The following is a 72089-nucleotide window of genomic DNA, read 5'->3' as shown; positions in this document are numbered from 1 at the left end:
ATCCTTGGTATCCTGTATACGTTATTGCGAACGAGTTTGTGAGGATATAAAAAAAAATGAAAAGAAAAATTAAAATATAAGTTTGAAATTAAATGGCTAGGCTAGTTTTCTCAAAAAAAAAAAAAAAAATGGCTAGGCTAGTAATCATATGTAGTTTTCCTTTTTCTTTTTTATGTGTTCAATTTTTTATCATATATTTTTGTCTTCATCGAATTCATAAGGGACAAACTATAACGGGCAATGAGTAATATAAAGTGGAGCCAGTAAGGTTAGTTTAGTGGTGAGAGAGGAATGGAAAAAAAAAAAGAGGTTATGGGTTCGAACTAGGGTTGAGTATCGCTCGGTTTGGTCGGTTTTTTTCTATATAAAAATTCAAAATTTAGTTTTCGGTCTAAATTGGTGCAATCCGAAAAACTAACCGACCAATTCAGAACCTATATTAAAACCGAAATTCTTCAACCTCGGTTTGGTCGGTTTAAACCGCTTAAACCGAACTTTTTTTTTTTAAAAAAAAAATATGATCTAATTTATTCTATAAACACATTATTCTACATTTTACAACTACAAACATACAAATTAATTGTTAAAAAACTAATTCTCTTATTCTTTTAACTTTAATATTAATAAAATAAGAATATATTATTATATATTATTAGTAACTACATTACATAAAGCAAAAAAACTTAATAAATTAATATATATATTTAACGGTCGGTTTCGGTTTTTTCAGTCGATTTATTACCCAAAAATAACCGACCGTTCAATGGCGGTTTTAACCGTTAGCGATTTTTTCGGTTTTCGGTATTGTCAGTTTCGGTTCCAACGGTGTTCGGTAAGTCGGTTTGAACGGTTTTTTCGGTTTTCTGGATTTTATGCTCAGCCCTAGTTTGAACCAAGATTTTTAAGCTATTAATTGATTATAAAATTTCATTACGCTACACTAGAAAAAAAAAGATGAATAATATGAAGTGGGTTATTTAATTTTTACTCAGAATTCTGATATATTATTCTATTCGTAGTGTTGTAAATTATTTTTTTTAAAAATTTATCACGTGGCAAATATAATAATGATGTAGCATCTCTTTAAAGAATCAACATCTTCTGTTAAAGGATTGTGTTTCATAGTGTATTAAACCAATCTCATTGTGACACATCAATTAATTTGAGCATTAAGGAAAAAAAAATGCATAGATGGTTAATTTTTTAATAAATGAATAATTAGTTGACGTGTCAAACATACATTGGTTTAAAATAGTATGACACACAACATTTTAACAGGAGATCTTGATTCCTCTTTAAATAACTACTACATAGGTGTCATATTAATGCCACGTGTGTAATTAATTTTTTTTTTAAAAAATAATCTAAAAATTTTGAATTTAGTTTTAAGTAATTTTTTTAGGGGAATTATCCTATATACTATTTTTTTAACTTTTTTTTTCTTTTCAAATTTACAGTTTGGGTTTGTAAAGTGGTTGCAGCGCTAGTTGCAATAGGGGTTTCTATACGATTTTTTGTTGCAATTTAGGTTGCAGCGCAAGTTGCAATAGGGATTTATATGTAGAATTCCGTAAAAATACAAAAAAAAAAAAAACTATTTTGAAGTGTAAAAATGAAAAAAACCTTTTTCTTTTAATCATTAATTATTTTTTAGTTGGGGTTTTTACACCACATACTGAATTTTTTTACTTTTTTTGTTTTTACTGTAGGCCGGAATTTTTTTTCAAAAATGCTGTGTTTTTTTCAAAAATACTATGTATTTTTTATACTGTGTACTGTGTTAAGTTTTCAATTGTATTCCACAGTTAATTTTTTGTTGTTCCACTGTTGTTTTTAATTGTTCTGTTTTGTTGTTTTATAAAAAAATAGTATTTTTGTAAAAAAAATTTGTGGCAGTAAAATTGTAAACTTTTATCTAAAATTCAGTATTTTTTTTTGTAAAAACTCCTTTTTAATTTAATAAATTTTTAAAATAAAATATTTAAATTATATTATACACAAAATATTGATATGATAATTGTCTAAACAGTCACATTATTATTCTATTTACTACAAGTGACAAAATCTAATAAAATACCATTTTATAACATTGTAAATAGTTCAATTTTTTTTTTTTTTTGACGAGGTGATCAAAATCACACATGATTAACAAAGCAGCTATCCATAATCGGCGGCGGCACCTCCTCGGACCAGGATAGCTCATCGTCTAACCGAAGGGCATGCTTTGCCAAACCATAAGCTGCAGAATTTCTTATTGCAAGCCACATGGGACAAAACTGCCCTCGGAAATTTAGACAATAAAGCTATAACATCCTCAAACAGCACCCACAACTCATTTAAACACCCTTCCTTTGTTGATAGCTGAAAAACAAACAACACCAAGCAACAACAGGTATTAGAAGAGACAATCCTTGAATTAAACTTACCCGACAAAGTCTCTATAGTGGTAGGCCCTCCACAAAATTGACCTACAATAACAATAAATAAAACTTTATTACTACATAATTTAATAAAAAATAGTTAAAATAAAAAAAATAATAAATAATCCATATTATAATATAAAACAAAAAGGACTTAAAAACTTATCTGTCAAAACTGAAAGTTCGCTGATGTAGAAGCCAAGAGCACAAAATGGATCACTTTTCTTGTCCATTGACTGTACCACAAAACTACCCTAAACAATTAAGGGCAAGCCATAAAAAATGGCACGAAAGCCGTAAAAGGCACAAAAATACCCGTAAAAGGCATAAAAACTATAAATCATTATAAAATTATTGAGTGAGAAACCATAAATAAAATAAATATAATAAATATACTTTAATATATAATTTTGAAATAAGGTAAAATAAATAATTAATCCATATACTTTAAATAATTTATTTGACTTTATTTATGATTACAGAAAAACAAAAGTAAAAATACTATAAATATACATAAATAGGCTTAAAAACAGTATAAACTATTTTTAAAATTATAGTATAAAAACAAAAGATTATATAACTTACTAAAAATTAATAATAATACAACTACATAATAAATTAGACTTTAAAAATGAAAAACTAATTAAAAATAAATAATACTAATGAACATTCAAATAAGCAATAAAATATGGAAAAATATTATAAAAGTTAAAATAATATATGAACCATTAATGTCTATGTTAAAAAACCTTAATAAAGAATCTTAATTTCAGAATGCTTAATATACAAAATATTAATAACAAAAGTTCAAAAAATTAAATATTCTCACATTTTAGACTAAAATATTTAATGGTAAAAATCATCAAAGTTATACAACTAATGGATAGATTTAGTACACCAAAATAAGTTTGAAGACGAAAAAACTTTCTATAATAATTTAAAATACTTTTAAAAAATTAATTATAAAATTATTAATACGGAGAATTAAAATAAGTTTGATTCTTGAAAAAAGTTAAACACAAAACAGAGATACCAAACATTAAAATAGAAAGAAGATCTTCTAAATGTAGATTGCTAAAAAGTAAAATTATAATAAATATAATTGATCTGGTGACAAATAGAAGAGCAATAAGTCTTTAAATATATATAATAACTATTGATTAATAACAAAATAAGGAATTTAAAAGAAAATTCAATCCAAGTTAATGAGACATTATTCACTTATATAAATAAAGAGTTAACAAAATTAATTAACCAAAATTAACTCAATATTAAATACATTAAAACCTAAAATTAAGAATACCATAAAAGTATAACTTATTTAAGACAAAAAAAGTCAGAAAACTGCCATAAAAATAATAAAATAAAACCTGATTTAAACAATTAATTAGTAGAAAAAATAAATCATTATATTATTAATTATCATTAAATGAAAATTAAAATTAATTACTGAAAATTTTCAAACAGCAATCCCGCGCGTGAATCTCGGCTCAGTCAACCCTCAATGCTCCACCTTTCCTCGTCAAATTCCCCTGCCGGCCTTACTCAGGCGACACCACCCAGTCTATTCTACATAACCTTAGGAGAACTAAGATCTATTTTTCTCCGGTTGTTATGGCAATAAACTTCTGAAAGAGAGATTGCTCACTGGATTGGTTTGCCATAAATTGACAGACTTAGAGGGAAAGGCATTTTCAGAAAAACCACTACAGATTCAAACTGGTACAAACTTCCCCCTATTTAAAACTCTCTCAGATCAAATATGATTAAAAGTTACCAAAGCTAAATTTCCAGAATCACAATGAACAAAATAGTAACCAAAAGGGTACTCAAAAAACTAAAGCAAGAGCCGAGAGAAATAATCAAAAGGGTATCAAAATGAAACATACTTGATGGGAAGAACTTCCTCAAGCCCATCCATGGTGTCTAAGGGTCCTTTAAACGAGTTCTGAGCCTCATCATTGGTTGAATCTTCGCCGTTGGAAGACTCATCAGACACGTCGGAATTCCTCCCAAGAGAAGATGATCTACAACATTCCATATCCGGCTTTAATTGCCGATCCCCGGAGAAGTTTTTGGGGTCCGATGAGTCGTAGATCGAGAGACAGGGCATACCGTGGATGAATCTCGACCGTCAGATCGTGTCTCCTCTATTCCATTCGACCGTCCAAATGTAGTCATCAACAAGTGCTGAGGGCGGACGTTCAACGCCGCCAGACATGGGAGAATGATCCAATAGTTTCTTTTCTTTTTGACTAAATTGTGGCATCTCGATCGACCACCCTTCAACTATAGGTCCTCATTCCTTGTTATTCCCTTCATCAGTTCAAAAATTATTTTTAATTAGCTAAAAAGTTCATATTATATATGTAATAATAATAATAATAATAATAATAATAATAATAATAATAATAATAATAATAATAATCAATATCCTATCATTCATGCTTCTTAAAATATATAATATATATCATAATATATATTTTTAGAGGCATGAATGATATGATATTGATTATTATTATTATTATTATTATTATTTTGATTAAAGGAGAAGGATTCTCATAATCAACAAGCAAGTTACAAACAAAGCCCCACAAAAAACAGAGGCTCGGGCAGCAGCCAAAAAAATAAAGTTAACAGTCTACTCATTAGCTTTTGGCTATTGGAGTCAATCCTGCTTTGTCTATAGCTATACAATCCATACTTTACAATCCTTTTAATCTCTTTGACTATATGGCTAATCGTGTAAGAGCTATTATCATGTGTACATTTGTTTCTATTTAGCCAAGTATGGTAGATAACCGCAGCAAGCAGCATAACCACCACTTTGTCCTTGAACCTGCTACCTGTTATGGACAGAAATGTTCTCCAGCTTGTGAACTGTATGTTCCAAGCCTGAAAGCCTAGCCAACTGAAGATCTCATACACAACCTGTTTAGAAAAAACCAGCATTCAAAGAAAAGATGCTGATGAGATTTAGCTTCCAACCCGCACACCGAACAGTCCGAAGCCAAAATGTTGATATGAAGAATTGCAAGTTGATCTCTAATTAGAAGTTGGGTGTATACTGTTTGCAAAGGATAAAACTGTGCTTGGGGATGTTATTATTATTATTATTATTATTATTATTGTTATATAAAATATTATTATTATCATATAAAAATCTAACATTAAGAAAAATTATTATTTTTACTCATCTCATAATGTGGAATCCACAAATAAAAAGTGAACAAAGTTACAAAGCTACCTATATAATTACAAATATTTATATACTAAAAGTTATATATAGCGACTAATACTAGTACACACACGCCATAAATAAGGTAGTTGTCCAATTCTCATTCATTAATTTTTTCAAAATTATTGTTACATTAGGTTGTTGTTTCGTCCAATGTACGTATAATTAGTTTTTTTTTTTAATTAAGTTTAATTAAGTGATGTTTAAGTGCAATACATGTATGTTTAATTTTTTTTTTACTATTGCTACATTTATGTGTTATTTGAATGTGATTATATATATACGTATTTTTAAAATTTTTAAACTTTTTTAATTAAGTAACGAATCTGATAATTATGTAAATATAAAATAAATAATAATAAAATTAAAAATATGGTTAAAAATATTTATAATATTTTAAATTTAAATTTTTTATATAAAATATCTACATAATTTTTCTTTTTATTTTAATTTATAGCCAAACTAATAAATTTAAAAATATGATTAAAAATATCAATAATATTTATATTTTTAAATTTAAATTTAAATTTATTTATATGAAATATTTATATAATTTTTATTTTTAAATTTATATAATAATATTATAAAAATTAATAACGAATATGATGTTAAGTAATAAGATATTCTGTTAAAGTTAACGTACAAACCCAAAAAATATTATTAAACAAAGAGTTCTGTTACATAGCCAAATTTTATATAGAATAAATATATATGCCAGGTTGATGTTACGTGCAATGGAGATATAATTAATTTTCTTTTTAATTAGATTCAATTAGGCGATGTTAAGTGCAATACATGTATATTTAATTTTTTTTAATTAAGTAATGTATTTTTTTTTTTAATTTTTTAAATAGGGTTTGAGATTTTGATCTTTAAGAATTTTTTTTAGCTATTACTACATTGGTGTGTCATTTGAATGTGATTATATATACGTATTTTTAATTTTAAACTTTTTTTTTTTAATTAGATAACGTATTTGATAAAGTACATATTGTAATTTATTATATAGGCTGGATTCGTAAATTTGATATAAATATTTTTTATTTTCATACTTTACGAAAAATATAGTGTGAATCGGTTTACCATAACTAAAACGGAAAGCAATCAATTCCTTATTACAACCATTTCAATTTAAAATATAAAATAAATAATAATAAAATTTAAAATATTATTAAAAATATTTATAATATTTTAAATTTAATTTTTTTATATAAAATATCTACAATAAATTTAAACCAATAAATTTGAAAATATAATTAAAAATATTTATAATATTTTAAGTATTTTAAATTTAAATTTCTTTATATAAAATATTTATATCATTTTATTTTAAAATATATGTATAATAATATTATAAAATTAATAAAGAATATTATGTTAAGTAATAGGATATTCTATTAAAGTTAACGTAGGAACTCAAAAAATATTGTTAAACCAAAAATTTTGTTACATAGTAACATTTTATATAGAATAGATATATATCAAGGTTGGCTTAAAGGTTGTGCATCCTGTTCAGTTGCACAGAGCCCAAAATAAAAAAGGGCCCATTTGAATTTTTGTTTTTTTTTTGGTTGAAAAATTTGTATCTTTTTAGTTTTGATAATGCCTTTTAATTTTTTCTAACCCACTTTTCTTATCAATCCCAATTTCAAAAATACACCTCCATTATTGTAAAATTTGTCAAAATAGCCTTTCGACAAATTGAAATTTGTAAAATAACCTTTCCCTTTTTTTTATTACTTTTATTTTATACTTAACTCATTTAAAAAATTAATATAAAATTAAACAAAATTAATTAAAACCTCATAAAACAAAAAACTAACCCTAACTTTCTTTTTTTACAGAGAAGAACTCCTCCTCTTTCTTTTTGTTCTTCTTCTCCTCTTCTCCTCCTCTTTCTTCTTCTTGCTAATAAGACTAAAAAGACCATGAATGGTCACAAGTCTTCTTCTTCTCTTCTTCTCTTCCTCTCTTCCACTCCTCTTTCTTCTACTTGGTGGTAAGACCAAAGAGACCATCCATTATTCATGAATGGTGGCAAGTGGTGGCAACCATAGACAAAAGAATTTGAGATTCATTCTAACAGAGGTAAACCCCAAATAATTTTCTTGTCTCTTCTCATTCTGTTTCTTTTCTTTAATTTTTTTTTTAGTTGTAGCCATTAATATTTTTCTTCACTCAATCTCTTATTTGCAATAACTAATCATTCAGAATTATAATTGAATCAATAAGTGATGCATCAACCACAATACCCACACCACTTAATGAACATGAACAGGTAACATATATATTTTATTACAATCTTTTGGATTACAATTTTGATTTTTGTAATTTATGGATAAAAGACCTTGAATTTTCTCTGAATAACCATAAACGACCTTAAATTTACACTATGCGACGATCATGCTCTTTTATGCTTTTCAACTAACTTTAAAGAACTTGAATTTTCTCTGAACGACCATAATATGCGACCATCATGGTCTTTTATGTTATTCAACTAATTTTAAAGAACTTGAATTTGCTCTAAGTGACCATAAATGACCTTAAACTTACATTATGCAACCATCATGGTCTTTTATGGTCTTTGTTGACCGGTGTTTTCAGCAACTAATTAAATAAGATAATAATGAGAGCTTTTATGGTAATTAATGCAAATTATTTTTACGTAGGTTGGGCATTAATGAGCCGTAGTCCATGAGTCTCTGTATTAATGAAAGTATTTCTTACAGAAAATGTTCTTTGTGTATTTTTTCTCTCTCTTTTTTTTCGATCCTCTTCATTTTCTCAGGGGTATTTATAGAGATTGGTGGGAATAGTCGAAAAAAAGGGGAACTTGCTTTGGGAGCCAATTATGGATAAGCATAAGTTCCTAAAAGATACAAAATAGGGCATGCATTACCTACGTAGTAGGCAGCATAGATGTTAGGTGAGATTAGCCTTCATCCTTCCTTGATTGATGAGATTCTTCATAATGGAGCATCACTAGCCCCTTTGATTATCGTGTAATCGCCCTAAATTAGGCTTACAATGTCTGACATGTCCTCTTATGGGTGTTCCCAGACATTTTTCCCATGTTGCATTAAATGCAAAGTGACTGTTCAAGTAGACACCCCCTGGCCCGGAGGTGCCTTCCTATATCTTGACTCCCAGAGGAGAAGGTCAGCCTTTTGCACTTTTCCCGGAGCTAACAACATGAACCATACTCGTTGCTTCTTCCATACGACTTTTAACCTGTCTTTGGGTGACGTGTCTATTTCGTCCACATGTCATACATAGCAACGGCCACGTATATTGGGAATAAACCGGGGCAACATTTACCCCCCAAGTATTATTTAGTTGTAGGTAAATAAGACTTGTGAGCCATCTCTGGCCTTAATAAATGAAATGGCACGTGCCCCAGGCGCGTGAGCAGTATTTATGATTGTCATCATTGATTTTTATTTCTTTTACAGGCCATGATTCGCTTCCCGTCCATTGACAAACCCTTCCATTAATGTCGATGTCAGAAAGGTACTCAAACGTTTCAACCTTCCTTTCTCCTCTTCACACACGTTCATCCCATCTGTTGGATTACGAAATTCGAATCGTTGTGAATCCTCACCGTACAATGGTGCCTGATCAATGCTACCTTGCATCCCCAATGGTCTATAAAAGCCAACATTTTTCCCAACTGGGTCATTATCACCACCCTGCGATTTCTAGTCTATCAAAGCCACTCGAAAAAATTCCAGACGCCTCAGATTTTCTTCTACTTTTCCTCCACCGTGGCTAGACAAAATATTACAACTAGACGTCATCGGTCTCTTCCTTGCTGCCTTTGTGTAAGTTTCTGTTCAACCACTCCTTTCATTTGTTAGGGCAAGTATAAATGATTGTATTTTTGCCTGATGTGCTTGGATTCCTTGAAACGCCAGTTATGGCCGATGTTAATATGACGCCCCCGAAGTGGGGCGTCCGACGACTTATGCTCCTTGTTTTTATTCATTTTATGTCATTAACTGCTTTTGTTATATATAAACTGCCATTTTTCTTTTTCTGAGAAATTCAAAAATGGTGATTTCCCGTGCGCTTGTTTTTGAGTGTCCGAAGCGACTTTTGCACTTTCTTTTTTTTTCTTTCCTTCTTTGCTAGGACGTTTTGCACCCAATGTTTGCCTTAGAGAATCATTGGATTCCCTTTTTTGGCAGACATTCGGAGGGGGCCTTTTTTTAGTGGTTAGGGGACCCCCATTCCCCTTTTTGATTTTAGGGTTTGACATGGGGGCTAATTGTTGGATTTTCTGTTTCAGATGAGTGAAGTCCTTCGTGACCTTCCCACGCACGGTTTCTTTAGATTTGACCAAGAAATCCTTGACCTACACCGAGTCCACTCCATTTCAACCCCTGCTACCTCCGGAGCAAAGACCTCGAAGAAGGGGCCAAAAAAGTTGGCCACCCTAGAAGAGGTTATGAAGGGCTCGGTGGTTATAAGAAGATTGCATGTTGTTCTATGGCTGGGAAGCCGACGAACTGCACTCGACGCTAACCTGTGCCCATTAGTTGGAAAAAATTATCACTGTTGCTGGGATCAAGCCCTTTAGTTCGGGGATCTACCATCGTCTCCCTAGGGACGAAGAGACGCCCAACCACAACTATAATGGCTTCGGGGCATGGAGCCAGACCCATCTTATGTCCAGGGCCATGCTTCCTCTTTAGGATTACTTCATTGATTTTTTGGTCTTTGTCGGCCTTTCACCTTACCAACTAATTCGACAAGCTTACTGCCTATTGTCAGGCTTGTACATTTTCTACGTTTCCAAGAACTGGGCCCTGCCCAGTCCGGTCAAAAATTTGTATTTTTATGAACTTCTTTTCGTCCCCAAAAGGGGGACAAACTTAAGGACAATTTTTATAAACTCTAGGCCCATCCGGCCAATGAAACTCCAGTGCCCTTCAATTTTCAAAAGAATGTGAAGGAGTACCGCCACATATTTTTCTTCTCTTCCGGCTTCAAAGGCTTTGAGCACCCAGACCTTCTGATGGATTGGGTCAAGGTTCCCCCCATGCATCGTACCACCCATACTCAACTCTTCCTGAACCACGCACAAGTGTTCGCTGGTTACAAGTAGGAAGAACTGAACGTGGGAGATCTGGTCACGATGGCCAGCTACAGAAGGGCTAAATTGATCTTTGAGAGCCAATCTTTGGAGGACTTTAATTTGTCTAAGGTTCTCTGCCCCAACATTCGAAACCCAGGGAGTGAGAAGGCGCTCTGGGAAGACATTATCTTGTCCGTGGAGGACATATATAACAAATACAAATATAAGAGGGAGTAGGAGCTCGCATTTGCCCGGGCTGAGGCTGCTTCTGGAAGGATCCCCCAGGAGGAGGCTGGGAAAGAAAGAGCTTCAGTCCGGCCCAAATTTCCATTCCTGGTTCCTAACTCTAGGGCCCCTGGTGCAAGCACTTACGGAGCCTGTAAGTCTCCTTTGAACATTCACTTCGTCCTTTCTGTCCAAGACTATGCTGACCTAAGGCCAATGGATTTTGATAACAGATTGTATAGTTTTTGGATGCCCCATTCTCGGTGGGGCGATAACGCCAAAAGCTTTTATTTCTCAAACTTAAGTCACTTTTTGGGTCGGTCCCTGATGGGCTTAGGTCCTCCTGTACCAATTCCTTTGGATCACTCCTCCTATACGACTTCCAGTTGGTTCCTTCCCTTGGATAGCTTTTTAGGGGATGACGACACCAGTCTTTTAATTTGTGAATTTTCTAGGACAGAATTAGATCATCAGGGTAGGACTAGTTCCGCTGTGCTATACTTGCATATATGATTTTTGATATCGTTCTGACATTTTACTCATTTTGAACAGCGAAACCCATGGATGACCTTTTGGATGCCCTCACCCAAACTTATTGTCCCTCCTCTTGACCGGAAGCACAAAGGCGTTATGACTGAGCCAAAGCCTTCAAAGAAACCGAAATGGGTTGACACCCCCAGCCCAAGTGCTGATTCGGGGATTCCTTCTGAGGTTGACAAGTATCTTGCACCTCCGGGCATTGTCCTGACCCCTATCCATCCTGTTGAAGAAAGGGTTCAACTCCGCATCGCCAAGCATAACTATGCCGTGGGGGAACTGTCCAAGAGGACGCCGAGGTGGAGGCCTTAAAGAAGTGGCTTAGGGAGGCTCGAGATGGGCCCTTTCGAGGCAAATATGCTGGGGACGTCTGGGATTTGAACTTGGATCCCTTGATAAACTCGTTTAAACGCTTCGTGGGGCCTAACTTGGCTCCTTTCGCCTTAGAAATGGTGAGTCACTTCGCTGCTGGTTTAACTCAACTCCCCACCAAGAGGTATGCGGCGTGTGCTTTTTCCAACCCCGTGTACCAAATTCAAGACATGAGTGTTGCCCTTACTGCAGTAAGTAACAATCTTCTAAGTTTCTTTTATGTTTTTACTTTTGCAGTTATAACTCTATTCTGTTGGCTACTAGATTATTGCAGAGGCCGGTCGTCTTTCCAAGACTTTGATCGACCAAGGGTTCACCGTGTCAGAATTTGGTGGTATGGACGAGGTAATGAAGAAGCTTCGGGAGTCGGAGGATCAGAAGGAGGCCATCCATAACGAAGCCCAAGAGGAGAAGGCCCTTATAGAGTGGATCCATCAGGCTGTGCTGAAGGCTGGGGATGAAATTGTTGCTTCGGCCAGGAGGGACCTTTGAGACTCCAAAGAAAAGAACTAGGAACTCATTAAGAAGCTCAAATCTCTAGAGGAGCTGCACCAGACAAACTTGGAGGCGATAACTAATTTGACTATCGAACTCAAAGAGCTTCGTGAGTTTCGAGATTAGACTCGTAAGGAGGCCGCCAAGGCTGCGAGGGATGCTTTGCTGGCTCCAATTACTTATAAGCACTGCAAAAAGCGCTTTGATGACGGGGTTTTCATGTGTTGGAAGGCTAATAATTTTGAACCACGTCATCCTTTTTATCATAATCCTGAGGTTGTTCTGGCTCAGTTTTGGGAGAAAAATAAGAAGTTGGATGCTGTCCTGGCTGAGCGCAAAGGTCCCCGTGTTCCTCCTCGAGTTGATTGATTAAATCCTTTTCTTTTCTCTTCTTCTTTTTTCTTTGTTTCACTCCCCCCCCCCCCCACACCTTTTAAGGCAATTCTAGTTTCATATTTTATGTGTTTTAAGTAAGGGGAGACTTTTTACGGTTCGGCCCCTGGCCTTTTGTTATTCATATTTTAGACAACTTATATAATTTTATGTCTATTTTTTTTTCTTCATATCCGACCTATTTTTGCACGTATATTACGCCTTAGTACCCCCGTAAGTGACATAAAAAGAATTTTTTGGGTCACTTAACTTAAATTTGTGTGGGACAATGCATATATTTGTCCGACACTGGTTATCTTACAGAATATAAACTAACATTATTGAACTCCTAACTATTGATAGTACTTGTAGAGGTGGTCAGCGTTCCAGGCTTGAGGTACTATGGATCTGCCCATCCTTTTTAACTTATATGTCCCAGCTATTTCGTCTTCTATTTCATATGGGCCTTCCCAATTTGGCCCAAGTACCCCCACTCCTGGCTCTTGGGTGGCTGGGACCCTTCGTAGGACTAGGTCTCCAATGGGAAATTTCCTATCTTTGACTTTGGAATTGAAGTATTTCGCCACATTTCTTTGATAAGCTGCCATTCGTATATGAGATTCTTCCCGGAGCTCGTCTATCTGATCTAGTGCTTCTTGCAACAAGGCTTGGTTCGTTGCTGGGTCGTACGTAGATCTTCTGTGGGATGGGATTAGGGTTTCTACCAGTACCATGGCTTCACATCCGTACACCATTCAGAATGGAGAGTGTCCGGTTGTGGTTCTTGTGATGGTGTGGTAGGCCCATAATACTCGTGGCAGTTCCTCAGGCCATTTGTTCTTGCAGGCCAATAATTTTTTCTTTAGGATAACCTTTAATATTTTATTGACGACCTCTGCCTGTCCATTTGTTAGTAGCCTTGCAACTGCAGAGAAACTTTTGATGACTCCGTGTTGGTTGCAGAAATTTATGAATTCATCGCAGTCAAACTGCTTTCCATTGTCTGAGACTATCTTGTGGGGCAGCCCGTATCGACACACAATGTTTTTTTACAACAAAGTCCAAGTCTTTCTTGGCAGTTATATTCTTCATGGGCTCTGCCTCCGTCCACTTTGTATAATTATCCACCACCACTATAGCATACTTTACCCCACCCTTTCCCGTAGGCAGGGAGCCAATGAAATCTATACCCCAAATTGCGAAGGGCAAGGGGCTAGTCATCAAAGTAATTTCATTGGGTGGTGCTCTTGGTATGTTTGCGAATCTTTGGCATGGATCACACTTAAGAACGTAGTCTATACAATCCCTCTTAATTGTAGGCCAAAAATACCCATGTCTCAGTATTTTCTTTGAGAGGCTTGGGCCTTCCGGTGTGGTCTCCACAGAACCCCTCATGGACCTCCTGCATGATCCGTCTAGCTTCAAGGTCCGACACACACCTTAAGTACGGCATGTTGAACCCCCTTTGATAAAGAACGTTGACCATCATTAAATATCGATGGGCCCAATACTGTAGCTTTCTAGATATAGCCCTTTCTTGGGGTAGCTCTCCTTTTGTTATATACTTGGTGATGGGGTCCATCCAGTCCGGCTCTTGGTTGTTGGTGGCCACCATCTCTTTGAATTTGATGCTAGGTTCCGCAAGGTTTTCGACAAGTACCACCCCCAACCTTTCTATCTCGTTGTCCGAGACTAGCTTAGCTAAGAATCTGCTTGAGCATTCTTTTCTCGCGGGATTCACTCCACTTTGTATTCTTTAAATTCTTGGAGAAATTCCCTAACAACTGTCACATAAGCGGCCATCTTTTCTCCCCGAGTTTGGTATTCTCCTGACACTTGGTTGACCACTAGTTGTGAGTCACTGTAAACCTCTACTTTTTCGACTCCCACAACCTTGGCCAGTCTCAATCCTACGATTAAGGCTTCATATTCGGCTTCATTGTTAGAGGTTGAGAACATGAATCGTAGAGCGGCCTAGAGTCGTAAGCCATCTGGTGAGATCATTGCTGTTCCAGCACTAGACCCACTTTCATTGGATGCCCCATCGACATATACCTTCCATGTTGGCATTTTCTGAGTTGGCATACTAGCGTTGGCCTCCATCTCGTTACACTCTACGATGAAGTCCGCCAGTGCTTGACCTTTTATAGAGATGCGTGGAACGCATCGTATTTCAAGCTGGCTTAACTCCATGGCCCACTTGAGGAGCCTCCCTTAGGCCTCAGGCTTCTATAGAACCTGCCAGAGTGGGTGGTTCGTAAATACTTTGATGGAATGGGCCTAGAAGGAGGGCCTGAGTTTTCTTGAAGTAATCAGGAGGCAGAAATCTAGTTTTTCAATCAGGGGATACCATGTTTCAGCTCCTATCATGCGTTTGCTGACATAGTATACCGAGTGTTGAACTTTTTCTTCCTCCCAGACCAGAGTCGCACTGACTGCGTTCTCAGAGACGGCTAAATATTAGAACAAGTCCTCTCCGTGAACCAGCTTCGACAGTATTTGTGGTTTGGCCATGTGCTCTTTCAATTTTCTAAATTTTTCCTCGCATTCTTCAGTCCATTCGAATTTTTGACATTTTTTCAAAATATTGAAGAACGAGATGCATTTGTCAGTCAAGCGGGAGATGAATCGACTCAGGGCAGCAACCTTCCTAGTTAGGCTTTGTACATCCTTGTGTTTTTTCTGGGAGGGCATGTTTAATAAGGCCTATATTTTTTCAGGGTTCGCATCTGTCCCGCGCTAACTCACGATGAATCCTATAAATTTCCATAATTTGAGGCCGAAAGTGCATTTTTTGGGATTAAGTTTCATCCCATACCTCCGGACTACCTCAAAGCACTCCGTGAGGTCATTTTCATGGCGAATGCACGTTTTGGATTTGACCATCATGTCGTCTACGTATACTTCCATGTTCCGTCCTAGGAGGCCTTTGAACATTCGATTGACCATGCGCTAGTAAGTTGCTCTGGCGTTCTTTAATCCAAAGGGCATGACCAGGTAATAGTATACCCCCTTGTCGGTCCTGAAGCTAGTACATTCTTGATCTGCAACATGCATTTTTATTTGATTGTACCCCGAATAGGCATCCATAAAGGATAGCAAATTGAAACCCGAGTTGGCATCCACCATTTGATCAATCTGGGGCAACAGGAAGCAATCCTTCGGGTAAGCCTTGTTAAGATCAGTGAAGTCTATGCAAACCCGCCATGTCCCATTCGGTTTAGGTACCAAAACTGGGTTGGCAAACCATTCTGGGTAGTAGATGTCCCGGATGAAGCCATTGGATAACAACTTATCCACTTCTTTCTCTACGGCGTCGACCTTCACTGGGTCTAGTAAGCATCTTTTTTGTTGTAATGGAGGCATATATGGGTTGACGTTCAAGACATTGGTGATTACGTGGGGGCTTATCCCGGTCATATCCCCATGGCACCAGGCAAAGACATATGTTAGTCACCTTTATAGTGTCTATGATCTTACTCTGCTCCTCTGGTTCTAAATTTTTTTCTAGACGGATAACCTTAGGTGGGTCGAGGTCGCACAATCTCACATCCTCGATGTGCTACATAGGTTCTAAAGTTACTTCGGACCCAATATGTGTTCTTTTACCAAGGGTTCTTCTGACAAATGTACTACAACGTTGTAATATTGTATTGCTTCTCCTTGGTTCCCCCTCACCATTCCCACTCTGGCTTCCCGGGTGGGAAATTTAAGACACAGGTGTCGAATGGAGGTAATTGCTCCAAAGTCGACTAGGGTCGGCCTCCCAAGGATGGAGTTGTAGGCAGTAGGGCAGTCCACCACCACGAAAGTGCAGTTATTAAAGGTGCTTTGTGAGGTGTCAGGACACAAGGTGATTGAGAGTCTCACCTTTCCCATCGGGATATGGGTCGTCCCGTTAAACCTTGTGAGTTGCGAACTGCTAGGAGAAAGGTCCCCGTCGGTGAGCCCGATGGCCGTGAAAGCATCTTTGAACAGAAAATTCACAAAGCTTCTATTATAACCAATATCCTGGCCACAACCTTATTCGCACTGGGAGTCTCTATGACCAGGGGGTCATGGTGCGAAAAATGTACTGGCTTCGTGTCTTCCTCCAGGAAAGTGATGGACTGATCCATAAGTCTAGGCTTTTGAGCTGGCAGTTGAGTAACTTCCCATACCTCTTCGTCATGTTTTAAGGCTCCAATGTAATACTCTAACTCGTTCCTGGTGGTTCCTCTAATATAAGGCCCCCCGGAGATCATAGTGACTCTTTCGTTAGGCCGAGGTGGCAGTCCGGATGTCTGCTCAAGGGGCACCCCTCCAGGAGGTACCTGACCCTCGAGCGTCCCCCCGATTCCTCCCTGAGGTAAGGGACCTCCGGTTTGAGCCGGATTCAAATGAGGTACCCTATTTTTGATCCATTCGTACAATTGGCCCAATCAGATTAGATTTTCAATTTAATCCTTTAGATTTTTACACTCGTTTGTGGTGTGACTGATGTCGTTGTGATAATCACACCTTTTGTTGGGGTCCCTCCGGAAGCTATCCATATACAAGGGTGGAGGCTTCTGATAATACATAATTTGTCAGGTGGTAAAGTATACACGTTCTTGAGAGTCTGTAAGCTCAGTGTACTGCGTGTATTGGGGTGTATACCCCCTTCGTTGCCTCTTATCCTCAGTCCGCGTGCTACCTTTAGAAGATCTCTTGCTCTGGGAGCTTTGCTGGGCTCCTGCGATACTAGTGGCTGGTGCGGATCGGGACGGAAGTCGGAAGCCCACCCCAGAGGGGTTGCTTACGGGTGCCCTAAAATGTCACAGTGCCGGGGTTCAGGCGAGGTTCTGGTTGTATCCTGGAGTAGCAGAGAACTGTATTCCACTTGTTTGGGGAGCAACAGGAGGTGGAGCCCCTGTACGTTTTGCTCCTGGTGTATATCCCGACACTCCCATCAGGCAATACCCTCCGTAAGCCACTATTTGGGCTTCTTCCAAATTAATATATTTCTGGACTCTCTTCTAGAAGTCTTGAAGACTAGCCGCTCCTTCCTGTTGCAAATCGTTCAAGAAAGGGGATCCTGTACGAATCCGGGTTTGGAGTAGGGCCAACTGTTGTCCATCATCCACCTTTTTTATTTTTGAGGCTTCCTCCTTGAATCTCTTTATGAAGTTCTTTAGGGTTTTCACGGGCAGTTGTTTTATATTGGTTAGGGCACTGACCTCAAGGTTGATTTTCCTTGCTGCCACAAACTGCCTCCACAAACTCACTTGCAACTTGTTCCAACAGTCCACCGAACCTGGCTCCAATTTCTTGAACCATTCTTCGGCAGACCCGCTCAGTGTCCATGGAAAGCATAAACACTTTGCATCATTACTAACCCTCATGATGGTCATTACCCTGTAAAATTGGGACAGATGGTCACTGGGGTCTATGTCTCCTGTGTACGTTGCCATTTGGGGCATTTTAAAATTTTTAGGAATTTCTGCCTCCAGGATGTTCCTAGCACAGGGCTCCCGGTCCTCGCAATCGGAATCTGAGTCATCTCCCTTTTGTCTTTAGGAGACTCTAGCGATGTCTTTGCAGAGGATCGCCAATTCGTCTAAGATTCCCTCATTCAAAGTGTCCCTTGACACCGGTATCGCCTACTTATTCTTTTCGAGGTGCTTCCTTAGGTCACCATGTTTTTTCGCTAATTTTTTATCTTAAATTAACCAGGGGATGTCTTCGAATTTTCCTCCCTCTTTCCCCAGGCTCTTGGTGCACAGACACGCTCTTTTGGTCCTCTCGGTCCTAAGGGCCAAGACTCTTTCAAGGGAGCTTGTCCCTCTGCGGACCTTTCCCTTTCAAGAAATCAGAGCGGACCTTTTGCGGATCCTGGGCCTTTTTGTTTCTCTCGGAGATTGAAGTGAGATTTTTCTTAGGGTCCTCCTTGGAAGGATACCGTATGGGACTTGGCTTCCTAGTTTTGGGCCTTTGGGTGCTTGGCGAGGACTCTTCTTGTGTTTCCTCTAGTCCTGCAGGCATGACTTTGGGATGCACGTGGATTCCAACTGTCTCCATGGCCTTTTGCATGGCAACCATTATTTCATGCATCCTCCTATTTTGTTCTTTTTGCGCAGCTAGTTCGGCCTCGTGATCAGTCGCTTTTTGCCTTAGGACCAGTAACTTAGTGTAGCTACTGTCATCATAAGCATCATACCCTTCGGGATTTTCTTTGTACTCCTCGTCATTCGACTCATCTTGTTCCTCAAAGCCCACATGTACTCGTGAGGTTTCCTCTTCACCCTCTGGGTTCTGAGGATCCTGAGGGGGACAAGGTTGGCGTGTGTGGTTCCGAGTTTCCACTATTGTAGCTTAGATTTTTTTTTGTCGTTTTTCGAACAACGCTTCCCACAACTCTCAATGAAAGTACCAAAATGTTGACCGAGGTTTTCGGCAATCAATTAAATAAGATAATAATGAGAGCTTTGGGGTAATTAATGCAAATAATTTTTACATGGTTCGGGCATTAATGAGACGTAGTCCACGAGTCTCTGTATTAATGAGAGTATTTGTTACAGAGAATGTTCTTTGTGTATTTTTTCTCTATTTTTTTTTTTTTTTGATCCCCTTCTTCATTTTCTCAGGGGTATTTATAGAGATTGGTGGGAATAATCGAAAAAAGGGGAACTTGTCTTTGGGAGCTAACTATGGATAAGCACAAGTTTCCAAAAGATACAAAATAGGGCATGCATTACCTACGTAGTAGGCAGCATAGATGTTAGGTGAGATTAGCCTTCATCCTTCCTTGGTTGATGTGGTTCTTCATAATGGAGCCGTCACTAGCCCCTTTGATTATCATGTAATCGCCCTAAATCAGGCTTACAATGTCTGACATGTCCTCTTATGGGCGTTCCGAGACGTTTTCACCATGCTGCATTAAATGCAAAGTGACTGTTCAAGTAGAGCCCCCTGGCCCGGAGGTGCCTTCCTATATCTTGACTCCTGGAGGAGAAGGTGAGCCTTTTGCACTTGTTGAGGAGCTAACAACATGAACCATACTTATTGCTTCTTCCATACGACCTTTAACCTGTCTCCGGGTGACGTGTCTATTTCGTCCACATGTCATACATAGCAGCAACCACGTATATTGGGAATAAACCGGGGCAACAGTCTTCAACCAATTTTAAAGAACTTGAATTTAATATGAATGACCATAAACGACCTGAAATTTACATTAAGCGACCACCATGGTCTTTTATGGTCTTCAACCAATTTTAATGAACTTGAATTTTATCTGAACGACCATAAACGACCTTGAATTTACGCTATGCGACCATAATAGTCTTTTATGTCCTTCAACCAATTTTAAAGAACTTGAATTTGCTCTGAACGACCATAAACGACCTTGAATTTACATTATGAGACCATCATGGTCTTTTATGATCTTTAACCAATTTTAAAGAACTCGAATTTGATCTGAGTGACCATAAACGATAATAAATTTACACTATGCGACCATAATGGTCTTTTATGTTCTTCAACCAATTTTAAAGAACTTTAATTTGCTCTGAACGACTATGAACGACCTTGAATTTACACTATGTAACTTGAATTCGCTCTGAACAACCATAAATTACTACCAAGGTCGCACACGGTCGACAGGTCGCATAGGGTCGCACAAGTTCGCACTATATATTTTCATACTACGTGCAACCCTGTTCATTTAGTTAAATTTGTAATTCTTTTTATACTTCTTATATTTATGTTCTTATCGTTTATATATTTTTATTCATTTCACACATTATTATTGTAAATGCCCAAACTATATTAACAACAGAGCTTCCGTGTATACCTCGTGCCATTACTACTAATATAGCTGCAAAATTTGAAGTTACCATTAAATCCCCGCTAAGTGTAATATGCCAAATAAAGAATTGGATCACAAAGTCTGACCGAGATGTTTTTAAATATTAGTCCCAATTGGGTCGTCTCTTGGACCTCGACACTAAAGGGTTTTTTCCTAGCACGTTAGTAAACCAGATAGTTTTGAGGAGGGTAGATTGCCAAAAGAGGCATGAGTTATGGTTTTTGATTAATGGAAAACCTTTAAGATTTTCTCTCCAAGAGTTTGCAATAGTATCTGGATTGTACAGTGATGATGGCCCGACACCTGAAGAAATGGAGCTCGTGTCTTCTAAGAGCAAGTTAAAAGAAAAGTACTTCAAGAACACAATGTCTATTAATATAACAGATGTTGTCAGTGCTCTAGATAGCATATCTAGAGAAGCAAAGACTAGGGACAGAGTGAAGTTGTGCTTTATCTATTTGCTCAATACATTTCTCATAATGCCAAGTCCTTCTTCGGTAATAGATCTTGAATGGCTACAACTAGTGGACAATCTACCAATATTTGACAATTATTGTTGGGGAAAGCTTGCATATGAGAAAATAATAGAGCAAATTACCAAAAAAGATATGAAGAATAATCCAACTGAGAAGGATATTAAGTGGAACCTCTTTAGTTGTCCTTGGATATTTCTGGTAAGAAATTTAATTATGATTATAATTTATTTAGTTTATTTATTTTTGGATATTTTTTTATTGTATTTTGAGATATAATTTTGAAATGAATTTTTCTTTTATAGATATGGTTTTGTGAAGCAATGCCAAAGTTGGGTGAAATGGTAGGACAAAGACTCCCAGAAAATCATAAACATAAAAATGTCACAATTAGAAGATTATCAGAACTCATAGAAAATAATATTGAGGTATACCAGAGAATCCCCCAAATACCAAGGAGGAACAACCTGGGAATACCAGAGATGCTCCTATGGACCAAACAAACCAACCAAATCCTAATAACACGAGGAATCAAGAACATCAACGAGATGTTCCACGAACTTCCCATTTTGCTGACCAAGGGAATGAACGAACTGACATGCCAGAATCATCTCGCATGAATAAAGTGTTGGGTTTTGTGCCTTAAATAAAACCCATTTAAATATAATCAGATTTACTTATTAATAAAGATCAGAAATAACATTTTATGTTGCATGGTTCACATGATTTATTTCATGATTATATATATATAATGTATGAATTCTATTTAAGTCAAGAACATATGAATTTGTTAATGATTATAGTGTTGTCAGCACAGTGGAATATAATCTTAATTATATGTTCGAAAGTTTATTCCCTGATTTGTCAGAACACTAGATTTAGACTGACATGGTATAATCAGCAATAGGTATTCTTACACCTTGGAAAAGTGTTATGTCCTTTCCAGGACATTGGCAAAGTTTACTAGTATCGGATGTATGGAGTATACATCGGAAGGGACCGATATTGAACTTTGATTAGATATATTAGAATTTACTGTAATATCTATTCAATTCAATATCACCTGTTGATCGTAGATCAAATGATCTTCATCCTGATATGATTAGGTTCAATCTCAAGAGTGTTATTCGTGTTCTTTGATTTGTTAGTTAAGCCTACTTTTGGGTCAGGGTGATACGTACATTTTGGGAACACGGTAGTGCAATTGAGTGGGAGTGCTAACATAAATATAGAATCTATAGCTTCTATCTGGCGAATAGAAAGTAAAGGATGATTTCCTTCGAGCTTAACCAAACAAAAATAAATGGTGGAGTACTCATTTCACTTAGCTGAAATATCATTTATACATGGTTAAGTGTTTTAAGGATAAAATACATTGTAGGGTGTTACAGTAATTTAATCCTTTTATAGTGTAAATCATCTATATAGAGGATCATTGATCAAATTAGGATTATAACAATGGATAACTAATGACGTGTCTATATCGTGGAACATATGGAGCGTTCTATATGACTGAGAGTGCAATTCCAAGTTCTAAGAGTGGATTCAATAAGGAATTAATAAGTTAGGGAATTTACTTTGTAAATTCGGTTCAACTTATTGGAAGCTCGGTTATGTAGACCCATGGTCCCCATACTAGTTGAGACCATACTGCTTGTAAGACTCAGTTAATTGATTTTAATTAATCAATTATAATTCTGAAAGTTAGACTATGTCTACTTTATGAATTTTCACTAAGCAAGGGCGAAATTGTAAAGAAAAGAGATTCTAGGTTTATTTATTAATTAAGATACTTTATATGTCTAAATTAATAAATATATTAAATGACAATATTATTTAATAATTAATTTTTAGTTATTAAATAATTAGAATTGGCATTTAAATAGTTAAATTGAAAAATTGGCATTTTTGAGAAAATGGGAATGAAAAATAACAAAATGGGAAAGTTGCAAAGTGAGGCCCAATTTCCTTTTATGGGCCGCCCACTATGCAAGAGGTTTACCATTTTACTTTTTCCATTATTTTAATGTCACACAATTCTAACCTAAACCTAGAGGGCATTCTATAAATAGAAAGTGTTGGCTTCAGGAAACTTATAACTTTGCACATTGTTTCCTTCAGAAAAAAGCCAAGCCGCCCCTTCTATCTCTTTTCTTCTCTTATAATTTCGAAATTCCCTTGAGTGATAGAGTAGTGCCCACACACATCAAGTGGTACCTCAATCATAGTATGTAAGACTGTGGATAATTAGCATCAAAGAAGGAGAGAAAGAGATCCAGATTCAGATCTTGATAATGCTCTACTACAGAAAGGAATCAAGGGCTAGAGGTCTGAATGGAAGGAGTCATTATATTCCGCTGCACCCAATGTAAGGTTTTCTTAAACTCTTATGAGTTTGTTTTCATTGTTTTAGAATTCATATTAGGATGTTAATCAAACATACTTGGTAGTAAATCTAGATCCTGGTAAAATATTTCCAACAACTGGCACCAGAGCCATGATAATGATTTACTTTCATGTAATATGAATTAAAACGATGTTTTATATATTTTGTGTTGATTTGGATGGTTTCATGTTGGTTTATGTGCTTATGTGATGAAAGTTTGTGTTGTACGAATTTTTTCCATGAAAAATACATTTTCTATTTTTGAAAATATTTTATTTGGATTCCTTGTGAAAAATTAATCAATTTTTTTTACGGAACTCGATTCCGATAAAAATTGAAAGAGTTATAATTTTTGGAAAATCAGGGTTCAATGGTGTTCCCACAAATTGCGATTTTTTAGGTTTTTTTTTTTCCAAAAATCCAATTTTTTCATGGGATTGTTTCCCAAAATTTAATTTTTCCAATTTTAGATTTTTCCAATTTGAAATATTTCCAATTTTAAATATTTCTGTAGAAAATAGTGAATCGAATTATCTATGTATTTCATAGAATAGTACATATTTATATACAAAGCTAGGAGACTAGGAAATAGGAAACTACCAACAAAATAGGAAACTACTAAATACAAGTTACCCTAATTCTTTTACACCTAATATACAGCTAATTCTCTAACACTCCCCCTCAAGCTGGAGCATAGATGTTAATCATGCCCAGCTTGTTACAAAGATAGTCAATCCGCACCCCATTCAAAGCTTTTGTAAAAATATCTCCTAGTTGTTCTCCGGTTTTCACATATCCTGTGGAGATCAGACCTTGTTGAATTTTCTCACGAACAAAATGACAATCGATCTCAATGTGCTTAGTTCGCTCGTGGAATACGGGATTCGAGGCAATATGAAGAGCAGCTTGATTATCACACCATAATTTTGCTGGAATAGAAGTCTTAAACCCGAATTCAGTCAAAAGCTGATAAATCCATATTACCTCACACACGGACTGGGCCATAGCTCTATATTACGATTCAAAGATCGGATCTAGATACAACATTTTGTTTCTTACTCTTCCAAGAGACCAGATTGCCACCAACAAATACACAATATCCTGAAGTGGATCGTCTATCTACCTTGGAGCCTGCCCAATCTGCATCAGAAAAACACTCAATCTGGGTATGTCCATGATCCTTGTAAACTATACCTCGTCCTGGTGCTCCTTTTAAGTAACATAAAATTTGTTCTAATGCTGCCCAATGATGAATTGTTGGGGAAGACATGAACTGACTGATAACACTAACTGGAAATGCAATATCTGGACGAGTCACAGTTAAATAATTCAACTTTCCAACTAACCTGCGATATTTCTCAGGATCTTCAAATGGTTTCCCATCACGTGTAAGATGCACAGCTGGATTCATTGGAGCATTGCAAGGTTTTGATCCCAATTTCCCTGTCTCAGTTAGCAAATCAAGTACATACTTTCTTTGAGACAGAAAAATACCTTGTTTACTCCGAATAACTTCAATCCCCAAGAAATACTTGAGTTCCCCTAAATCTTTCGTGTTAAACTGGGTGTGAATGAAAGACTTAAGGGATGAGATGCCTTCAGTATCATTTCCAGTAATAACGATGTCATCAACATACACCACTAACAAAATGATACCAACAGTTGATCTTTTATAAAACACAGAATGATCGACTTACTTTTCAACAAACCAAACTTCTCAACGACGACTAAATTTACCAAACCAAGCACGAGGGCTTTGTTTCAATCCATATAAAGATTTGCGAAGATGACAAACTCGCCCTAACTCCCCCGAGCAACAAACCCGGAGGTTGCTCCATATATACTTCTTCCTCAAGATCTCCATGAAGAAAAGCATTTTTAATATCAAGGCCGATGCAAAGGCCAATGATGAGTAGCCGCCATGGAAATGAACGGTCGAACGGATGTGAGTTTAGCAACGAGGAGAAAAAGTATCACAATAGTCCACTCCATAGGTTTGAGCATAACCCTTGGCAACAATACGGGCCTTTAAGCGAGCAACCGTGCCGTCTGGATTGAATTTAACCGTGAACACCCATTTACACCCGATGGCACATTTTCCGGAAGGTAAATCAACCAAGACCCAAGTACCATTCGCAACCAAAGCATTCATCTCTTCTATCATTGCGGCAAGCCAACCGGGATGAGACATCGCTTCTCGAACGAGTTTTAGGAATAGTGATAGAATCAAGAGAAGCATTAAAAGAACAAGAAGAAGAGGAGAGATGATTATAAGACACAAAAGAAGTAATAGGAAAAGTACATTGACGTTTACCTTTACGTAGTGCAATGGGAAGATCATACGAGATGTCCGGATGCGATGACGAAGATGCGGGTGCGGGACATGAAACGGGGAGGTGGAGGAGGGGGGCGCCTGGTGTACACTATAGGAGGCCGAGGGAGTGGTGGAGGTGGTAGAGGTGGTGGAGGTGGTGGAGGTGTAGACATTGTGGGGGTGACGACCGAGGCAGGTGAAGGAACAAGAGACCCGCCGAACATGGAGCGGGCGCATAGGATGTGACGAATAAACCAACAAATCATCATCCTCCCCCGACTAGTAGAAGTAGTGGAAGATGAAAAATAAGGTGTATTTTCTATAAAAGTAACATCAATAGAAACAAGATATTTGTTGAGATCGGGACGGATAACACCTATACCCTTTACGAAGACGAGAATAACCAAGAAAGACACACTTTAGTGCCTTAGGGTCTAATTTGGTGACAGATGGACGGACATCGCGAGCAAAACAAACACTACCAAATACTCGCGGAGCAACTGGAAATAATGACTTATTAGGAAAAAGAATTTTAAATGGAATTTCACCATTAAAAACAGAAGAGGGCATGCGATTAATAAGAAAGCATGCCGTGGAAACTGCATCGGCCCAAAAAGGTTTAGGGACTTTCATTTGAAACAAGAGAGCACGTGCAGTTTCAAGATGTACGTTTTTACGTTACGCAACACCATTACGAGGTGCCGTATCAACACAAGAAGTTTCATGAAGCATGCCATTAGAGGTCATATAAGATTGAAATTGAGCAGACATGTACTCTTTGGCATTATCACTTCTCAAAGTACGAATAGATACATTAAATTGAGTTTGAATCTCAGCACAAAAAGCACAGAATATAGAAAACAACTCAGAACGATTTTTCATTAAAAATAACCAAGTTAAACGAGAATAATCATCCACAAAAGTAACAAAATACCTGAATCCAGGTTGAGACAAAATAGGAGAAGGACCCCAAACATCAGAATGAACTAACTCAAAAGGAACACTAGCACGTTTATTGACACGTGGACTCAAACTAACACGATGATGTTTTGCAAGGCGACATGACTCACATTCTAACGAAGATAAACTACTATATTGGGGACACAGTTTCTTGAGCAAAGGAAGGGATGGATGACCTAAACGACAATGAGCCTCAAAAGCGGAAGCAACACTCGAACAAGCAATAGAGGTTGGCGGAACATGGGTCAAGAACATACAAGCCACCAGATTCATGTCCTTTACCAATAATCTTCTTCGTCATAAGATCCTGAAACAAACAATGATCAGGAAAGAATGAGATGCAACAATTTAGATTACGAGTGAGTTGACTAACAGAAAGCAAATTAAAGGACAAATCAGTAAATGTAAGACTGATGATAAAGATAGCATAGGTGTAGGAATAATAGTGCCAGATCCAAGAACAGACGCTGTTGACCCATCAGCTAAGGTGACAACAGAAGTGGGACTGTGAGACTGAAAAGTGGAAAAGAGACGGGAATTACCTGTCATATGATCTGTGGCACCAGAATCAATGACCCATTTCGAGGATTTGGAAAGAAGGCATGCATTAGAGTTACCTGAATCAACAATCGCAGTGACAGAAGAAGATGAAGACTTAAGTGTTTCCTGATACCTTGAGAACTTGGCAAATTCATCAGCAGAAATAAGGACCGATTTGTCAGATGCATCACTAGTGCTTGCAATATTGGCAGAGTGTTGTTGTCGATTCTTAAATTGTAACTTCCTACACTCAAACTTGGTGTGGCCTGGTTTCTTACAATAATTGCACATGATGCTCCCAGAATTTGGTGTGCGGTTATCAGGTCCTTGTGAATTACCTCCTTTAAATCCACTTGGAGTAGAGTTTCTTTACGGTGCGATTATTACGACTCACCAAGGCGCTATTAAGAGGAGTTGAAGAGGTAGTCTCTGTGCGAAGAACACGAGTAAACACATCTTGTAAAGAGGAGACATCAGAACCAGAGAGAACTTGTGACTTTGCAGAGTCAAATTCAGATGAGAGTCCTGCAAGAAAACTCATAATAGCCATCTGTTCTCGTTGGCGCTGTTGAACTTTTACATCAGGACTAAAGGGTAATAGCACATTAAGTTCTTCATATGTTTTCTTGAAAGCCATAAAATAATTCATAAGAGACTTATCTTGTTTTTCCGCGCGATAAAAAGCTTTGCAAACATCATATATGCGAGAGATGTTGTCTTTGCCAGAATACAGAAACTCCAAGTAACCCATTAGTTCTTTAACCAATTCACAATGATTAATCAAACTAATTACCTCATTATCGATAGAATTGCGAATTTGAAGGAACAAGCGAGCATCCTCACGGAGCCATATTTTCCTTGAATCGTTTGTTTCTTCAGGAGGATCGTCAGTCAAGTGATCATCTTTGTCAATACTCCTCAAATACAGTCGAATCGTCTTACTCCATTCCAAATAATTCGAACCAATCAACTTATGGTCCGTGATTTTAGACATCACGGGAACCACATCAGAAACAACGATTGACTTCGAATCTGATTTTATCTCTGCCATAATCTCGAAACCAAAAAAAAAAAAATTGACAGAAAAAGGAAGAGAACAAACTCAAAGGAATAGATACCCAAACACAAAGAAGACAAAAGTATCAAACCACAAAATGCGAAGAACCGCCGAAAAACCGAAGCAAGTAGGACGAGAAAGGAGCAGGAGTGGGACGGGCGTCGACCGACACCGGAGAAGACGCCAGACGCGCCCTCACGCGCCGGCGCGTGGGAAGGTTGGCAGCGGCGGATGACGGCGCGTGGGCCCCACGCGCGGTGAATCTGGACGCCGGACTTTTGGGTTTTGCAGTCCGGCGGCTGGGCAGTCTTCCTATGTGGGCGGTGAGAAGAAATGGTCACTCCAAATAGGGTTTTCGAAAAAAAAAACAACCCTAAACTCAAACCCTAATTTTTTTTTTTTTTTTTTTTTTTCAGAACCCTAATTTCGAATTTCGAATTTTGAATCACAATGCTCTGATACCATGTAGAAAATAGTGAATCGAATTATCTATGTATTTCATAGAATAGTACATATTTATATACAAAGCTAGGAGACTAGGAAATAGGAAACTACCAACAAAATAGGAAACTACTAAATACAAGTTACCCTAATTCTTTTACACCTAATATACAGCTAATTCTCTAACCAATTTGAAATATTTCCTTTTTAAATATTTCTATTTTGGAATATTTCCAATTTTAAATATTTTCTATTATGGTAAGATTTTAAAATTTGTTAACTTCTTTAATATTTATATATTATTTAATTATAAGATTAGATATTTTGATATTTAACATATTTTAAATTAAAAGATAACTTTGTCTTTTTATTTAAAATATTATATTAAAATTATCTTATATGACAAATTAAATAATTAATAAATTTGAAATTAACATAGATATTTTTATAGATACACTTTCCATAATATTTTCAAATTCAAAATTTGTTATTTTGTTAAATATTTAATTATTTATAAATTGTAAGTTTAAAAATGATATTTTTCTATATATATATATCATTTTTTCCTTATTGGAAATTTATAAATCATATCTTAAATATTCAAATAACTTAGATATTTTGTAGAAATTTGAATATTGCTTAATTTAGATATTTTGACATATAATTATGGTAATTATTATTTATTTATTATTTTATTCCTAAAATAATAATTATCTAACCAAATCTATTTTAAAATCGGTTTATTTTATTAAATTATAAGATTTGAAAGTGATTTTGAAGATTCTTTCCTTTCAAATCATTGATCTTATTTGATATTTAATTTAATTTGATTCAAATAAACCTAGATATTTTAAAATTAGTTTCCTTTATTTTGAGATTTTAAGGTTTGTTTTTAACAACCCTAAATTTTTCAAAATTTAGTTGGTTAGTTTAAGAATAATAATTTAATTATATTAATATCTTATTTCACATCTGTTACATGGACAATGTTTGTTTATTTATTTATATTGTTTATTTAAATTTTTTTTAACAAACCTATTATTTATTTGATCTAAATTGCTATGATTAACTTGTTGACAGATCCAATGATCTGATTTTAATCATAGTCCAATTGTCAATAGATCTTATAAATAATTTGTAACAGGTAAATTTTGTACTTCTTTCATCTGTGTAAACCTAGTAACATGATAGGGCCAATCCAAATCATTTGACCTGTGTGAGCCTATATGTTTGCTATTGGGCTCAGATGCATATAGGAAACTCATTTAAGTTTTACTAAGTAAATGGACTAGGTTGCTAAAATAAAATTTGACATAAGTAATTTTATTTAGGCCCAATTAGATTTGGGCTTATTCAATGAATAACAATTGTTTATTTAAAGGTTAAATTCCTCTCTTTTGGGCCTTGTGTGAGATTTGGGGGCCAATAGAAGTGAGTACGACATACTGAACCCAGCTCCCCTTCACATGAACTACCCCAATTGTGAAGGTTTATTTGCCTTATTTAAATAATTGTATTTGGTTAATTATATTAGTCTAACCTAATTAAAATTGAATTAGCAACATAATTAACTTTTAAAATATATGAAATTTATTTTTCATTTAATATTTTAAAGTTAATTTTAGAAAAACACTTAGTTAATGATATATATTCTAGATAGTTATTTCTATACTAGTTATTATTTCTAATATTAAAATAGGAAAATATCATTGATTCTGAAATTAATTGTTTAATAATTAATTTTGGTACAATCTAAGTTTAGTATATTTTTCTAGTATTAAACTAGAATTAATAATTAAGTTTCCTCTATACTTAATTATTTATTTCTTGAATTTAATACATTTAATTAAATTAAAAATTTCAATATCTAAGTTGATTTTCATCATGATACTTAAATATTGTTATTTTCATGTTATTTAATTAAAGTTGAAAATTATCTTAAGTTTAGAATCTTATTTCAGAATAACTTAAATCTGAATAATTTTCAAAATATATTCTATTTTATTTTACTAATCTTTTTCCCACAATTTCGAAATTACATTTATTTAATGCAGAAATTTCGAATTTTATTTGAAAAATAGATTAAAGTTGAAAATTATTTATTTTAATTTTGGACCAACTTAAATCAATGATTTTTTCATTTAATGATTAATTAAAATAAATGAACTAAAATATATTATAATTAGAAATTGAATTAATTAGTCAATGAAAGTCTAGATAGATATTATCTGTTTTGCTTGAAGTATTTTTCTAGTATATTTAATTAAATAGAAAATTAATATTTAAGTTGATTTTCATCATGATACTTAAATATTTGAAATTTGCCTTTAGCATTTAATTAAATAGGAAAATTATATTTTTTGTTGTAAATTAATTTTTATTAATTTTTGGGCCAACATAAAATTAAGATAATTTTTCCAGGATTTATTTTATTTTATTTTAAAGCATTTTCGAAAGTAGTTTTCTTATACACTTCATTTTTCGAAATGCAATATATATTTATAGAAAATTAAATTTAAGTTGTAAATTAATTTAAATTAATTTTTAAACAACTTAAATTGCATATTTTTTCTAAATATTTATGGAAATTATTACTAAGATGGAAATAATTCACGTTATTTTCATATCCATCTAAGTATAAATTTATAAATATTACATTAAAATTTATATTTAGAATTTTTTATTCTAAATTGGAAATTTTAATTAAATAAATATATATATTTAAAATAAATAAATTAAAATAAGTTTCAGAAGAAAATACAACTTTCATTAAATAATGAGCTTTATTATTAGGATATTCGATCTCCATTGTTGGTTTTACATAGCTATTGTTTTAGTGAGTAATCCTCCCTAATGGAGGAACATTCATTAGCAAGTTAGCACCATTTAATCTCGAAAGATAAGTATATTTGTAAGTGTTTTATATGGTATTGATCACCCTAATGGTGGCGACTGTATTTGACTTACAAAATATGAAACAATGGTGGAAGCTCATAAGATAGAATAGCCTTGACTCTCGCCTAAACGGGACAACGCTGGATTCCAATCTTGATCGAATAAAAGGTTGCTAGAATGTTTATCATTTTAGATGAGCTAACAACTTTATTCAATGGATGGTATCACTGACTCTCGCCTAAACGGGACACTGATATCAGTTTGTTGAAGACCTTGGAAATTATTTAGGATTGTATGTTTTAGTATTTTCACTTATCATTCTTACTTGCAATGTGATTAATAATTTCCGAATTGTGTATGAATTTATATTGAACCATGCTATTTTCTGTTATTAAATTGTCGTTTAATTTCGAATCTTCATTGTTGGTCTAACTTGGTTTGTTTTTCTAATGAGATAAATCCTTAATGGATTTTCACCATTAGACAAACATAATAGTGTTAGATCTCGAAAGATAAATATTGTATATGCAACATCTAGCTGTTCATCAATTGATGACACCTTAGACTAGTATTTTACAATATGAAACAAGAAGATTGTATAAATAAGATTACTTTGACTCTCGCTAATCGGAGCATCGTTGGATACTTATTTAAAACGAAATTATCCTAATTCCTCTTAGCTTATTCATTTCGAATTAGCTCAATGACATATCATTGGATGAATGGTCTATAAATCATATAAAGTCATTCTATGTTTTCTCTTAAGAAATTAAATGACGAATATGATTATATTCCCGAAATTCTAACCCGAAACGATATAAATCCTCAATCTTAGAAATCTCCTACTTGTATGGGCAAATCAACTTAGAGTTAAATTAGTAGTGGTGGTCCAAGAAAGAATTACTCATCATACAGTTACACTTTCACAAGTGTTTAATAACCATTTTCTATCAATGGATTCAAACTGTATGAGTTGAGTATTCTGTGACCAGAATCCACTTGCACTATTCTAAGAACTCTTTGATGTACCTAAATCAAGTCATCAAGAGACACAACCAAATAAATCTATGGCTTTTGTATCTTGTTCATAGTGGTTTTGACAAGATCAATCTCTGCAAAGAGTTAATATGCATATATCCACTGAAAGTAAGTTCATCTGATTCGCAGATGGATGTACATTCAGGGGTGGATATGAGTTCTCGTTGTATTCTTAAAACGATCACTCTAGATTTTACCTTACGCAAAAGAAATTTGAAATGTTTGAGAAATTTTATGAATTTCTAGCAATGGTGAAAAACTATCAAGTTAAGTGGTTAAAGATCTTGCGAACTGATAGGGGTGGAGAAAAAGTTAGTAGATATGCAGTTCAAAGATCATTAATTTGATTTTTGAATTATATCCAAACTTACCTCCCCAGAAATTCAATTTGCATATTGATAATTAGTTACTAGTCGTTGCCTAAATCTTTCTATGGTAATATAATTTCAGAATGATGTAATGGTTGTACACTTAATGTAAATCATTACTAGATTCATGGATGACCTAATCGAAATCTTAAGAAAAGCTAGAAATGCTAACCCTGGTTTGCATATTTGTTAGCTATTCTAAGTGATTAGGGGTGGACCATCCCATAGTCATTATATAAGAAAGTGTTTGTTTAAACAAATACTACTTTTCTAAGAAAATGACAAAGTCTGAAAATAAAGTAGCAAATAAAGGAGATAATTTGATCTTGATTCCAAAAGTGTTCTATCATCTTATTCTTTACAAGATGATCCCACTGCCTCTGTTGTCTTAACACAACCGAAGAGGTCAATACCATTTAGTTTTCTTAGACATAATTCACGGTACCTTGTCGTAGTGGGAGAGTTTCTAGGAACTCACCTTCTTATGACTTGGAAGACACTAGTGATTAAAATCCATTGTGAGTTTAAACAAGTAATGGATTGTCAAGATAAGAAACTAAGAAGAAAAGCCAAGAGAGCTATAGTTTGATCCATTCACATGGAGTAACCTAAAGTTTTCTATTACAAGGACATAAAAGGAAATTTTCGTTAATAAGTCTATTCAATGGACTTAATAAAACTTCCTGTTCCTAGTATTATAGGTTTGAGTTTATCTAAACCTATGGCTTGTGGTATACCTGGTAATTACTTACTCTAATGCAAGCAACTTACTTTACTAAGATGCTGAAGCATTTTCTTTCCAATGGCAATCTATAGAAGCTTCACAACTTCTAAGCATAGATTTTATTTACCTAAGGAAAAGTCTCAACTATTCCAGAAAAGATAAAGCCATGAAAGAATTTCTTAAATCAACAGTGAGAGGTCTCAGATATACTTTTGTATGCCTTAGACCAGACACCTGCTGTTGAGTGGGAGTAATGAGTAGGTATCAGATTAATCCAGGAAAGGAACATTGGAAGACAATCAAGTAAATCTTAAGATTAAGAAGAGGAACTATATGTTAGTCAATAAGGGTGTGTTTAAAACTCTTAGACTACACCACATCAGATTTCAAGACTTGCCTTTGTGCTAGAAAGTCTACTGATAAAATGGTGATTACTCTTGGGGTGGACTAGTGATTTTGGAGAAGTGTGAAAACCTATTTGAAGTCTCTTAGTCTACCAGAAAGAGACTGAATGTTAAAGTTGCAGGAAAGGTACTTATTCAGTCTAAGGAAAGTTCTATACTTTTGTGGCACCGTTCCAACTTGCCTTAACTACTAGTGTTACTTCCTGAATAACCAAAGAGTAGTTGCTAAAAGTATAGAATCCAGTATCCCAAGAGAGTAGACATATAGAGAGGGATTTCACATTATCAAGGATTTTGTGATTAAGGAAGAGTAATGGTGGAAAAGAGGTTGTGTTTAATTCAACTTGTCAGATCCTATTACGAGGAGTTTACTACTATTACACTTGATTTGTATATCAAGGTGTTTAGATTATTTGAAATGCACATTTTGTTTTATATTAGTGCAAGTGGGAGTTTGTTGGGTTTTGTACCCTAAATAAAACCCATTTCAATATAATTAGATTTACTTATTAATAAAGATCAGAAATAACATTTTATGTTGCATGGTTCACATGATTTATTTCATGATTATATATATAATGTATGAATTCTATTTAAGTCAAGAACATATGAATTTGTTAATGATTATAGTGTTGTCAGCACAGTGGAATATAATCTTAATTATATGTTCGAAAGTTTATTCCCTGATTTGTCAGAACACTGGATTTAGACTGACATGGTATAATCAACGATAGGTATTCTTACACCTTGGACAAATTTTATGTCCTTTCCAGGACATTGGCAAAGTTTAGTAGTATCGGATGTATGGAGTATACATCGGAAGGGACCGATATTGAACTTTGATTAGATATATTAGAATTTACCGTAATATTTATTCAATTCAATATCACATGTTGATCCTAGATCAAATGATCTTAATACTGATATGATTAGGTTCAATCTCAAGAGTGTTATTCATGTTCTTTGATTTGTTAGTAAAGCCTACTTTTGGGTCAGGGTGATACGTACATTTTGGGAACACGGTAGTGCAATTGAGTGGGAGCGCTAACATAAATATGGAATCTATAGCTTCTATCTGGCGAATAGAAAGTAAATGATGATTTCCTTCGAGCTTTACTAAACGAAAAGAAATGGTGGAGTACTCATTTCACTTAGCTGAAATATCATTTATACAGGGTTAAGTATTTTAAGGATAAAATACATTGTAGGGTGTTACGGTAATTTAATCCCTTTACAGTGTCTATATCGTGGAACATATAGAGCGTTCTATATGACTGAGAGTGCAATTCCAAGTTCTAAGAGTGGATTCAATAAGGAATTAATAAGTTGGGGAATTTACTTGGTAAATTCGGTTCAACTTATTGGAAGCTCGGTTATATAGACCCATGGTCCCCATACTAGTTGAGACCATACTGCTTGTAAGACTCAGTTAATTGATTTTAATTAATCAATTATAATTCTGAAAGTTAGACTATGTCTACTTTATGAATTTTCACTAAGCAAGGGCGAAATTGTAAAGAAAAGAGATTCTAGGTTTATTTATTAATTAAGATACTTTATATGTCTAAATTAATAAATATATTAAATGGCAATATTATTTAATAATTAATTTTTAGTTATTAAATAATTAGAATTGGCATTTAAATGGTTAAATTGAAAAATTGGCATTTTTGAGAAAATGGGAATAAAAAATAACAAAATGGGAAAGTTGCAAAGTGAGGCCCAATTTCCTTATATGGGTCGCCCACTATGCAAGAGGTTTACCATTTTATTTTTTCCATTATTTTAATGCCACACAATTCTAACCTAAATATAGAGGGCATTCTATAAATAGAAAGTGTTGGCTTCAGGAAACTTATAACTTTGCACATTGTTTCCTTCAGAAAAAAGCCAAGCCGCCCCTTCTCTCTCTTTTCTTCTCTTCTAATTTCAAAATTCCCTTGAGTGATAGAGTAGTGCCCACACACATCAAGTGGTACCTCAATCATAGTATGTAAGACTGTGGATAATCAGCATCAAAGAAGGAGAGAAAGGGATCCAGATTCAGATCTTGATAATGCTCTGCTACAGAAAGGAATCAAGGGCTAGAGATCTGAATGGAAGGAGTCATTATATTCCGCTGCACCCAATGTAAGGTTTTCTTAAACTCTTATGTGTTTATTTTCATTGTTTTAGAATTCATATTAGGATGTTAATCAAACATACTTGGTAGTAAATCTAGATCCTGGTAAAATATTTCCAACATAAAGAAGCAAGGCCTCCTCTATCAGGGAATCAAGGATTTCCTCATGATAATGAGAGAAATCTTAGAAATCAGCCAAGGACAAGTGGTCTTCCTCCGAGACATACTCAACGTCCATCTCGAGTGGATAGAGACAATGTGCACATGTACTTAAATAGAGGGTGTGTGTCTAATCTTTTCCAAAGAAGAAGGCCAGTGCAAGAGGAAACAAGCTCAAGCACGAGAGTCAAGGTCTCGAGGGCATAGTCGGTCGAGTAGAAAAACACGAGAAGGGAGGAGATGTCGGCGTTATTATGTTGACCAAGAAAGTATAAGTAACTCACGAAGTTATCGATCCGAGAGTTACTCAGAGACAAGAGCTGTAAGTAACTATGAACAAAGGCAGCCTGACTTTCGCGAGCACCCAAATCAAAGACAGTCTGACCTTCACGAGTGTCTAAACCGAAATGCACTTGATTTGCACAATTAAGTTAATCAAAATGAAAATCAGCAACAAGTGGATCCCATCCAGCTACGAATAATTAAACTAGAGGATAAATTCGGAAAATATCAAGATGGAGAACATGACAAATTGACAGGATATGACTCAGACAAAGAAACCAAGCCATTCCATCAAGATATCTTAATTTCAGATTTTCCTCAGGGATTTAAGAACCCACATGTCTCACAGTATGATAGGCCCACAGACCCAGTCACTCATTTAAACAACTTTAACACTATTATGAGAGCCAGAAATGTATCAATAACTTGCGTTGCATTTTATTCCCAACCTCCTTAAGAAGGGATGCGAGCACTTGGTTCGATAAATTCACCCATCATTCCATAACATCTTAGGAACAGCTATCGAGGGAATTTAAAAAGCAGTTTCAAGCTACAAGAGATCGTCGACCTGAAGTGTCATCCGTGACCAACATAAAGCAACAACCTGGGGAATCTCTTAAGGCGTAGTCAAGTCGCTTCAGTACGGCTGCTACAAAAGTCAGAAACCTGAATGATAGTATTCAACTAACAACACTTTAAGCAGGGATCACAACTGACTTATCTATGGAAGGAGTTGAGTTATGGGATGATCTCCACGGTCGCCCTGTGAGGAACATCAACGAGTTCAATAAAAGAGCACAAGTCTTTGTGCGTAAAGAGGAAGCGAGGACACAAATGAAGCTATTGAAAACTGGCTTGGGAAGTAAACCCAGCACAAGTACGACAACAATGAGCATAGTTACAACAAAAATAGATAATCCTGGTGGATCATACACAAAAAAGCACTAATCCAAGCGCTCCTTAATGGTGTCCACATTATGCCTTCCTTTAATCCAAGTGAACGAATCACCTTCAAAAGGCAGCTCATTTAAGAGGCAAAAATCCAATACATGACGAAATTCATCCATTTGATTTTCATTATGCAAGCCCCCTCCTTGTTTGTTTTGGTTGTAAAGGATTTCGTTGAAATCACGAATAACCATACATGGAAGCATTGGAGCAACATCTTTAAGTCTTTTCAACAGAGTCCAAGTATGGCATCGATTTTTTGTAGCTAGAGCCCCATAGAAAGCAGAAAAGTACCATTTTGGTCCATTATGAAAACCCACATAACAATCGAAAATATTTGTATTGAAATTTTGTAAAATTACACCAACATCATCATTCGAAAGTAACATCAAACCACCACTAAATCCTACTTGGGGACTTCAAGTCCATTATTAAAATGTAAAAGATTACGAATACGAAAAATAGAATTACAAGCTAATTTAGTTTTCATAATGAAATGAACAGTAGGGGTTTGCTCTCTGACAAGCAAACGGAGTTTGCAGATACCATCCGGGTTCTCCAAACCACGAGCGCTCCAACTGATGATTTTCATGGCTGCTTGCGTGACAGTAAAACAGTCTCCGCAGTATTATTGTTAGCACCAGCAGAATCCATGACTTCATCAAAAAGTTAGTGATGATTTTCAGCATCAACTAACAAGGTAGAAGTGAATACATTTGGTGTATTTCCTCTGCATCTTTTTAGAGTTTGCCTCAGAAAATTCCATCGTTGTGTCTTTTAATTTGCTGGTTTGGATGCAAATTTTCCTTTTCAATTGGCAATTCAGCAGCAGTAGAAGCAATTGAAGTAGCCTCAGACATGGGAAAAATAATTGGAGAGTTCACCAAATGTTTATTGTTGTGGATAGTGATAGTATGGGTAGGCGGAGGGTAAGTTGCAAAGGTGTTACTGGACAATGGTAAAGATATCATTAGCATGTAAATTGCTGAGAGATCAGTAATTATTTGAGGGGTCATCGATGGAGGATTTGGCTGTCACTTTATTCACCTTACCCCCAACAGGTTGGTGACTTATAATGGAATACTGATTTAGCGTGGACAGTTTAAAAGTAACAGATGGTTCTTCAGAGCCAGAAACTAATTGATCACCATTAAGTGATCTATCCACAGTAGATGCATTGCCGACATTCTCATCAACACCAGAATTCTCATGGATTTGAGAAGATTCAACACCATACAAATGTCGAGGTTGAGGCAATCCTCTTAATTGTAATTGAGAATGGTTGAGATTAAGCTTTCTTTTGCAAGTCGGGTCAACAATAGCCAAGCATCTCCTTTAGAAAAATCTGTTCTATATCGTGTTAATTTTTCTATAGATTATGAGCTAACCAAAAACACATTAAATGCTAATCTTTATTACTCATAATCATCATCCAAGATCAATACTCTATTTAGAGCATCACAAATAATATAAAAAAAAAAAAAAAAACACATACCTCCCATATTTGCATTCTCCATTGTTGCTATGACACCAAAAACCTTCAATGTATCCTAAGATGGTAGAAGGGGAGCTTATGAAAGCAAAACTCTTTTTCTTATCACCACACACACTCTCATCTCATACTAACACATATTAACCCCTTACATATCCAACACCTAACCCTATGGGGTTTTATTAGGCTTATTGGGCTAACTAGTATAATTAGTGCTGGACTATAATTTAATGGGCCAATTATAGTTTTAGGGTGCTCTCATGTGCCTCTAATACATTTATTAATTATTAACCATCCCATTATGGTAGAGAATATATATTAGGCACATAGTTAATGATTGTGTTTATGGTATTAAGCTCATGATTATATTAGTCCACAATAATAATTCTAACATTCTCCCACTTGGACAATATAATCAACCACCATAACATTGTCTATCACACATAAGGTAACCAATTAAGACGTACATAATATCGTATCGACAGGATACCTATATTATGTATAAATTGACCTTGAAGACATTTATTCATTAACAATCAAACTAAACATGCATGAGGTACAACAAAATTGAGATTATGCGCATTCATCTCGCTTTGTACCTGTCACTTCTTGAACAACAACATATATGTATAAGCATACATATGTAACAACAATAAAGAAGTGACTTCATTATCATAATGCATGTTCTTAACAAAATACAAGCTATAAGCAATCCGTACAAAATTCTAGCATGTCCAATACATAAATAATAAACTCCCATTGAGCTTAACAAGCTAGGCTCCCAACAGTCCCATTCGGGCAATATGTTCTAAAAAATACACATATGGGTAAGCCTTTCGTTAGTGGGTCTGCTAACATGCCAGTGCTAGGCGTGTATTCAATGGAAATAAGAGACTTTGTAACTTTCTCTTTGCCAAAATAGTACCTTATGTCAATGTGTTTAGAGCGGAAAGTACTTCTAACATTTAATAGAAAGCTACTGCCACGGAATTATCACAATACTATTTCAGCGGCCTCGCGATAAAGTCTACAACTTCTAGTACTGAAATGAAATTTCGCAGCCATATTGCTTAACAAGTAGTCTCATAACACGCCATATACTCTGCCTCCATTGTGGATGAAGCTGTGAGTGTTTGCTTGACACTTTTCCACGATACAGCTCCTCCACCCATCATATATATGTAGCCTGAAGTGGACCCTTTTATCGTCCACGCATCCCACATAATCGACGTCACTGAACCCAACTATATCCACAGTGTCAGCTCGCCGATAGGTCAACATATGATCCTTGGTACCCTAAAGATACCGCATGACCTTCTTAGCCGCTTTCCAATGGCTAAGTCCGTGATCACTCAAGTAACTACTCAACACGCCAACAACAAAAGCAATATCAGGGCGTGTGCATATTTGAGCATACATAAGGCTACCAACCAGTGACGCATATAGAACAACTTTCATTTCATCTCTCTCTTTATCATTTTGTGGACATTGGCCCTTTGAGAACTTGTCACCCTTCACTATCGATGCCTTCCCAGAAGAACATGAATGCATGTTGAATCTTTTCAAGATCCAATCAATGTAAGTTTTCTGAGACAAACGAAGAATACCATTGGCCCTATCTTGAGGGATTTGAATCCCAAGCGCATAAGAAGCATTTCCAAGGTCTTTCATGTCCCACAATGCAGATTTAGGACTATTCACTGCTTCTTGGTAACTGGCTGGCTCAGAATCATCTCCCACATTAAACGCATGTTCCTGCATATAGATAAGATAGTCATCAGGAATAGCAGGCCTACAGGCTCTTTGTGATCTTCTAACCACAACCTCATCGTCCCCCAAATCAAGATTTTCATCTTGTACTGGCTCTTAAGGTTCACCATGAGCTTCTATTGGAACTTGTTCAATCATAGGATCATTAGTAGGATTAGCAACGGAAGCGCAAGCGGAAGCAACAAGTACAGGGACATAGACACGTTCTTCCCTGAATATAATTTCTTTTGACCCTTGACCTGAAACAAATTCATCCTCAAAACAGACAGCTCGGTCTGATTCCATCACCCTGGTGGTGTGAGAGGGACAATAGAACCTAGAACCTCTTGAACCAATAGTGTAGCTTACAAAACTCTCACTGATAGTCTTCGAATCCAGCTTCTTAGATTTAGGGTTATAAGGCCTTACCTCAGTCTCGCAAACCCAAACGTGAAAGTAATGCAAACTCGATTTCTTGCCTGACCACAACTCGTATGGCGTCTTTGGAACCGACTTGCTAGGCACTTGATTCAAGATATAAGCAATAGTCCTTAATGCCTCACCCCATAAAAACTCTAGTAAGCTAGAATGAATTAACATACAATGTACCATATCAAGAAGTGTGTGATTTTTTCTTTCAGCAATTTCATTCTGCTGGGGTGTACCTGGCATTATATATATCTTGCATCAATGCCACGTTTCTACAAGTATCTGGCAAACGGCCCGGGGTTCCTTCCAGTTTCATCATAACGCCCATAATACTCTCCACCTCTATCAGAATTGACAACTTCAATCTTCTTTCCCTTTTGAAGCTCAACATTCGTCTTGAAAATCTTAAAGGCATCTAAAGATTCAGATTTTTCACTAATGAGCTCAATATGACCATATCGGGAAAAGTCATCAATGAAGGTAATGCAGTATTTATAGCTACCCATAGCAGGTGGAACAAAAGACCCACAAATGTCAGTGTGAATAAGCTCCAATACATCTGTGCACTTATCTGACTTACTCTTTCTAACCTTAGCAGTTAACTTTCCTTTTTATACATCTTTCACCAATCTCTCCATTCTATCTCTAGAAATATGGCCCAAACGTTTATGCCTAAGCATGGAAGATTTCAATTCTAATCTTGTACGTTTGGAACCAACAACAGCATTAAAAGAAGAAGAAGAAAGGCAAGAGTGAGAAGTAGCAGAAACAACATCATATAAATCAAGCTTATATATAAAGCTTCACATAAACTTCCATTACCAACCCTGATAGAGTCACGATACAAAATAAGATTTCCAGTTCCAAAAGAAGACTATAACCTAGTCTATCCAAAATAGATACAGAAAACAAGTTCCTTCGAATAGAGGGCAAGTAAGCAACATCTTGCAATTCCAAGAATGTTCTGTATTTAACTAGTAGTCTAACAGTCCCAAAAAACTCTATTCTGACTTTAGTATCGTCTTCCATATATACATACCCTTCCGAACTATTCGGCCTTCTTCGATTTGTCACTGCCTTTCTTCTCTAAGTAGACTTTTGGTCACTAGAGTTGTTAGAAGTGGACTCTCTCTTCTGAGAATTGCTTGGGTTCGTTACCATGGAGATGCTTATTGCTTTTCCCTTTTTCAAGTCCTCCTCTTCCTTAGCAAGAATGGCATTCATCTCCTAAACGGTCCATTGCTCCTTTTGAGCATTATAGCTTGATCTGATCGAATCAAATTAAGAGGGAATGGTTTCCATCACAAACCACACCATGTAATCCTCACCAAGATCCAATCCCATGCCCTTGAGCTTTTGGTAACAACCCATCAGTTTGTCAATGTGAGATCTAATGTCACCTGAATTAGCATAATTGGTCTGATGGAACAAAGTCAGGCATTCATTTTTCTCATTCTTTGAGAATTTCTTATACTTCTCCTTGATTGCATTGAGAAAATTTTTTGCAATCACAGTTTGGAGAATACTATCACGAATGGACTTATCCATGTGATACCACATAAGCATCAGACAACAACGATTGGAATGCTCCTAATCCTCGTAGGACTTTCTATCCTTTTCAGTGGTATCAATAGTAGGTTTCAGAGGTGCATCAGTTCTCAAGGCCAAATCCACTCTCATAAGAGTTAAATTCATCATGAGAGATTCTACCCACTGCTTGTGGTTAGTTTCGTTCAGCGTCAACATGGTAGAGGTTCTTGGATTGCTTAAAGCTGATGAGAAACAAGACCAATAACAATTAAATGCATGTTATAACATAATCATGTCATTTGTGCTCTCTTCTCATAAATAAATGATCACAAAATAACAAATGATCATTATGCATGCTAGAGTTCTCAGAAAAATTAACAAGATGGAACTCATACACAGGTAAGAACAATCTATTAAATATTATAATCAAATACATTAATTTACTATCGAAAGGATAGAAAATTGTGATTCATAATATTTAATAATTTTCTTCACCATATCAAGCATCTTTAAGAAGCAACCATCATCGATAGGATAATTAATTATTTATAAAGATCTTAATGTTATTTGGAGGAAAATACAATACTTAAATAAATTAATATTTAAGTGTTCCTCATTACCAAACAATTTTCCATGCTTAATCTTACGATAGGCAAGAAAATAAGCACTAATTGTTCAAATAAGTCACAAAATTTATGCCACAATACTAAAATTATCAATCAAATATGAACAAAATTCATGCAATTAGTATTGTACATACCAAAAATAATAGAGAATTAAAAAACATGAAAATGGTGGAAAAGTGGCCCAAAAAACACCCCTGCACGCGCCCCCACGCGCCCATCTTTTTCCTCTTTTTTTTTTTTTGCAGGTTCGTACGACATGTCGTTTGGACAAAACAAGTAGCGCAGGGGGTCCAAAAACGACCCGTCGTTCGCGCTGAAAGGGGGCTGGGTCGCTGTCCATACGACATGTCGTTTTAAGGAAACGACATGTCATTTTCCCCAAAATGACATCCAAACAGGGTCAAAAACAACCCGTCATTTTTTTCTCGGCTGAGCTAAACCAATAGGGTGAACGACATGTCGTTTTGCCCGACAGAGGCAAACGACATGTCGTTTTTGAGTCGTCCCTGTCACCCGAAATTGCTCACACGGGTCCGTGGGTCTGGAATCCAGATCGGCGCGACCCGGTTCGTGACCCGGCCGAATATATCACCTCCGACCACCAAATCTGACGCCGTTAAGGGATTTTGTTCTATTTTCAACCCACTATTATTTTCCAGTACCCATTTAATTCAAAAAACACAAAATAATAGATAAAATATTTTGAACCCGAAATGAGTTTTCCTCCATTAATGAACTTTATAAAAACTTGATATTTCACTATAAAATCATATAGCAACAGTCCCAAATATTAAGAAAAAACCCATTCTACAACATTTAATCTCACATTACCTATTAACAAACATATTAATCCGAAAATAAAATAAATCATAAAACAAAATGGGTTAAGTTCATAAGCTCTAAAATCAAATATTGCTCTAGATACCAATTGTTAATTTTCTATAGATTATGAGCTAACCAAAAACACATTAAATGCTAATCTTTACTACTCATAATCATCAACCAAGATCAATACTCTATTTAGAGCATCACAAATAATATTAAAAAAGAAAAAAACACATACCTCCCATATTTGCATTCTCCATTGTTGCTATGAACTAAAAACCTTCAATGTATCCCAAGATGGTAGAAGAGGAGCTTATGAAAGCAAAACCCTTTTTCTTATCACCACACACACTCTCATCTCATACTAACACATATTAACCCCTTATATATCCAACACCTAACCTTAAGTGGTTTTATTAGGCTTATTGGGCTAATGAGTATAATTAGTAGTAGATTATAATTTAATGGGCCAATTATAGTTTTAAGGTGCTTTCATGTGCCTCTAATACATTAATTAATTATTAACTATACCATTATAGTAGAGAATAAATATTAGGCACATAGTTAATGATTGTATTTATGGTATTAAGCTCATTATATTAGTCCACATATCGATCATAAGTTGGAAGAGCAGAATCTTTGATAAATGGCTGGTACTCAAGTTCAGGCTCTTCACCATTGTCAATTTTTTCGAGATAAATCAAACATTTGTTAAAAGAATGGCCAATTCTCTTACACTCCATACAATATTCAGGCAGTCTCTCATAGTGAAAATCATGAATATGAGTCAAAGAAATCATTCGTTCCCTCTTAAGAGGCTTAGAGACATCAATGTTTACTCTGATTCGCAAGAAAGGGCCCTAACTTTCATTGAGGGAATCCTCAAAAACATCAATAAATGTACCAATTATGTTACCAAGAGCAGTTGCTAATGACTTGGTCTTGCTTAGGAAGGGGAGGCAGTAAACTTGCACCCAGAAAGGAGTAAATTTTAAATCATCCGAAGTAAAATTTTTCCCAACCTCCGGAGTCTGTAGTACAATATGGGGTTCTGAAAGTGGTAAGGCTCACGATGCAGAACTCTAATTTTATCTCCTTCACAGCCAAAAGTAAGCAGAAACATGTCTGAGGATTCAGAAATTTTAACTGGAAATCTCCCATCCCAGTGGTCAGCCATTTCTTTTTTCAATGTAGACAACCAAACCTTTTTCTTTGTAAAAAATTTAGCATAAAGGACTGAGTCGACGGAGGCCAGGGGAGAAATAGCTTCAGTGTCATCGAAGTCAGAAACAGACTCCTCATCCTCAGTTAAAGTTATTTTTGCTTTGATTTTGTTAGTGAATGGATCAATAAGAGAGTAATAACCAATGTACAGCAGTGAAAGAAGAGAAAAAGAAAGAAAAAGCAGAAGAGTAGATAAAGAACGAGCGTGGAGAAAGGAGAAAACAAGAAACTGATAGAAACTGCTAAATTCTGAGTAAAACTGGAAGAAAAACTGATAGAACCCCAGGACGGTAACTGCCTCAGAGCACAAAGTGGGTAGACGCTCTTTTTTTTCTTTTGAAATAATTAAAGTTTGATTTAGTGTATATTTTTTTAATTATTACTAAACAAAATACGGTTTATTTTGTAACTTAGTATAAATATGGAACTGTCGTAATAAAATCAGAAATTATTTGTTAACAAGTTGTGCATTATACAGCTAAGAATAAGGTGGAGGTCAATTTTTGTGTTTATGTAGAAAAGTTCCATTTCTTTTCTCAAAAGGAAAGCAACTATTGAGTTTGTTTAATTATGGAAGAGAAAGTAGATAAACGGACATGATGACTACACGTGGATTTGATCGAACTTGCCCATTACCACGTGTCCAGATATCAAAATGCCACGTGGTCCTCATAAAGAATCATGCGTGACATACTCATCTGAATTTTCATTACTGAAATTCACAGAGAAAAATCCAAAGATTTATTTGAGAACCAACCAGAGCCATGGATTCAGAAGATCCCAACTTAGAGCTCGTCAATGTCGCCATCCAGAAGCTCAAGGAGGAACAGAGACAAATCAAAGAAATCTCCGAAGATGACGACGACGATCAGCTCTTGCTCTCCCGATTGCTCTCTCAGGTTTCTCTCTCGTTTCTTTTTTCAATCTATGTGTACATGTTCTTGGTATAAAGATTTTGAATTTAAATTTTGGTTTGTTGCAATTGAAGAAACTTAATCGGGTATTTATTGGTTTGTTTCAACTTAAATTTATTTACAGTTGGAGTCACTAAAAGGAGAAAACAATCTAGAGCAAGACGTAGTGGGCTTAAAGAAACTAGGAGAAAAAGGTGATAATAATGATATAGATGAAGAGATAAAGAGTGAGGCTTCAAATGAATCGGACAGTAATAATGGCTCCTCTGATATTTTGGACAAAGAAGAGATTGTAAAAGAACTTAAGAAGGTTAAGAATCAGAACCGTTTAACTCACTGGCTTCTTTCAACCATGATTGTTCTCACTATTGCTTGGCAAATATCTGAGGTGTCTCTCATTTTGAAAATTAAACAAGGATTTAACCACCCTTTTAAATCCGTTGGTGGCATATTAACATGGATGTTGAAAGGCTCAGGTGATACAAATAATAGCAAAGATGAAGAAAACCACAACAACCCATTTGAATTTGAAGCTCCTTCACTCCCTTCCCTCAAGATTCCTGAGCTTCCCCATGTGGAATTGCAGGATTTAACTTCTTCTAACCAAGAAGAACACTAATGTCTTATTGTTTGTTTCTTCTATTTATATATATACCTACTATTTATATATGTGTGTGCGTGTGCAGTTGTGATGTGAAAATCTTTTTTGCTCTATAATCGACCTCTTATTGTACTTGTTTGCTATTTTGTTTCTAGTAGCATTTCTATCACTACATACAAGAAGAGCTGTTGTCGAAAATGCTTTTGTCTGCCTAAATGACTTCAAACCACAGCACAGCAGAGAGAACTATTATTATCAACTTGAGCTTACTTTAGCAGAGCCATTATGATTGTGATCAACTGAAAGGAATGAAAAATGGAATAAAAAAACAAAAACGGCAAAGTACAGAATCTGTCAACAATGCTAGCCAATAGTTAGAAACGAAGTTTAAATAATGTTATTCCTTTCTTTCTTTTACTTTTTAATATGGAGTAAAAAAAAGCTATATAATTTGATTCGCACCTTTATGCATTTTTCCTCCTCTCAATTGTTTGGCCGGGAAAAATGGTGTCTATCATTTTTCCACATGTAGGCAGTTATCAATTTTTGGTCAATTGTTAGATGATTCGATGAGAAAGAATGAATTGACAATTTGAGTCTGTGACTACATACAATATAAATGGAATAAAGCCAAATACACACTTCTTTATTTGTTTATAGGTGCATTCTACGACCTGAAAAGAAACGGAAAGGTAAGATTTGCCTCATAGAAACTTCCTGGATTATAACTATTATTAAAATTCAACATTAATAAAGATAATGTGAAAAGGTAAACTTCAATTTAAGCCTTCAGTACCGAATTCAATTCAATAGTTATCAGGAAAGTAACTTGAATCCATTTAACCAATCACAACCAAGAAAAACTCAGAACCATAGACACAATGGGGAAACTACAACTTAAACAACAAATTTTTTTAAAATTTTAAAAAATAAAAATAAAAATTCCAACTTTTCATTTGAGAAGTCTAAAAGTAACGAGTGATAATAGCAAACTGGTTTGTTTCCCAAACAATGCAGACATCATTTCCCATCTTCTCTTCGAATTGCAGAGAATGTTCTCATTCATGCATAATTCAACCGGAAAATGTCATTAAACACGTAGAAGCTTCCCTGTGGTGTTGGCATCAAATGGAACATCTGAAAATGAAAACAAATACACAATCACTTAGGTTATTTGACACCATACATACACATTGCCACTAATAAGCTCACAAAAAACAGCCATGATTTCAAGTTTAAGCAAACCCCAGAAGGAAAAACATTATACACAAGATGATAAAATACTATAACCCATGTTTAGATACCAAAGTAGGTGTCAAGGGAGACTTCAACATCAAAAACTAACCACCATTTATGTCTGACCATTTGAACAACTCATGAATATTATAGCAATTAATGAATATATTCAATTCAAGAAAAGTGATCAAGGAACCCAGAAACAAATTAACCATACCTAATGCAAAACCACATATACACTAAAAGTATCATTCCAAACACACAAAACAGCGACAGTAGCAGACATAATATCGTATCTACATAAGATTAACAGGCAAAGTAGATTAATCAATAAATTGAAATCACCAGACCAATTGCCAAGAACAGTAACAAAATCAATTAATAGCTGCTTCAATTTCAGATAGATCAGCTGAATAATTAGCTGGATTAAGACAATAATTTCAAATCAAATAATTCATTTTCGCTTTCCAACTGTTAAAAATCGAATACACACGCCAATCTTTTACAAGGAAAAAAAAACAGTGATCTCAAATCAATCAGCAATGAATCAACCAAAAAAAAAAAGGTCTGGTCCGAAACCCTAAAACCCTATCGAAAGATCCAGAATCATAATAGCAACCAAACAAATAAATGGAGGAAATAAAAAGAAAGCAGAAGAAATAGGGAGGTACCTGGCTAAACTTGAGAGCGTGCTGTTCGCCGGCAAGCTGGAGATTGCCGCTGACGAAGACAAGCATTCCACCGGCTGGGCCAGAGGGCTGGCAATCGACGGTGCTGATGTTGTGCTTGCACTGCTCAAAAGGAAGACTAGCGAGCTTGGCTACGATGTTCTGGGCCCCTTGGAACTTCTGACCTTCGAAGGTCAACATGGAGGCGTCCTGGTATAGGGTACCCAGATTGGCACGGCTGGTATCGAAGGTGGAGTAGTAGTGCTCCACGAATGCCTTTGAAACTGCGTCTGGATCCATTTCCGACTCCGATCAAGGCCTACCCACCGCCAAAAGCGTTTCGTTTTTCGCTTAAGTTTCACGCTAAATGCAAATCTAAATAAGAGAATGAATGAGATGAAAGACTGCGAGGGAAGTGAAGTGATGACAATCCTATTTTTTATTATTATTTTTATGTTTAATACATTAGCTTTTTTAAAAAGGACAAAAATAAAATGGGCCTACTATTAGTTTTATGGGCTTTTTGTTGATCCTTTAAGCTTCTTGGACCGGATTAAATTGAAAAATACCACTTTTATTAATCAATTAATCAAATTTACTTCTAATTTTATATTTAATTGAAATATACTTCTTTTTATATGTATTGTACCCAAAATACCTGACATAAGAGAGTAGAGAGAATCTTGAAGTGACATGAGCAAAATTAGTATAATATTTAAAAAAAAGTAAAAATAATAAATTTTAAAAAAAAGTAAAAATAAGAAAAAATATAGAGTGTAATTTCCACCTAAAAATTTACTTACGTTTTCTTTACACCTTGCATGTGCTATGTCTAGATCTGTACAAAGGGCATAAAGTTTTGTCAAATTAGCAAAATCACCATATTTCTGTTGGAATATTGGAAATGACTGATTTATGAAAAGCTAATCTTGAAAATTAACTCTTTAATTTTGCACTTAAGGATTAAATTCACACAACACGAAGTGTTGCTTATAGGAAAATCCATCTACATGAACGACAACTAGCATAAAATGTAAAGAAAATACATTAACCATACTTTACATTAACTCCATTCCACTCCAGACTAGACTATGTACATAAATAATCTATTGTCAACCATCTGAATTCTCATCTACTAGCTTAGCTTCTTAACTAACTGGTAATTTAGAAAGAAGTTAGGTTGACTTGATGTTGCTGCTATGGGAATGAAAACATATCCACATCTTCTAACCCGTACAAATCAGCAAGTTCAGACGATGCTGCTGCTGCTGCTGCTTCAATGCCCTCATCACCACGTTCGGCCTGCAGGAAACATTCATACAAAGGGGACCCCATTGGGGTAATAATGGAATAAGTTTGTAAAATCCAAGATTCCTGTAAACAGTTACAATCTACTGATAAAATGTGACTCATTACCTTAACCTGGCAATACTTCTCAAACACGCGAATATATTGTTGACGTGCCTCTGAGGACTTCACCATTGACATTACACGTGAGAAAGCCTCTTTAATTGTTCCATCAACTTTCTGCTTGCGGAACACCTTAAGAATGTCTTCACTTTCATCAATTGGGTCTATCTCAGGCCGGTAACCACGCAAACCAGATCCTTTTCGTCGCCACCTTAGTACAACCTTTTCTAGAACTCCCACAGCCCAGCAGATTACTTTGTAACTTTTCCTAATTTGATAACCTCTAACATGAGCCTGCAGAAAATAAGATAATTTGATGAGTTAACAGACTACTTAGAACGATAGTTAACACTTTATTTCCCCCTTTTTCCATGAACTACACTCATAAATTGCAATTCATTTTAATAAATAAATAAATGAGGTTTTGTTCTTTGCTCAAAACAGTCTAGAGTTCAAAGGAATGCAAGGTTTACAAACTCGTTGGACAGAAGATCCTCATTTAAAAACATCTTGCAAACAATACTTTTTAGCCAATATTACAAAAATGAAAGTGATGTACCTGTATCTTGACAACTTTCTGGCGTAGTGCTAGGAAATCTTTGCGCCCTTTCCACCCACGATACTTTTTCTGAATAGATAATGCAGCTGAATTGTAATCACGTGGGTTGCGGAACTTCATCTTTGACATTGCTGAAATATCGTTCAAACTGAAACCATACTCATCTTCATTTATATTAGAATCAATGGCTTCTTTCTGTTGTTTCCTGAAGGAATGTGCCCTGAAAGCAGACTGTATGCGTGCAGCAGCCTGTGCTGCATTCCGGACAGCAGCCAAAGTAGGTTCAAGGGAAAGCTGATCCTCATGGGCGATAAGGCCATGCTTTGATATACTATTTATAGTGTTTTCAGCTTCAATCTCAGCAGAACCTTTATAAAGCTCACTTTCTTCCAGAGTAAGGGATGACAGGTGGCTAGTTAATGCCACTTCTGCAAGATAACCAGCAAGACCCTTATGCCCATTGGAGGCTGCAATAGAGGCAGCTGTTTTGCCTATTGGATCTTGTGAACATGGATCTGTCACTGCTCCAGCTGATGCACCAGAAGCTATAAGCGCAGCAACCATTTTTTCCCTGTTACAGATGAATAGTTAATAGTAAAAAAACATGTACACATTTTACAGGACAATAGCCACAAAATCAAGCTAGTGTATGCCAGAAAACAGTTTTAGGCGTTGAAGGAACTAGTTTTGTTTTTTAGTGAAAATGGCTTCTAGTACCTTCCAAAGCGAGCTGCCCAGTGTAGAGCAGTCCATCCATTGATGTCACGGAAATTTATACTCACTCCGGAACTAAGAATTGGGTTTATGGCCCATTCAAATCCCAACCCAGCAATCATATGTATTATTCCTTGCTCTTTCTTGGATAATGGGCATCCTGTCTGATCTTGTTGCTCCTGGGATCTAGAAGATATCCACTGCAGTAACTTGTCTTTCAGAAGCTCTTCAAGAATCAAATTAATAGTACTAGATAAAGTACCACTACCATCTAAAAGAGACTCTATTAGACTATCCCAAGAATCTACATCAGCTATCAATTTTTGAGGGGCATCCAATACTTTATTATCTCTTCTCGGCATTGATGAGTCTGACAAGAGCAACTGTACAAATCTGACGAGTAATAGCAACTCCTCTGGACTCCTTGTTGATTCTGTCAAAGGTGGATTACCTTGAACACAACTGCTAGGCTTAAGACAGTACTCAAACTCTTTGACTTCACTGCACGATTGTCGATTACCAGCAGTAATGCAGATAGTCACCTTCCCGGAAGGGTGAGGAGGAGCTTCACAACGTAATACTCCGTCTTGAATGATTTGAGCGGGAACTTCAACATCACCAAACATACAATGCCATGTAGATTCTGATGAATCACAAAGAAACGATCCGACAATGATTATCTGCATAAAAGGATACAAAATACATAATTTAGGCTTTGAACCCTAACTCATAACTACCAGTATGGTAGCTAAGTTGATATTTCTGCATTTCAGTGTATTTATCATCCAGACTCCACCCTTACAAAAAAAAAAAAAAAAAAAAAAAAAATCATCCAGACTCCACTGGAAGAAACATATTCATCTGTGCTAGTATGTAATATGCACCGCAATAGATATCAAACATTCTCTAAAAGAGAAAAGTGAAATAAGGCAAGGATAAAGTACTCTTATTTTCTTGATAAAGAAACATCAGGAGATGCTTGTATTGGCCGCTGGTTTGTTAACAGGTTGAAATTAGAAAGAAGAACATGATCTTGTATGATATATACCTTTGTAGCCTCAGTGGCATACCCCCATTCTGGAGATATTTCGTGAATTGTAAATTTCTGCTTTTGTTCAGTAGTCAGACTTACACCTGATTCAAGTGGTCCAGTTTGGCCTTGATCAAACAACATAGCATAATATTCTGAATTGGTGTCAAGAACTTTTGATGAAGATGGATATGAAGAAATTTTAAGATGGTCAACTTCTTGACACATCACTGAGGAAGCTGATAACACATGGACATTGTCAACTTGTTGGAGCTTTCACCAAATTAAAATTAAAATAATGGTAAAAGGGGCTATTTGCATGTATCATACCATTATCAACAATGCTACTACTGGATTTCTGCCATTGAAGGTATTCCTGCTCTTCAGTTGGTCCATTTCTTGTATATTCTACGTGCTGCCAAAGTAGAATGACGTCAACAGTTCAATTGTTTTTATTCAGTGCATTAAGATTAATGTTATTACAAATGGGACAAGCAGTTAAGAAGGCATATAAAATAACTAAGAAAATCTGTCACAAGGGAATACAAAATTACAGCCTGTAAAAATTCATCAGGGACTCACAGTTCCATTCAACAATGCATGATTATTCTGGCACTCAACACCTGAAGAAATATTGCACGAGTCAAGCATCTCTTTCCAGGATACAGACTCCTTTCCTCCATACCTATGTTCATGCTCAAGAAGTTGACGATGATCTCCACCACTGTCACCTAAGATAATGAATCCACATTAACTTGGTCCTTACTGGTTCTTTGATGAAGAATTTTCTTAACTTCAGATTTTTACAATCCTACCAATCTCATTTTCATGAAGCATGTACAGAATTCAAGTCCAAAAAAAAAACATATAGAGAATTTTTTTCTTAATTCTGGTTCTTGATGTTTAATTTAGCATAGGTTACTTCAGTGAAAATAATCAAATCACATTCTGCTTGCTGCTTTTGGTACAATTGGGTATAAATTTTTGGTTATATGTGCCAAGAAGTAAAAATCAGAGCAAACAAATTACATGTGTAAGCCAAAAAAAAAAAAGAGAACGAGAACAAATATATGAATCATAATCGTAATAATACAAAAAAAGAAAAAATGAAACCGAAGAGCAAAGAATCATATATATCCTGTGTGTGTTACCTGGCACCCCATCAAATCCAGAATAGCATTGATCAACTGCAAGATTTCCTGGTTCATTAAAATCTAAAAACGTATTTGGATTGTACATCTGATTTTCATATTCCAGTAGATCTGGATCATTTGGATCTTCAAGCTTACTAGGTGACTCGAAGTCTTTAACACTATCCTCATTTAGACTTAACTGCACCTCAAGTTTTCGTAAAGCTTGATTAACATCACCCTGTGTTGTACTCAATATCCCTCCTGTTCCATCTATACTGTCATAATGCCCGTTTCCATTTGATTGGATTACTGAATCTGAAGTAACTTCTATTGACCCTGGACTATAACTCTGATAATCACTAACAAAGAGAGATCCTGCATTTTGAGTATTAGAGGGGCTAGGGCTCTGGCTGAAAGACAAAAATGATTCTGGGGATAGTTGAGTAGCAGAGCCAGAGCCAGAGCCAGAGCCAGATCCCGACCTAGAACTGGAATTTCCCTGGAAAGCACCAAAACACAAATGTTGATTTGAAACTCAAACAAATAACTACTGGCTTCCACAAAATATGTTTCACAATCTTTCAAAGTGGTTAGCTGCTAAACAACGAAATGTGTATCTACTGATCCAGGTTAACGTCTTTTCCTGTGCTTCAAAAAAGGAAGTCTAGATAAAATGTGCAAGCTAGGCAGAAGTTCTAGTAATGAGAGTAGAAAGAGATTTTAATTTTCCTCTTTCTTTCATTCTCTCTTATCACTTGCTTTCTTTCTATTTTTTAATTTAACTTTTGGCTTCCATAGATAGACTACCATTATAATTCATATAAAGGTGTAAAGAGACTAGCACAGCTATAATGATGGCAGTTGCATGTTTTTTAATGAATAAAACTGACAAGGGATTGATGATGCAAAGCAATCTAAAAAATTACCTCAGTTATGTCTCTGTAATGAACAAGAACAATGTGCTCATACGCCCTGCCAATATAATTAAGAGGGAAATGTGAACATATCTAATACAGGTAATTCAAATTATATAATACTTAGTAAGTGTGCAAATTTAGTTTTAAATAGAGATCAGGTATGTAGATTGCATAGCCATTTTGTAATAAACATGTTTGTGTAGTCCTAAGTCTAATTGACACCAACAAATATTTTTGAATGATGACTTAGCAGACACAAAATAACAGCGAAATTAGTAGAATACTTACGGATCAAGTATCCAATAGCTACGTCTCTGAAAACTGGGATTCTCTTCTCCATGCGCATAATAACAGTTCAAAGTTTCAACATTTCCCACCTAATCAAACATGCATCTTGTTATCTCTCAATTTAAAAACTCAGTATAGAATTTCATCAAATTCAGAATAAATCATGTTAGCACGTAACAAAGTTATAAACTGAGCACATATGAAGTCAGAGCTTGTGCAATTCAGTACCAAAACACTCTGTCACTGATGAAAGTGTTCAACTGCACATTATATATGTTGAATCATTATACTATTTAACATGATAAATCCAGTATGCGCCACATTTCCAGCATAACTTACTTTAGAAATTTTCAAACAAATTCTGAAAAATTGGGACAATCAAACATATTTGAGCTCTTGAATATTATTTATATGCACCATATTTTGATCAGTATAGACAGTTTTAAGAGACCTTAAGGCGTTCGTGTGCTTCCCCAACAGTTCTTCCATCCTTCTTTTTACGCCAATTATGGCCATCTCTACGAAAAAACCGAAGGATCCTCTTGTTATAGAGCAACAAAGATCCACCTGTGAAATAGTCCAGTTAAGACCATAAACATTATAAACACACACAACTTCTAAATTAGATAGAAAGAAAAGAAGTGTAAGTGAATATTGTTACTTGTTGGCTTTTTAGGCGGCTCCTGGGTAAGTTTGTACTTCTCATGGTTCTGTAAAATGAAGAGCACTTCCGCAGGCTTCAGCCAACGGCTTTGAGCTTCTTGAAAAAGATCATTAATATCATACCCTGAAATAATTTAGTACAAAACTATATATCATGACTGAAGTTTGGAAAAATCTTCCATCATAAATAATCCCTAACAAAAAATGAGTACAAAAGGAAGTGATTTTGTTATCAGAGCATCTTCAACTATGCTCTCTACACACACTCCTTAGCTAAAATAGGGAGTGAGACTTGAAAAAATAAGCTCCAACTATACAAAAAATACCCTCTAAGATAGGGAGCATGATTAGAGCAACAACAATAAAAATGACACTTTATTTTAGTTTTTTAGCTTAAAAAAAATAGAGAGTATTATTGGAGATGCTCTAAGTTAGCAACCTAAAAATTCCAAGGAAACTTCAAAGAAGTATGCTAAATTGTAACATAACAGAGATAACATGAACCACCTGTGCAGTTCCAAATCCAAAACCTTCTACATGAAACCCTAAGCTAAATAATTAACTAATTAAACTAAACTCAATTATTAACATTTCTGTGCCCGATAAGCTTCAAGAAATTGAAAACAAATTCTTCAAAGTCAAAGAGTTAGGAAAAGAAAACGAAATAAAATAAAGAAATATCTGCAAATCACTAAGAGTAATCAAATTTTTAACTTCCTAATTTAATCCGGACCAGGACAAGGCCATGACAATTACTTTTGGAAACAATCGAAAAAAAAATGAGAAATTTATTAAGGTTGTTGTCTCACCATAAATGATCAAACAAATCTATTTCGACTAGTATTTACCTGATTGCATCGCTTTCATTTCAGCTGAAAAAAAGAAAAGAAAAAAAAAACAAGATCAAAGCCGGGCGAACTGCTCCAGGGAACAAGTGACAATCATTTGAAGTTGACAAAGTACGGACGGTGTCCGGTGGTAGAGTGAATCAAATCAACTACAGTTCAACCGTACTTTAACGAAACAAGAGTACTATGTTTCTCTGAACAAAACCGGGTCCGGCTGCCGGACCAGCTCCGTTCCCGATTCTGGTTCACTCTTCCCGAAAACTCAAATAGAAAAAGAGAGAGGATTTGACTTCAAAACTACGTCGTTGCGACAAGACCAAAACCCACTAAGACCGACCGATAGTATAGCACGGTCACCAGTCAGCACCTTCCATATACCCAATTAAAATGTGTCACTATATCATTTAAGTGAGAAATTGCTTAATTTCGTTGGGGTGGGTCCACATGATTCAACCCAATCTAATAATTACCGAATTTGTGCTGTCTAAAGTACAGTAGAACCTCTATTCAAGAATACACTTGGGACCAAGTAAATTATATTCTAATTGGGAGGTTATAACTAAATAGAGTTACACTAGAAAAAAAATTAAAAAACCAAAAAAATATCAATGTAACAATAATAACAATAAATAATCATTAATACTATATCATAATAGAAATATTTTAGAGTAAATATAATTTCATACATGTATTATAATTTAAAATAAAATTATTAATTTTACATAAATAAATTTACAAAATACATGTATATATTTTATTAAGATGTAATTATTCTTATATAGAGGTATATTTTGTTAATACGGGACTTAAAAAATGTATAACTAATTACAATTTAGAGATTATTCTTATTTATAACTGGCCCAAATCGGGACTTGATTTTTTTATAACAAATTAGAGGTTATTCTTGAATAGAGTATTTTTAAGAGGTTCTACTGTAGTTATAAAATGCTTTTTTTTATTAGATAATAATAAGTAATTATAAAAATGCACTCTCCCTTAATGGGATTTGGGTGCTCACCCAATAAAATATCCTCGTACAAATTGGATGTGAATTTATAATTTTAGATTTTTTTCTGTTAATAATTTTATTTTTCTTTTTTGGCTTAAGAATTGTGTGGTGGAAAATGTATTAAATTGTGGGTATTGAACCATTAAAGTTTAAAGATGTCATTTTTTTTTAAGCATAAGTTTAGAGATGTGAAATGTTAGTATTGAGATTTATATGATTACCTTCCAACTTTCAAGTCACGACAACAGTCTTGTATGGAATAATTTAATATTAGTTTTTTTTTTTTTTTGCAATTTAATATTAGTTAATTAGGAAAAATAATAAAATAAAAGAGATGTGGATTGATTTTTTTTTTTTCAAAAAAAAAATCCACATGGATATTGCTGTTCCCAGATTTTTCAAGTTGTAAATGCTTTTATCATATATTTTGAAAAAATATTTGTAGCATTATTATTTAACTAGTAAACGGGCTTCGCCGTAAATATTATAAAAATTAAAATTTTATATATAAAATAAATTATCATGCTATTTATTTATTTGTTTAATTAGAGAATCCTGCCATTTATTTAATAATTAGGAAATAATTTAAGTGTGTGGTTTTATTTTGTTTAATGATATATATTAAATTTTAATTTGTAATAATTATTTTAATAATATATTAGTAAATTTTACTAACTTTAATTTTTTTAATTTGAAAAATAAATGAATGTTGTAGAAAATTTCATCATACAATTTTTGACTATCTAATAAAAAAAGTAAACAAATAGATATTTTCAAAAATTATATAGTAAAAATGAGAATTTAAAGAATTCTTATACAAAATAAAGGTGTAAACAGAAAACAATCAATAAATTAATAAAAAACTGATTCAGACTATATGAGCATCCCTATTCGTAACACTTTTGAGAAATACTTGGAGCTTCCCCAGCATATTGGTCGCTTAAAAAAGCAAGTCTTCACTACCTGTAATATAAAATCTAGAACCATCTTAACAAGTGGAAGCACAAGACCTTCTCGAAAGGTGGCAAAGAAGTTCTGCTTAAATCGGTCATACAAGCCATCCCCATCTACACCATGGCTTGTTTCCGCCTTCCTTCTTCCACTTGTCATTCCCTTGAATCTATCATGGCTAATTTTTGGTGGGCTTTCAATGCCAATAATAACCCATCCATCCACTGGCAAAATTGACAAAAACTCTATCTGTAACGCCCTAAACAATTAGGCACGCTACCCAAAATACTTATGAAACCCTAATCCCCTAAACGAGATTACTAATCAAAAGGGCGCAAAATTTAAACTTTTATAACAAAAGGAATGAAAATAAACTTGTAATACTTTAAACTTTATAAACTAAAAGTTACAGAAATTGGGATCCCAAAAACATTTACAAAATATTATTACAAGTCTCTTTCTTTCAGCTGACCTAAGCGGCAAAATAGAGTATCAAAATACATCTCTAGTAGACCCAACCCGCTTGGTCTAGTATGGCCCGGACATGTACATTCTTCGCCCAGCTCCTGAAACTCATGGCTGATCAGCTAAAGTCTTAACCTGTCCTGCACAGTAAAGCACCCGTGAGCCAAGCTCAGCAAGACAATATAAATCATATAAATAATATGCTCATCATGCTATTAAATTAGTAACGCCATTCACATATCACTACAACATTGGACACTAATAGCGGCGGACCCCTCCGCCGCTATTAGTACCCTTTCTGGCCGCTAAAGGGCAATAGCGGCGGACCTCGGCCGCTATTGGTCCGCCGCTATTGCTTGGCCGCTATTAATAGTATTAGCGGCCAAAAAAGGGGTCCGCCGCTAATACTATTAATAGCGGCGGAGTAATAGCGGCGTGGTCCCGCCGCTAATGCCCTTGTCAGTTTCGTGTTTCGAGACTGACAAAGCGCATTAGCGGCAGGGTCCCGCCGCTATTACTCCGCCGCTAATGCCCTACAGAATAAAAAAAATATATTATAAATGGTTATATATAAATAAATATTTATAAATAAATAATTATTTATATAAATATTTAATATATAAAATTTAATTAATATAATTATAACAATTTAATAAAATTTATTGACAATTTAAAAATGTCTCCAAAGTAATTAACTTTAACATATTAATCATAATAAAATATTGTCTCAAATTTAAACTAAATTATTACAAAACATAAATAAATTATTCATTAACATCTTCATTTAAGTCTCTAATTATAAAATCTTGTTCCGGATTATTTTCGTTACGAGTCCCCGAAGCCCGTGGCGGAGAAGGCACATATGCTTGGTCTGATGATAAACCGAGTGTTAAATTACTGAGCTCAGCTTGGTTGAAAATGGGAGTTGAATAAAATTGGTTCTGTTGCAATGAACTCCCAAATAATCCAAAATCAGCAAAGTTTGAGCCGAGCGGAGGAGACTCTGACGGTGTTCGGTATAAGAACTAATTTCCCATTGGCGGAGCAGACTGTTATTCTTCTTTGAGGAAGCTAGCCGAGGAAAAGATTGGGGTTCTTTGCTGCAAAAAATTTTCAAATTGCTGCTGTGACAAATTTTGGAATTGTTGTTGCGAAGAAGGCTGAAATTGTGGTTGCGAAGGAGGTTGTTGTTGCTGTTCCAGAGGAGCGGCATGACTCTGAGAAGACGAACCACCAGGCGACTGCGACTGACTATACGTTTGAATGAAATTGTCAAAGCGTGGGTTAAATATTTGGGCACGTTGTTCAGGCGTCAAATTACCCCCCCAAGTGGCACGCATAGCTGAGAATATATCTGCCACAGTGCTCATCATTTCAGTAGTTGGTGCAGGAGGCACCGTCGATTGAGTTTGAGGGATTGGTTTCTTTCTTTTGCCCTTCAGCCTTTTACCCACGCCTCTTTGATAGTCAGATCTTCGACCTAGAACTGTTTCCAAAACGTCAAACTGATAACCAGTATCAGATTCAGATTCAGTGCCGGTATCGCTCTGGGATTGCCGTTCAAGTCTTTTCCTATCAAGCTCCTTGATCAGTTCCTCCTATTTAAATCAAAATTATTAGAATATATTATTAATATGAAATATAAATTTTAATAATGAATCATTTTATTCACTTACATAATCTTTTGCAGCTAATTCATTAACGAAAGTGCCAGACGACTTTTTCACATGGATCTCCTTCCATGCTTCAACTACATGCTCTCCAGCAGGACCCCCCTATACGAACATAAACAATTAAATTAGTTTATTATAAGAGAAAAACATTATTAACAATTAAAGAATTATTACATACCATTCCGTGGCGTATGGAAGCCAACGATTTTGTGCCTTGCGTTGTTGGATATTTCATTAGTTGCCGATTCGATTTATTTTTAGTTGAACGATTCAAAAAGGCCTCACTAACGAACAATTCGCAAACCGGTTTCCAAGTCTCGGTATTCAAGTAGTCAGGGGGGAATTTGAGAACTGTCTCCCAATCTTCTGGTTTTTTGTAATGTTGTTTAAAATGCTTGTGTCTGAGCGTCTTTCGCTCACTATACCGCTCCGCCATCACCGAATATAAAGTCCCCATAAGTAGGTCTCGGTGGGGATTCCCATCGATATCAAAATAGTACTGTGTAATAAAATAATTTAAAATTATATTAATTTACAAATGAGGACATAAAATTATGACAACCATTAATAATTAAAAATCACTTACTCTTATTCGATTGAGCACTTGATCTTTATATTGTTGGGGTACATCAGAAAAATTTAGATGACCACCCGGGCACAACATGCTTACTTGTTGGCCAAGAAATCGAACATAGTTGCTTGCTTAAGTGCCAACAACTTTGCCTGTTTCAAGATCTACCTCCACCGGTAAGGGCTTACCAGCTTCTCTCCTTTTTTTTTTGAGGTTAGCGTTTGCTGCAACCCCACGACGCTTTCTGATCGGAGGTGGAACTACATTTATTTGAGAGAAAAATATTATTGTTAGTAAATCATACATTCACTATTTACATTCAGAACAATGTTAGATCTGAAAAAATATGAAAACCTGATTTGCAGGACGACGGTACCCTAGAAGGATCAGGGGGATCCCTGCCATCACCATCTCCACCATGGTATGTCGCTAACGTAGCTGACATTGTACTTTACTTTGAAGACGGAAAAAAATGTAAGATTTTACAAAATGTGAAACACATAATTGAAAGTTCACACAAATGTTAATGTGAAAGAAATTAAAAATTCATTTAATTGTAAAAAGTTTTAGTAACAAATGTTTACAAAATAAAAGTTACACTGACGAATCACTATCATTTCCATCATTCACCAAGTTTACATTTTCATCCTCCACATGTTCAACTAGTAAATCATCTACTTCTTCAGCAACATAGTTTTTATCAAGTTCATTATTCTCTATCTCAGAATCCACTAACTGATCGGACGATTCAACAATTACTGGAGGTTCATTCGATTGTAATCCTCGAACTATATTGTAATACCCAGAATTAAGAAAAGGATTAGCAAAACCCTAATTAGATAATTATGAGTTAATTGAGGAATTATATTAATATATAGTTCAATATATGTGAAATTATATGAAATTTAAAATGTTAAAGATCCCGTTGGTGAGCCAGGGGCATTTTGGTAATTATGACCCGAGAAGGGTAAATTGTTGAGATTAATTTAATTACGTGCTTAATAGAACTATATTATTATATAGTATGCATGTGTTGTCTTTTCAGGTGTGTTTTGACAGGTTGGCGCGGTATAGTCACACCCGGGAATTTCGGGTCGAACTGGGTTCGGGCCCGAAATGTAAATTAAATTGATTAGTTGGCATTTTATTTGATATGTGATAATCTGAAATTTATTTGGTAATATTTGAGTGTGAAATGGCATTTATACCCTTGAAAGTGCTTGTGTTTGTTTTATAGCCCTAGGGGCAAAATGGTCATTTGACCATAAGGGATTTACTTTGAATTAATGATTTTTGGAAAGAAAAGGAGTTATTTTTCTGGGTTAATCTCTCTCTCACCCGAACCCTCTCTTTCCCTAAAGCCCTTTTGGTTTTCAAAGTATGTTTGTGGAGAATTGCTTGGAAATTGGGTGTGAATTGGAGCTTTGGATTGTGGTTTCTTGAGCTTGGAGTCTAGGTAACTCTTGCTGAGTTTTTATTGAATTTTAATTAGTGGAATCTTACTGAAATTGTTGTGAAAATGCATGAATTAGTTGATATGTTCTTGCTCATGCATGTTTCTAAGCTTGGTGTTTAATCTTGATGATTTTTGGTAAGAAAATGCATGATTTATGTTGTTGAGCTTGTATTATGATTATAGGCTATTTTCTAGCTTGGAATCATGTGTTCTTAGGATGTTTTTACTGCTGGAAATTGTTTGGGTTATTGGTGATGAAGCTCTTGTTCAAGAGCTTGAAGTTGTTTAGTTAAAGCATGAATTTTATGTTGTTTGAGTAATCTGAAATTGAGGAATTATTATTGGAATTGATGCATGAAATAGGTTATTTTGATCATCTAATAATTTCTAGCAACCTTGTTGATTTGAAAGTTTGGTTGAGAAATTGGAGTGAAAAGATTGAGTTTTGGGCTGAAAATTCGAGTTGAGCTTGCTGGTTTTCTGGGTTCTGCACCCAGATGCCGCGACATGCTCTGGAGCATGCCGCGGCCCGCTCCTCTGAGTGGACCTGGGAATTGGTCCCAGGTGCCGCGGCATGGTCTGGGGCATGCCACGGCCCGCCCTCGTGTTTTTGGGCAGTTTGGGTTGAATTTTCAAAAATGCATAACTTTGTGATCCGAACTCCGATTCGGGAGTTCTTTATATCGTTGGAAAGCTCGTTCCGAGCTCTGTATGATTATCTGAGTTATAAATGCCATGTTTGAATTTTATGAGTTGAAAATCAGGGGTTAACCCTAAGTGTGAATTATCCCGGATTTGTGTGACTAGGATTACCGGCACCTGATCAGGAGCACCCGGGGATTCAGAATCTCCTTTTATAGCTGGACAACAGGTAAGATAGTGATTAGCACGTAGAGTATGCGCAGTGGCGCTTATATTGTGAATGATATGCATGAAAGTTTAGTAACCGGGATTAGGGTTATTACCCTAACGTGAGCGGTTTAATAGCCTAGGGTTATTACCCTAATGATATATGTTGTATAAATACTATGCCATGTTGGATAAATATATATATTAAGATTATGAATTATGCACTTAAGGCATAATCAAGCTAGACTCGGTAAGTTGGTACCTTGAGTTAATTTTAATGCGATCTATGGTTATTACCCTAGAATATTAAGAATCCAGTGAAAGCATGAGTTAGGGTTAACATTCTTAGTAAATGTTATCTGAGTATATAGAAGTGTATTTTATGAGTGATTACTTGTTTGTAAGTTAGGGTTATTACCCTAAGATTATATATGTTGTAATAAATGTTGAATACACGCATGTATGTTATAAGTTATGTGAATGAGACATAACTGGGTTAGACCTGGTATATATCACCAGGATAAACCATTGAAAGAACGTAATGTATGGATTACGTATATATATAAGAATAGGGTTATGCGAGCAAGGCATAACCAGGTTAGGCTCGGTAAGCAAAACCGAGGTAAACCCTACTAAGGCCTTATCGTATATAGACGTGTGAGAGCAACACGTAGGTCTACGCCACGTAGACATAAATAGGCATGTGAGCGTAACATGCAGGTCTACAGTAGATAGACCAATGGTGCAGTGGGCACCATCAGTTATGTGTTATACATATTAAGATTAAAGGTTATGCGTTCAAGGCATAATCAAGTTAGACTCGGTAATCAGAACCGAGATGAACTATTCTAGGGCCTTATTGTAACTAGACGTGTGAGAGCAACACGTAGGTCTACGCCACGTAGATATAAAGAGATGTGTGAGCGCAACACATAGGTCTACGCCACGTAGACATAAATAGGCATGTGAGTGTGACATGCAGGTCTGTGACACACAGACATATATATAAATGGCATCATTGTTTAAACAGTATGATGAGCATATTATTATTGTTATGTTATATACTGTCTTGCTGGGCTTGGCTCACAGGTGCTCTACTGTGCAGGAAAGGGTAAGACATTAGCTGGTCAACCATGAGTTTCAGGAGCAGGGCGAGGAATGTACATGTTCACGCCACTTCAGACCAAGCGGGTTATGGGTCTAGCAGTGTTGACTTTTGTATTCTGTTTTGCCGCTTAGGTCGGCTAGTAAGAAAGAGCTTGTAATAATTTTGTAAATATTTTTGGGATCCCAACTATGTTTGAAAAGTTTAAATATATTACAAGTTTATTTTCAGTCTGTTTAATATAAAAGTTTAAATTCTGCGCTGTTTTTAATTAGTAATCCCGGTTAGGGGATTAGGGTTTCATAATCATTTTGGGTAGCGTGCCTAATTATTTAGGGCGTTACATATATAATCTTTTAAGTCGAGGTGTCAACGGAAAATATCGCATGACTTTGCAAGGAACTTTTTTTGCTTTGCCGTTCTCGGAAGTAACCCAACGACTAGTTCCGCAAACTGGACAAGCCTCCTTCGATGCATTCTCCTTATAAAATAGGCAACAATTATACAAACACACATGGATAGAGTCATAACCCAAGCCTAATTTCTTCAATCTCTTTTTTGCCTCGTAGTAAGTTGCTGGAATATTATTTTCCTTCGGAAATGCAAACTTTAAAAGCTTCAACAATTCTTCAAAGATGTTATTAGGAATTTTTCCTCTAACTTTTAAATGCAATAGCTTTGCTAAAAAGTTGAGAGACGAAATCTAATCACAACCGGGATACAATTCAGCTTCAATTTCCTCAAATAAGTCATCAAAATGAGGGTTTGTGGTTGGTTGTTCATCTTCTCCTTGTACATCCTCTCGATCAAATACGTGTGCTCTAACCCTATCTATTTTTTCAAACCTACTATTTATACATCTTACACAAGGACATCGAATTCTTCCATCACAATCCTTATGTTCTGATGCCATTGCTAAAAAGGCTTGTAGACCATTCCAAAATTCATGGCAACCACGATTTCTGATTTTGGTCCAAGACTTATCGATTGTCGCCATCTACAATTTAGGCGACAAATAAAGTATTACAAATTTGAATGATTTGTTAAGTGTTATGAAATTTTATGAATAAAAATTATGCCATGTATATACATCACTCTTGTATATCCATCGCTCTTTTCAACTACTTATTAATTACAATTATAAAATTTTATGAATATTTTATGAATTAAAATATATTTAAATAAAAAATTTATTTATTAAATTAGTACTCTTTAATTTTTAATTTTTTAATTTTTTAGTTATTTATTATTTATACAAAAACAAATTTATTTTTTAAATTTAAATAAATATAAAATATAAAATTTTATGAATTAAAATATATTTAAATAAAAATTTTATTCATTAAATTACTACTTTTTTAATTTTTAATTTTTTAATTTTTGAGTTATTTATTATTTATATGAAAACAAATTCATTTTTTAAATTTAAATAAATATAAAATATAAAATATAAAATTTTATGAATATTTTATGAATTAAAATATATTAAAATAAAAATTTTATTTATTAAATTACTACTATTTAATTTTTAATTTTTTAATTTTTGAGTTATTTATTATTTATACAAAACCAAATTTATTTTTTAAATTTAAATAAATATAAAATATCAAATTATGAATATTTTATGATTTAAAATATATTTAAATGAAAAATTTATTCATTAAATTACTATTTTTTAATTTTTAAGTTATTTATTATTTATATAAAAACAAATTTATTATTTAAAGTAAAATTCATTTAAAGTTACCATTTTTTTTATTTATTCATAATTTTTAATTTTTTATACCACCTCAAAAATGCAATAATAATTATTTTTTAAAAATTTAAATAAAAGTTTTATTCAAATAATTTAAATATTTATTTAACTTACCAACAAACTTTACTAAACTTACTAAAATTAGTTTTCAACAACTTTTTGAATTTTTTTATTTATTCTAAATTTACTAAACTTAGTTTTCAAATTTTTATTTAACTATCCAACAAACTTTTTAATTTAAATAAAATCTAATATAAAATAAACAAATACACATTTTTCTTAATCTAAACAAATAGAATACCATATATATATTACTGTTACAATATATATAAATTATATAAACATTAATATATACTACATATTTTATATACACATATATATAAAAAAAATATCAATCTTATATATATATATTTACAACTTCTACACATTAATAATAAATATATATATAAATAAAACATATATATGCACAGATTAATATATACAATATATATACTACAAAATATATTATATACTTTATATATATAAGATACACTACAATATATATATATATATATACAGATAACAAAATATATTATATACTTTATATATATAAGATACACTACAATATATACACTACAATATAATATATATATAATAATTATATACACAGAAAATTATATATATATATACAGATACCAAAATAAGAAAAATCAAAACTCATATACCAAATCATATATACACAAAATATATAAACAGATTTCTATTTTTATATAGAAAAATATATATATGTATATACACAGATTATCAAATATATACACAGATAAAAAAATTAAAAAAATCAAAACTCATATAACTAAATATTGTATATACACAAATATAAACAGATTTTTAAATATATATACCTTTTTTTATATACAAAAATATCATAAATACACATTATATATACAAATTTAAAACCAAACACTATATTATAAAATCTAAAATAAAAACAATAATACTTACCTAAATCGCCGGTGGTGGTGGTCGGTGGTTCGCTGCCCACTGCTCCGACTGTGGTGGTGATGCGTTCGCCGGTGGTGGTCGGTGGTGCGACGACGGGGTGGTGGGGGCGGTCGGGGTGAAGGGGGGAAAGGGCTGAGAGGGAAAAAGGGGGAAATAGGGGTTTTGAATTTTAGAAAGGAAAAAAGAAAAGTGGGGGAAAAGGGTCTGATGGGGTATTTATAGAGGGTTTGGTGGCGGACCCGGTCCGCCGCTAATAGTAATAAAATAATAAAAAAAAATAAATAGTATTAGCGGCGGAACCCCCCCCCCCCCCCCCCCCCCCCGCCGCTAATAGTCCGCCGCTAATGTTTTGAATCGTATAAGCGGGAAAAATCCCGCCCATTTATTAGCGGCGGACTATTAGCGGCGGGGTCCGCCGCTAATACTAATAGCGGCGGAGCAATTGCGGCGGGTCCGCCGCTACTAGTATTAGCGGCGGAGCAGTTGCGGCGGACTGCCCGCCGCTAATATGTTTTCAAAAAAAAAAATAATAAAAAACGGCCAAAATTAGCGGCGGACCCCACTCTCCGCCGCTAATACCCCTGTTATTAGCGGCGGAGGGGGTCCGCCGCTAATAAGTCCGCCGCTAAAGACTAAAATTGTTGTACTGTATATGTCTGTATGATACAGACATGCATGTTGCTCTCACATGCCTATTTATGTCTACGTGGCGTAGACCTACGTGCTGCTCTCACACGTCTAAATACAATAAGGCCTTAGAATAGTTCATCTCGGTTATGGTTACCAAGTCCAACCTGATTATGCCTTGAGCGCATAATCCCTAATTTCATTACATTTAACATGGCATAGCATTTACACACATTTATCACTAGGGTAATAACCCTAGGCTATTAAACCGCTCATGTTAGGGTAATAACCCTAATCCCGGTTACTATAAACTCACATATAACATTTCCAATATAAGCACCACTGCGCATACTCTACGTGCTAACTACTGTCTTACTTGTTGTCCTGCAATGGCAGAGATTCTGAATCCCCGGGTGCTCCTGACCAGGTGCCGGTAATCCTAGTCACACAATTTTGGATTTCACAACTAGGGTTAACCCCTGACTTCAAACTCATAAAATATATTCATGGAATTTTAAAATTCTGATAATCACATAGAGCTCGGAACGAGCTTTCCAACAATATAACGAACTCCCAAATCGGAGTTCAGAATCAAAAGTTATGAAATTTCAAAGTTTGCACTCAAACTGCCCAAAAAATCGAGGGGTGGGCCGCGGCATGCCCAAGCCATGCCGCGAAACCTGGGACAAATCCCAGGTTCCACCAACAGGGGCGGGCCGCGGCATGCTCAGACCATGCCGCGGCACCTGGGTTGAAAACCCAGAAAAACCAGCAAGCTTTCACGAATTTCAGCTCCCAAAACCCAACCAAATCTCATTCAAACTCTCAAATCAATAAATCAAGTTGCAACCAATAATTAAAGGGGTCAAAAACACATAATCCATGCAACAATTTACAGCAATAAAACCCCAATTTTAGATTGCATAAAACAACCCAAATCTTGCTTCACATCAACAAAATTCCAAGTTCAAGAACATGAGTTCAAATCCAACACATCACTAGTAAAATATAAAATTCCAACCTAGAAAACATCATAAAATCTCTGCCCAAACTCAACAATGGAACATACAACAACAACAAGCTCAATTTCAACAAGATTAACACCAATTCACTTAACATGCAACAAAGAACATTCAAAACTTAAAAGAGCATGCTTCCAATTCTAAACTCAGTTACAAATTCAAAATTAAAGAGTGAGGAGAAGAACTGCCTCAAATTCAAGCCACAACCAAGCTTAATTCCCAATACAAAGCTTAATCAACTACCCACATCAAGCAATTCTCACCAATTTAGCTTTGAAAATTAGAGAGGGTTAGGGAGAGAGAGAGGGTCGGGTAAGAGAGGGATATACACCAGAACTTTTCTTTTCATTATCTTAACAATTCAGCTTTTACCAAATAAGTCAAATAAGGTCAAAAGACCAAAATGCCCTTAGGGCCAACTCTCACATATTCACACATACAAGGGCATAGTTGTCATTCACACTCATTTATTTTCAAACAAAATTCAGATTATCCATTATCAAATAAAATGCTAATTAATTCAATCCAATTTGCATTTGGGGCCCGAACCCAGTTCGGCCCGAAATACCCGGTTGTGAATATACCGCGCCAACCTGTTAGAACACACCTGAAAAGGTAACACTAGCATACTATATAATAATATAGTTCTATTAAGCATGTAATTAAATTAATTTCATCAATTTACCCTTCTCGGGCCATAATTACTAAAATGCCCCTGGCTCACCAACGGGGTCTTACCATATAATTAATCAAATAAATTCTCATATATTAAACTATATAATAATATAATTCCTCAATTATTCTTAATTATCTAATTAGGATTTTGCTAATCTATTTCTTAATTCTAGGGTATTACACTATCAATCGAAGAAACATGGCGGTCTAGGGTTTTAATCTCTTGTCCACTTTAATCAAGCCATGCTTGCCAAGCAAGCTTGGTGAATCTTTCAGCACCCTCACTCTCTTGTGGCATAAAATTTTGCTGCAAGGTATCACCCCCGGTCCTCATTTTTGAATTGCACCCTTGGCCATTCCCCATCCTATGTTTGGCGTGGCATCCATTCGGGAAGAAATCTCCTGCACAAAGGGCTCATCATGAAGATAGGCAATGGTAAGAACACCTCTCCAATTCATGATCATTGGATCCCTTCCCACAAACACTTTGACCCTTAGGCCCCTGCCCCCTCCAATGTCACTTTCTATATCTTTAGTAATATGACTTGGAATATATCTCGCCTAAACCAATCTTTCCCACCCCATGTAGTTGATGATATCCTCTTTATCCCTCTACCTCTTCACCCGACAGAAGACAAGCTTATTTGGAAGCTCACGAAGTCTGGCACCTATACTGTCAAAACCAGATATCACCTAAGTTTCTCCCACCACACCCCTCCCTGATATCCCCTCCTCCTCCCCCTCACCCTGGTTTAAACTCATTTGGCACCTTGATATCCCCTCCAAATTGAAACACTTTACCTATAGAGCCTCCACATCAACCCTCCCCACTAAATAATCCCTATTCTTTAGGAAAATCACATACTCCCCTGTTTGTGACCTCTGCTTAAGAGAAGAGGAATCTGTCCTTCATGCTTTGTTCCATTGCAAACGAATTCGAAGAGTCTAAAAAGGTAGTATTTTCTATCCCTATCTTATCATGGATACTAACACTTATTTTTATGAAATTGCTTATAACTAACTTAAACAAGAAAGAAGTGGAAATGTTTATTTGTATCTCTTGGTTTATTTGGGATAACAAGAACAAGAAGATCAAGCATCAACGGATGAATTATCTTCATGCCATTCCCACCCTTGCGGGACTCTACTTGGCTGAATACACAGCAGGGTCGAGGAAACTCAACACAGAAGGTCCCCCACATTTAGAAGTTACTCCACCCACGTGGACTCCCCCCCCCCCCCATCAAGACTTTTCAAGCTCAACATTGATGCAGCCTCTATGTAGTCAACTGATTTAGCAGGTTTTGGTGGTGTAATTGGTAATAGTATGGTAAAGTGGTTGTTGCTATCGCCTCCCCTTATAAAGGTGGAGGGGATGCCACAACTCTCGAAGCACATTCCATCCTTAAGGCGCTCCTCTGGTGTATTGAAGAATCCTTCCTCATTCATCTGATTGAGACAAATTGCAAAAGAATCATAGATGCCTTAGCTCCCAACAAAGAGGAAATCTCCCTATTCAGAGACATTATCAAACAAATTCAGACAACTTTATCTTATCTCCCCAATGCCACTATCCATCATGTTAATCGCTTAGCAAACACGTTTGCTCACAAACTGGAAAAGTTAGCACTGGGGTTAGAAAAAGCTGCTAATTGGATTGTGATGACCCATGCAATCTTGAATCTTTCCTTTTCGCTTAAGGGCATCCCTTCCATAAAAAAAATAAATTTATAGAAAAGTACTCATCATGCGATCTCAAAATTGTTGTCATCATCGTCTTGTAGTCACCATTAAATTAATTCAAAAATTATTATCATTACCATAACTCACTTGTAGTCGTTAACATATTTAAAGTTATCCAAAAATTCTTATCTAATAAAAAAGCAATCCACATGCTGTTGACTTTTTCATCCATTGATCCTTCAAGCGAAGTCTAAGCTTGAATTTTCATACAACTACAGCCTTCATTCCCGGAAGCTAAAGCTTGTTACATAAATTCAACATAACTCTTGCATGTACGTTATTTTTCGTGCAAGAAAGATTACTGGGGGTACGGTACGTCTTCAACCCTCCTTCCTGGATTGGAAGGACTACTTGAAGTCTATCCTACCCTCCGTGATGCTTTCCTTTTGATCCTTTCAAGCGAAGTTTAAGCTTGAATTTTTATACAACTTCAGCCTTCCTTCCTGGAAGTCAAAGCTTGTTACATAAAAATTCAACATGACTCCCGCATGCACGTTATTTTTCGTGCAAGAAAGATCACAAGGGGTGCGGTACATCTTCAACCCTTCTTCCCTGGATTGGAAGGATTGCTTGAAGTCTATCCTACCTCCGTGATGCTTTCCCTTTGATCTCTTCAAGCAAAGTCTAAGCTTGAATTTTTATACAACTTCAGCCTTCCTTCCCGGAAGCTGAAGC

The 72089-nt window shown here is 35.3% G+C and overlaps 3 protein-coding genes across 6 annotated transcripts; 1 reads left to right on the top strand and 2 right to left on the bottom strand.

The window, feature by feature from the left end:
• Positions 1-45999: 45999 nt before the first annotated feature.
• LOC115712722 (uncharacterized) lies at positions 46000-47247 on the top strand. Its single transcript, XM_030641061.2, has 2 exons — positions 46000-46449; positions 46589-47247. Exons 1-2 carry the CDS (start codon positions 46315-46317, stop codon positions 47081-47083), a joined length of 630 nt encoding a protein of 209 aa, XP_030496921.1. The 5' UTR covers positions 46000-46314; the 3' UTR covers positions 47084-47247.
• A 578-nt stretch (positions 47248-47825) lies between these two features.
• Positions 47826-49430, bottom strand: LOC115712723 (nuclear transport factor 2B). The gene is made up of 2 exons (XM_030641062.2): positions 48973-49430; positions 47826-48202 (listed from the first exon to the last, which is right to left on the bottom strand). Exons 1-2 carry the CDS (start codon positions 49267-49269, stop codon positions 48128-48130), a joined length of 372 nt encoding a protein of 123 aa, XP_030496922.1. The 5' UTR covers positions 49270-49430; the 3' UTR covers positions 47826-48127.
• Positions 49431-49898: 468 nt separating this feature from the next.
• Positions 49899-56920, bottom strand: LOC115712129 (calmodulin-binding transcription activator 4). Of its 4 annotated transcripts, none has more exons than XM_030640364.2 (13): positions 56532-56920; positions 55682-55807; positions 55472-55587; positions 55021-55109; positions 54742-54787; positions 53834-54314; positions 53265-53413; positions 53013-53097; positions 52701-52921; positions 51656-52332; positions 50939-51509; positions 50386-50673; positions 49899-50271 (listed from the first exon to the last, which is right to left on the bottom strand). In XM_030640364.2, the coding sequence occupies exons 1-13, from the start codon at positions 56548-56550 to the stop codon at positions 50167-50169; spliced, it is 2973 nt and encodes a 990-aa protein (XP_030496224.2). In that variant the 5' UTR covers positions 56551-56920; the 3' UTR covers positions 49899-50166. The 4 variants fall into 4 exon arrangements, with proteins under 4 accessions (XP_030496224.2, XP_030496225.2, XP_060969267.1 ...); XM_030640365.2 differs by having other exon boundaries at positions 52701-52786; XM_061113284.1 differs by having other exon boundaries at positions 49899-50673; positions 56532-56911.
• Between the last annotated feature and the right edge of the window lie 15169 nt (positions 56921-72089).

This window comes from Cannabis sativa, chromosome 4, assembly GCF_029168945.1.
Source record: "Cannabis sativa cultivar Pink pepper isolate KNU-18-1 chromosome 4, ASM2916894v1, whole genome shotgun sequence".
Classification (NCBI taxonomy): Eukaryota; Viridiplantae; Streptophyta; class Magnoliopsida; order Rosales; family Cannabaceae; genus Cannabis; species Cannabis sativa.
Note: the sequence above shows the minus strand (reverse complement) of the source record. Positions and strands in the feature narration are given on the sequence as shown.

What these genes read in the sequence shown, in the direction of transcription:
- LOC115712722 (XM_030641061.2), top strand. Translation starts at nt 46,315, where the DNA reads ATGGATTCAGAAGATCCCAACTTAGAGCTCGTCAATGTCGCCATCCAG. An exon ending in TCTCCCGATTGCTCTCTCAG is followed by an intron (nt 46,450 to 46,588) that starts GTTTCTCTCTCG and finishes ATTTATTTACAG; the next exon opens with TTGGAGTCACTAAAAGGAGA.
- LOC115712723 (XM_030641062.2), bottom strand. Translation starts at nt 49,269, where the DNA reads ATGGATCCAGACGCAGTTTCAAAGGCATTCGTGGAGCACTACTACTCC. An exon ending in ACGCTCTCAAGTTTAGCCAG is followed by an intron (nt 48,203 to 48,972) that starts GTACCTCCCTAT and finishes TTTCATTTTCAG; the next exon opens with ATGTTCCATTTGATGCCAAC.
- LOC115712129 (XM_061113284.1), bottom strand. An exon ending in TAGTAGCATTGTTGATAATG is followed by an intron (nt 52,922 to 53,012) that starts GTATGATACATG and finishes ATGTGTTATCAG; the next exon opens with CTTCCTCAGTGATGTGTCAA. An exon ending in TGGGCAGCTCGCTTTGGAAG is followed by an intron (nt 51,510 to 51,655) that starts GTACTAGAAGCC and finishes CATCTGTAACAG; the next exon opens with GGAAAAAATGGTTGCTGCGC.